At 43.7% G+C, this 60,948-nt stretch overlaps 3 protein-coding genes across 3 annotated transcripts; 2 read left to right on the top strand and 1 right to left on the bottom strand.

The window, feature by feature from the left end:
- Positions 1-893: 893 nt before the first annotated feature.
- urb1 (URB1 ribosome biogenesis homolog) lies at positions 894-35,244 on the bottom strand. Its single transcript, XM_062987407.1, has 41 exons — positions 35,115-35,244; positions 33,827-33,966; positions 32,628-32,779; positions 31,739-31,868; positions 31,554-31,650; positions 31,392-31,477; positions 31,192-31,317; positions 30,051-30,178; positions 29,203-29,398; positions 27,320-27,457; positions 26,393-26,563; positions 26,183-26,312; positions 25,969-26,091; positions 24,675-24,787; positions 24,347-24,466; positions 23,522-23,638; positions 23,292-23,430; positions 22,329-22,499; positions 21,986-22,185; positions 20,675-20,887; positions 19,458-19,634; positions 18,998-19,260; positions 17,307-17,604; positions 16,952-17,207; positions 15,907-16,111; positions 14,740-14,932; positions 14,513-14,571; positions 13,368-13,558; positions 13,172-13,282; positions 11,876-11,939; positions 11,100-11,268; positions 10,510-10,615; positions 9,407-9,567; positions 9,219-9,330; positions 8,990-9,096; positions 8,498-8,641; positions 7,006-7,109; positions 5,136-5,330; positions 3,114-3,355; positions 1,211-1,711; positions 894-1,126 (listed from the first exon to the last, which is right to left on the bottom strand). The coding sequence occupies exons 1-41, from the start codon at positions 35,242-35,244 to the stop codon at positions 939-941; spliced, it is 6,666 nt and encodes a 2,221-aa protein (XP_062843477.1). The 3' UTR covers positions 894-938.
- A 1,504-nt stretch (positions 35,245-36,748) lies between these two features.
- On the top strand, positions 36,749-45,970 carry med17 (mediator complex subunit 17). The gene is made up of 13 exons (XM_062987699.1): positions 36,749-36,821; positions 38,688-38,949; positions 39,036-39,199; positions 39,501-39,720; positions 40,901-41,037; positions 41,126-41,207; positions 41,772-41,924; positions 43,480-43,610; positions 43,704-43,888; positions 43,976-44,113; positions 44,202-44,319; positions 45,279-45,438; positions 45,586-45,970. The coding sequence occupies exons 2-13, from the start codon at positions 38,715-38,717 to the stop codon at positions 45,792-45,794; spliced, it is 1,932 nt and encodes a 643-aa protein (XP_062843769.1). The 5' UTR covers positions 36,749-36,821; positions 38,688-38,714; the 3' UTR covers positions 45,795-45,970.
- A 1,825-nt stretch (positions 45,971-47,795) lies between these two features.
- Positions 47,796-55,492, top strand: vcpip1 (valosin containing protein (p97)/p47 complex interacting protein 1). The gene is made up of 3 exons (XM_062987522.1): positions 47,796-50,456; positions 51,670-51,759; positions 54,376-55,492. Exons 1-3 carry the CDS (start codon positions 47,870-47,872, stop codon positions 55,029-55,031), a joined length of 3,333 nt encoding a protein of 1,110 aa, XP_062843592.1. The 5' UTR covers positions 47,796-47,869; the 3' UTR covers positions 55,032-55,492.
- The last annotated feature ends 5,456 nt before the right edge of the window (positions 55,493-60,948 follow it).

Raw genomic sequence — 60,948 nt, 5'->3', positions numbered from 1 at the left:
ACCCATGTGGTTATATGAGCTATTGTTGAGTGGCGGTTCTTGATGCAGCGCCGTCTGAGGGATGGAAAATCACTGGCGTTCAGGTTAAGCTTGCACTGAAATTCCTCCCGATTCCTTGAATCATTTAATGATATTATGCACTGTAGAGGGAGAAATATGCAAATCCCTTCCAATCTTTCTTTGAGGTACATTCAATCATTTTCTCACACATTTGTGGACAAACTGGAGATCATCGCTCATCAAAGACTCAGTCAAATCATGATTACAATCACCTGTTTGGAATCACATCATCATTTAGGCCTAAATTGCCCCCGTCCCAACTTTTTTTGGAATGTGTTGCAGGCCTGAAATGCAGGAATGGATGTTTATTAATAAATGAAATGAAGTTGAGCAGATAAAACATAAAATATCTCAGATTCATCCTGTCTGCAATCAAATAAAAGTCAAAGTAAATGTAAGGAAAACTGTTTTTATTTTATTTGCATTTTCCATACTGTCCTTTTTTCTTTTTTCCCCAGAAGGTCCTGGGTTTGATTCCCGGGTCCTTTCTGTGTGGAGTTTGCATGTTCTTCCAGTATCAGTGTGGATTTCCTCCCACAGTCCAAAGACATGTAGTGAGGTTAATTGGAGATACAAAATTGCCGTGACTGTGTTTGACATTGAACTCGAGCTGATAAATCACGTGTAACCTGTAACTATCTGTCCTGTCATGAATGGAACCTGTCATAAGTGTAAAACATGACGTTAAAATCCAAATATTCGCAAAAATTATACGAATTGTTATACAAATACTGTTTATTTGCTAAATGTGGCATGCGTAACACTTATAAATAAGATTTAAGTCAATAATTAGCAGTCCAACCGATAATCGACAAAAGTCATCGTTCGATTAATAACGTGGGTTAAAAGATTTAATTCATTTAAATTCATTTGCATTTTCAGAATAACACAGAGGAGTCAAAAGCAGGGAGAATATCTTCACAGATGTGCACGACAGGGGATCTGCAATTCTTGTGATTCTTTCTGTATTTGCTCAGCAGCTGGGCGTGGCTCAGGAGTAGGCGAGGCACCTGGGCTCCATTCCAGACATCGTAGATGTACCAGGATAATAATTTCAGCCCTGCTTCTACAATAAAGTAAAGAAATACATTAATTAAAACATTTATTTAGATAAAATTTGATATAAATAAAATATAATAGAGATACGTACCTCTGTGGTCATCGTCTGTAGTTGTCTGCGAGCATGTATTTATTACACTCGTGTGAAGATCAGTTCCTTGAGCCTCCAACAAGTGCACCATGATCGAGGTAAAAAGCTGAACTATATCCAGGTTAACGGTGCTTTGCCCCTCACACGCCTGGTCGTACAGTCTTAACAGGTCAGCTCTTACTGCTTCACCGGTCAGCAAAGATCTCGCAATGCTTTCATGCACCACCGTAGTTTTTAACCATTTTAAGGTCGCAAGGGTGTCGTTCTCGTCGTAAGGCATCTCGGATAAAGTTCTAAGGGTCCAGTTGATGAGCGTGTAGGCAGTGGCATTGATGAGACCGGTGGAATCTGTTGGGTTATCAGCGTTCTGGTTGGGTATGCATGGCGCTGGCCATGGTTCCCAGTGTGTGAAAACATTCACCAGGAGGGTTTTACATGCCAGCATTACATCCTTTTCCACACCGCATTTCACATTTCCATGCAGGTTCTCATTTCCAGATCCTGAGAATACATTAAATATTGAAATCAGGATGTTATGCAATCAATAAAACATCTGTATATATGGATATTTAATCTGAGGGTTTAGTAAATAAGAATAAAATCCTATTTAAGGAGTACCAACAAAGCATTTTAATACAACAAAGAAACATCAAAATAAATATTATTATTCTGTTTATTTATGCATTTTCTCCTGATACAGCATAGCCAATTAATATTATTTCTAGTCTAATTAGATCCTAGGGCTCCCAATTGAGTTTGAGGAGAGTATATTTGCCAGCTCCACGACCCTTCTGATGAGTGCGGTCCTCAACCCCTTTTTTCACGTGCTTTGGTGGATTCGCACGTAAGGCTCCTCCACTTTCGCACAGGCGCCTCTATCCACTAACCCAGGGTCCTTGCACAGCAGTTAAAACCCCACCCACTTAGTCCGGTCTTTTTCCCATCCTGCAGGGACGGCGCCCAGCCAACCGGTAGCAGAGCCGAGATTCGGGTGTTCTGTGATGGAGAGGGGGTGAATACTTTTGCTCGTATAGGTGATTTAATGTGTGGGCGGCACGGTGGCTTCTCGCCTTACAGCAAGAAGGTCCTGGGTTCGATCCCCAGGCGGGGCGGTCCGGGTCCTTTCTGTGCGGAGTTTGCATGTTCTCCCCTGCATGTGTTTGCATGTGTCTGTGGGGGTTTCCTCCGGGTGCTCCGGTTTCCTCCCACAGTCCCAGTTGTGTCAGGAAGGGCATCCGGCGTAAAAACTGTGCCAAATCAATAATGCTGATCACGATCCGCCGGCGACCCCTAACGGGAGCAGCCGAGGAAACAGGTGATTTTTTGTGTGTAAAATGGTTGCTAAGGTAATACTCAGATGCTAATAAGTTCCTAGGTGAGTGTCTAGGTGTACTTGTTGCTTGTTAAGGTTTTCTTGTGTGGTTGCTAAGGTAACGTTGTGTAAAGAGTTGCTAGGCATTTACTAAGATGATGCCAAGTGGTAGTCACGGTGTCGCTAGGCGATTGCTATGGAAGCGGGTAAATTGCTAATGTGTGATGTTTGGTGGTTGCTCAGGTGTTGCTGGGTGGTTACTAAGGTTTTGCAGGACAATTGCCGAGGTGTTATGAGGTTAGTTGCTAGGCAGTTGCCAAGGCATTTCAGGTGGTTGATAAACTGTTAATAGGTGGTTGCTAAGGTGTTGCTAGGAAAGACGAACAGTGTTGAAATCCGAAAAATAATAATAATAATAATCTGGGACAGTGCTAGCCTAGCGGTTAAGGTACTGGACTAATAATCAAAGCGTTTGTCAGATCAAGCCCCACCACCTCCAAGCGGCCACTGTTGGGCCCCTGAGCAAGGCCCTTAACCCTCTATTGCTCAAACTGCATGAGATGAGAGAATGTGCTAAATGCGGTCACCTACCCAGTAGCGCTTTAACATTGTGTTTACTGGCCAGTTCTTGAAGACCATCGAGTAACGTGTCGTCACAGGCCAGCCTTCCCCACACATGCAGCAAACCGAGCGCTGCTGAGCAGGTCAGCGTCTGAGGGTTCGGCGTCAACCGGTCAGCGTCCGTCTGACCACCTGGTGCCACGGCATGATGCTTCAATACAGATTCCAGAGTCTGCAGAAACCTTCTCACATCAGCTGCTGCCACTCCGGTCCTAATCACAAACACAGTGCACACGTTTACTACAAACCCAACAGCAATGCACACAGTACGGCAGTGACAGTACGCGTTTCATGGGTCTGTCTCTAAACCTAGTGAGCTGCCTTGCTGCCCACTGCCTGCCTGGGCAGCTGCTTAAGTAGAGCGGATTCAAACTGGCACCAAACTTTTGAAGGCAGATTATTGAGACGCTCTAGTTCTGTCCCCACACATCGCTGCAGTTTTACCTCATTAGGCTAATGGTTAGCCTCAGGCCATTCAAACCAGTTATTAACGGTTGTTATTAACTAAGCTGTTAATAGGTGGTTGCTAAGGTGTTGCTAGGACACACAAACTGTGACAATATCTTGAAAATTACTGAGGAATAATATTATTATTTTAGTCAAATACACCGACCAGTCTCACTGGACACTCACTGTCCATTTTATCAGCTCCACTTACCATACAGAAGCACTTTGTAGTTCTACAATTGCTAACTGTAGTCCATCTGTTTCTCTGCATGCTTTGTTAGCCCCTGTTCTTCAATGGTCAGGACCCCCACAGGACCACTACAGAGCAGGTATTATTTGGGTGGTGGATCATTCTCAGCACTGCAGTGACACTGACATGGATCAGACACAGCAGCGCTGATGGAGTTTTTAAACACCTCACTGTCACTGCTGGACTGAGAATAGTCCACCAATCAAAAGTATCCAGCCAACAGCGCCCTGTGAGCAGTGTCCTTTGACCACTGATGAAGGTCTAGAAGATGACCGACTCAAACAGCAGCATTAGATGAGCGATCGTCTCTGACTTTACATCTACAAGCTGGTCCAACTAGGTAGGAGTGTCTAATAGAGTGGACAGTGAGTGGACACGGTAATTAAAAACTCCAGAAGCGCTGCTGTGTCTGATCCACTCATACCAGCACAACACACACTAACACACCACCACCTAAATAATACCTGCTCTGTGGTGGTCCTGTGGGGGTCCTGACCATTGAAGAACAGGGTGAAAGCAGGCTAAAACAGTATGTAGAGAAACAGATGGACTACAGTCAGTAATTGTAGAACTACAAAGTGCTTCTATGTGGTAAGTGGAGCTGATAAAATGGACAGTGAGTGTAGAAACAAGGAGGTGGTTTTAATGTTATGGCTGATCGGTTGTATGTGGCAGCAGAGACCCTTGACTTCATATGAATGTCAGATTATAGGGTTAAAATTTCTGTATGTAACATGAGATCTGAATATTCTCCGTCAGCTTCTTCCACGTATGAATGAAATAGTTGAATGAATTGGTTGTGCACTTATTTTCACAAACAGTGTAGGTTAGAAAAAGAAAATTGCAAAAATGGCGCAAACTGGCTACTGATGAATGAAATGGCACTCTTCCTCATCTCCTGTGTAGGCGCCTCTTAATCAGCCGGCAGAGGTCGTAATCGCATTCTGACAGAGAGAGACCCACCCCCTCCGGTCTCCAATCCCGCCCCCCACCTGAACAACAGGCCAATCGTTGTTCATATAGCCGCCCAGCCTCGACCGGTGAAGGCAGAGCTGGATTCGAAACGACGCACTTTCGAAATCCAGCTCTGGTTGCAGCGCGTGTTTTTACCGCTGCGCCACCTGAGCGGCATATAAATAAGAATTCATGACAATTACTTATATTTGATATTCGAATTCACAATATTAGTACTTTTCTAAGTAGGCAACATTTTAAGGCAACACCTAAGAATTGAGACAGGCTGTAAATGTAAATGATCTGTTTATTATTCCTAATGTACAGATATCAAAAGATACCTCAGGTGCTTAATGACCGTAAGCAAAGCTCCAAGGTAGTTGTTGGTCACTGAGAACGGAAGCCATTTGTGTCTTTTAGGTTTCACGTCTGCTGTGTTGCTCCACGACGTCCTACTGCCCTTCTTGTCGAGGTTGGTGAACCACAATGTATGGAGCAGGTTAATCACCGGACTCAGCAACCTCCCGTCTAAATGCCTGTCGGCAAGATTGAACAACCGTACTTGCAGATACAGTGTATCACAAAAGTGAGTACACCCCCTCACATTTCTGCAAATATTTTATTATATCTTTTCATGGGACAACACTATAGAAATAAAACTTGGATATAACTTAGAGTAGTCAGTGTACAACTTGTATAGCAGTGTAGATTTACTGTCTTCTGAAAATAACTCAACACACAGCCATTAATGTCTAAATGGCTGGCAACATAAGTGAGTACACGCCACAGTGAACATGTCCAAATTGTGCCCAAAGTGTCAATATTTTGTGTGACCACCATTATTATCACTGCCTTAACCCTCCTGGGCATGGAATTCACCAGAGCTGCACAGGTTGCTACTGGAATCCTCTTCCACTCCTCCATGATGACATCACGGAGCTGGTGGATGTTAGACACCTTGAACTCCTCCACCTTCCACTTGAGGATGCGCCACAGGTGCTCAATTGGGTTTAGTCCATCACCTTTACCTTCAGCTTCCTCAGCAAGGCAGTTGTCATCTTGGAGGTTGTGTTTGGGGTCGTTATCCTGTTGGAAAACTGCCATGAGGCCCAGTTTTCGAAGGGAGGGGATCATGCTCTGTTTCAGAATGTCACAGTACATGTTGGAATTCATGTTTCCCTCAATGAACTGCAGCTCCCCAGTGCCAGCAACACTCATGCAGCCCAAGACCATGATGCTACCACCACCATGCTTGACTGTAGGCAAGATACAGTTGTGTTGGTACTTCTCACCAGGGCGCCGCCACACATGCTGGACACCATCTGAGCCAAACAAGTTTATCTTGGTCTCGTCAGACCACAGGGCATTCCAGTAATCCATGTTCTTGGACTGCTTGTCTTCAGCAAACTGTTTGCTGGCTTTCTTGTGCGTCAGCTTCCTTCTGAGATGACGACCATGCAGACCGAGTTGATGCAGTGTGCAGTGTATGGTCTGAGCACTGACAGGCTGACCTCCCACGTCTTCAACCTCTGCAGCAATGCTGGCAGCACTCATGTGTCTATTTTTTAAAGCCAACCTCTGGATATGACACCGAACACGTGGACTCAACTTCTTTGGTCGACCCTGGCGAAGCTTGTTCCGAGTGGAACCTGTCCTGGAAAACCGCTGTATGACCTTGGCCACCATGCTGTAGCTCAGTTTCAGGGTGTTAGCAATCTTCTTATAGCCCAGGCCATCTTTGTGGAGAGCAACAATTCTATTTCTCACATCCTCAGAGAGTTCTTTGCCATGAGGTGCCATGTTGAATATCCAGTGGCCAGTATGAGAGAATTGTACCCAAAACACCAAATTTAACAGCCCTGCTCCCCATTTACACCTGGGACCTTGACACATGACACCAGGGAGGGACAACGACACATTTGGGCACAATTTGGACATGTTCACTGTGGGGTGTACTGACTTATGTTGCCAGCTATTTAGACATTAATGGCTGTGTGTTGAGTTATTTTCAGAAGACAGTAAATCTACACTGCTATACAAGCTGTACACTGACTACTCTAAGTTATATCCAAGTTTCATGTCTATAGTGTTGTCCCATGAAAAGATATAATAAAATATTTGCAGAAATGTGAGGGGTGTACTCACTTTTGTGATACACTGTAAGTCATGTTTCATATCAGGAAAAGCACTAAAAGCTGAGTATATACACACCTCCTTTGTAATAGTTGTCCTATCCATGTTAAGATGCCATGCTCCTTGATGAAGTCAGAAGCGGCTTCGTTGATATGAGCGATTTTCCTGAGTACATTAATAATCTGTAGCTACAAAATGTGACAGGTTTAAAGGTTATTTATCACACAAAAAAAACACTAAAAAGAACAATACAGTAGAACCTCGATTTAACGGACAGAATCTGGAAAACCGAATGTCCGGCCCGATCGTTTCAAATTCTCACGAGAAGTGTACCAAGACCAGGAGTTCAGTAATCGTCCACTAGCTGGCGACATCTCTCTGTTTACATGAGCGACAGGCTTTGTTCTGTCAGGAGGCTCGCTTTGTTCTCGCCCTTTTTCCTCAGTATTTTATGCTGAATTTTTGCACGTCCTAGTGCTTAGTTATGTCCCAGCACTATACAATCATCTCCTCCACCACACAAGGTAAATTAAATTTCTCCCCAGTACACCAGTACACCAATTTTAATATTCATTTAAAAAAAATGACAGATTGGCGCCCAGGTGGCGATGCGAAATATTCTGCTAGCACACCAGCGCCGAGATTCTGAACACCCCGATTCGAGTCTCGGCTTTGCTACCGGTCGGCTGTGCGCCACCTGGCAGGCACAATTGGCAGTGCTTGCGCAGCGTTTGAAGACCCCGCCCACTTAGTCCGGTCGTTTTCCCACACGGCAGACACGGTGGCCAATTTGTGTGTGGGAAAATGACCGGACTAAGTGGGCGGGGTCTTCAAACGCTGCGCAAGGACCCTGGTTGGCAGACAGAGGCGTCTGTGCCAGTGGTGTAACTACAGGGAGTGCAGAAAATATATAGCAAACACTGATATACATGGAATAAAACAGATACATGAGCTCCTAGTTACGCCACTGGTCTTTGAAGTACCACAGGTGTAAAGAAGGGGTCAGCTAGGACTGCGCACGCGTAAATATACCCTCCTCGAACGCAATCAGGGATCCCCGGCAGCGGGAGACAAATTGACTACGCTAAATCAGGAGAGAAAAGAAAAGGCATAAATAAATAGGACAGTGGTCCCCAACCACCGGGTCCGTGGGTCATTTATTACAGGGCCGCACAGGAAGAATAAATAATTAGAAATCGCTACAAGAGCAATTAAATTTCCAATACTCTTCGGGTGTTATTGCCCCCAATCACCACTAGGTGGGAGCAGCGTCTTCATTGCAGTGGAAAAAAGATCAGGATTCACACTGATTTTCCATTCTATATTAATTATATTTTAAATCCTCTCACCCCCGCCGGTCCATGAAATTATATCTTATATGAAACCGGATCTTATATGGACCCTAGTGCTGTGTTTTCGTATATTTTCGCACCCCCTGGAATAAAAAAAAACCTTGCTGTTACGGACCAGTGCTCCTCCCTTTCAGTCCAGTAAATCGAGGTTTAATAATGAAACCCTTAATAAATAGGGCTTGCCAAACCCAGTGCATTGCTGGGGTTTCATAGCGTACCTGGGAAGACTGGTCACACAGGGGGCTGCTGCAAAAACCCAGGAGTATCTGTAGGAAAGTCTGCTGTTCACAAAGGTCGTACGAAATCCTGTCTCTCATACCGTCTTCCAGCACTTTTAGCACCCACTCCCGCTCCAGTTTGTGCTGTAGGACACATTTTATTATATAGAAGATTATTTTGTCATATATACATATACAGATGTACAGTACAATGAAATTCTTTCTTCTCATATATTATCCCAGCTTGTTTGGAAGCTGGGGTCAGAGCGCAGGGTCAGCCATTGTACGGCGCCCTGGAGCAGACAGGGTTAAGGGCCTTGCTCAAGGACCCAACAGTGGCTGCATAGCAGAGCCTGGATCTTCCGGTTGATAGCCCAAAGCTCTACTCACTAGGCGACCACTGTCCCTTATGTATAGCTAAACATAACAGTAGTATCAAGCAGTGATAAAGGACCAAAAATCAGGACCAAACGTGAGACAGTGATGCATTACCTCCAGATCAAAGCTATAGAAAAGTCTGAAGAAGTCAGGAAGCCTCTTGAGATCCATATAAGGGGTTCCTAAAAGAAACCTGTTCACCACCAGATACATGTGCTCCTCTGTAATTTAGCAAACAATGTTTGAAGTTAGAAGAATCAGTCAAATTATGTTGTACAGTATACTGTATGTGCTACAAAATCAAAATAAATATATAATAATAATAGTAGTAGTAAAAAATCACCAGGTCTTAGAATCAGTTGAGCCACTTTTGCGATGTAGGTAGCATGTAAGAACGAGACTCTGAGATTCTGCTTTTGGATCCCATTCCTGACTGTATCCAATAAGTAAAGCAACTAAGGACATGAGAACCAACAGTGAGAACCAACCTATGTTAGCAATTAAAACAAACGATTGGTCAGGTCTGAGTACCTGTTTCTTCTCTTTGAAGCGAGCACCCTCCAGATGTTGATAGAAGGAACCAAGGACGTGATACGCAGCAGCTCGCATTTTGTGATCGTAACTGCTTAGGGCCGCTACCGTCACACCCAGTGCATGACTGGACACAAACTTCCGACAGTCTATTACAGATTCTGAAAAAGACAAAGGTATCGTTTTTAATAAACCAAAGCATTTCTTGTTAGGGTGCATAAATCTGACCGCTACTATTTACAATATGTCCCTAATTCGATTTTTAAAAATTATTTGTAGCATAAGCCGCTCAGGTGGCGCAGCGGTAAAAACACACGCTGCAACCAGGGCTGGATTCTGAGTACGTCGTATCGAATCCAGCTCTGCCTTACCGGTTCGAGGCTGAGTGGCTGTATGAGCAACGATTGGCCGGTTGCTCAGTAGGGGGGCGGGACAAAGAACCGGATGTGGGTCTCTCTTTGTCAGAATGCGATTATGACCTCTGCCGGCTGATTAAAGGCGCCTGCATAGAGATGACGAAGAGTGCCCTTAGGGTGTGTCTCTCCGCATGCAACGCTAGCTGGCACAACACTCATCAATGTGTGGGTGGCAAAAATGCATCCGGCTGAGATGTAGAGATCAAAATAGCTGTCAATCAAAACGGGATTCAGCCTTTCGACTGATCCTCCAATCATCTTGCAGAAGCTCAGCGTCCAGACCCGCCCACAGCTCCATTCACCCCCAGAGATGCTCAGCGTCATTTATCCAATGACCGGCAAGTTTCGAAGCAATGAAAAAACCCGTTCCATGCAGCCCCATTGAAGTGAAGAGACGCTCAGCTTCTGCGGGCAAATGCATTGACGCTACGGGAATGTATGAGAAGTTCGTGTCAGTCGATTTGTGATAAGTAGCTGATTCTGAACGAACTCGTCTGCGAGATGAACGTGTTCTAACCCATTTGTAGTCAATGAAATGTTAACACAACTGTACATATTTGACCATTTAATTTTTGACATTTTAGGGGAAGCTGAGCTTCCCTTGCAGTCTTAGAGAAATCGCCACTGATATACACGCATATATATGTACGACCCATAAAGAATATGAACATTTTGGAACATTTTTACCTGGACGCAGGATGTAGCTGAAAAGTGAAATAAGGAAAGATGGGTCATACAGAGACAGCTCATCCTGTGAGCCATCTTTGTTCTCTATGGAAATCAAGTCTTCATCCTCCATAAAGAGAAAGACAAACATTATTACTAGTAGTAGTAGTATTAGCAGTATAGTGTATAATTAAAATATGTACAATAACTGTACACCTAGAATAGAAGGTTTGAGGATTTAAATGTATATGGTTGTTTTATGGTTGACAAAAATATGGAAATAAACAAGTGATTGGTAGTAAGTCTATAAGGGTAAGTATTTCAAGGTTGAGCTAATATTGTATTGTAATATAATATCAATAATAATGATTGACAGGCCAGGAAGACCTACCAAAGACACCACTGCAATGTTTAAAAGGCTGTAAGAAATCTGTGTTTTTGGTCAAAACATGCCAAAGTAAACATAATGTAATGCCACAGGGTAGTGACTGTATTAAATCAAAGTGAGCCGTGTTGCGTCTACATGGTATTTCAATAGGTTTCGTTTTTCATGTATTCAAATAAATGTGGTTTGAATGGAAATGTGCTTTTTAGAGTGGAAAGTGAGGCACCTTTGGAACGAGGCAGAAATGTTGTGGAAAGTGTTTGACTGTATTTATCATTATGTCTATAGACAGCTGATCCAAAAGCTGCTCAGAGCCGAGCTGCTGCCATAGTGTCGGGCCGAGGCTCTTCCGTGTCTTGTGGTATTCCACAGCAGCGCTTCCCCACAGCAAACACCTAGAAAAGCACATGATTCATGATTACAAGCTTCAAAGCAAAACATGATATTTTACCTAAAATTGTAGACAAGCACCCAAAAAACTAATACACAAATATGTACGTTCCAATGATGACTAGAATATTACCAATTGCAGACAGTTGCAGGGGACTTTTGTGACCCCCTTTAGAAATACAAGGATTTCTGCAAAATACCAAACTGTAAAACATGGTGGTGGAAGCATGACCGCTTGGGTCGGCTTTACTATCCAAGTGCTTCAATAGGTTATACAGGTATTTAGAAAACTGTACATGACAATCTTAGTGTACCTCAATAGCTGTTAGTATATTGAGGCACTGACCCCAAACAACAAGTAAATAAAATTGTATTTAATTTGGATTGGTCAAATTTAAGCCTAGAATGAGATGTGTGATGACCTAAGGAGGCCTGTTTTAGGCTAAACAAATAAATAGTATAATATTCCACCTTAATGTTGTGCAAGATTGATCAGCAGCTAAAATACTGTTCATTTAATAAGCATGTTATGTAGAGATCATTTTCATACTTATGAGTATACACTTTTGAAACTTAAAAGATAAAGATAAGAAAAAATAAAAGATAACTTACTGAAATTCCACAAGACTAATGTTCTGCTTTTCATACTCTTTCAGAAGAAGTACCAATTTCCGATCTGTAAAAATAGAAAATAAGTATCTGTTAGCAATCGCGTATCCTGTCTGTTTACTCCAGTGAAACGTTAACTGTAGCAGCACTAGGTGAAACTAAAGGTAAACGCAAATCTAAACAGCAAACGATGCCCAATTTATTCTAGAGTGTCATTAATGGCAACCTGTTTAATTTGTTTTGTTTAGAGTGGGACAATTGGGTCAGACTTTGTAATGTAGTCTGGTGGAATTTGCATTCCGAATGATATTTTATATAATAGTGTGCTTATAAATAGATTTCGACCAATGACAAACCTACTGCTTTGAGCACAGTGTACAGGATAGTGTGGATTGAAACACAGCCCTTGCTTCAAGTGCAAAAATAAAGTTAATCAAAGCCTAATCAAAGTCTTGACGTGCACCCAACATAGAAGCAGAATGGCAAAGCCTGATATTAGCAGATTAAAAAGAAAACTTAACATTGTTGCAATAAAACGTGCATTTCCACATCAATGTGAAAGATTAATATTAAATTACAGAAATACAGCCCGCCGTTTCTGATATGACTTGTGAGGTATTTTAGATATAAAAATTAAAATTGGCCTGTTATTAAGCAGATTTTAAAAAACTGCTTGAATTGTTTGAACTCTTGGTGTATATAATATCTATTTCCATTTGGATTATTTACATTTACGTTTTCGGCATTTAGCAGACGCCTTTATCCAAAGCGACTTACAGTACAATTACAGTATACAGTCTGAGCAATTGAGGGTTAAGGGCCTTGCTCAAGTGCCCAACAGCAGCAACCTGGCAGTGGTGGGGCTTGAACCAGTGACCTTCTGATTACTAGTCCAGTACCTTAACCACTAGGCTACAACTTGATTATAAACTGGTGAGTGAAACTGGCAAAATTTTAGTTTACACAACACAGTTAAAGATAGATTATTAGTCACTCACATAAAAAGGAAGTCTAGTCTATTGTTAGGAATCAAGTATGTCTGGTATATTTGTGTTTATTTTATTACAAGAGAGTCTGTGGCCCGTGTTTGCACATTTTTACTCCATCTAGCCCCCAACAAACAAAGTTTGGGCACCCCTGTGCTGAAGGTAGTGCGATTTTAGGTTACTAAGATAATATTGGCGTCAGTAAATGTGGGCATGAGGAACAGCAATGACACTGACAGGCTGGGAGGTGGTATCACCCACCACTAAACCCACATTACCAGTCTACACTGTTTCACGAACTGAATTCACTTACCAGTAGGACTCAGCGTAGCTCCATATGCACCCAGCAGAACATGGAAATGATTGCTGTTACAAACTTCAGGGCATTTTCTTACCAAGGTAAGCAGGAGCGACACAAGTGCCTCTAAACGAGCAGAGAAATAATATAATATTGATAGAATTCACAGCAAAACTGTAACAAAATGTGACTGTACTTCTACAGTTCTTACCCTTGGACTCGTGGCTACCTTTCGCCTCATCATTGGGTGTCAGCATTGTGGGCAAAAACAGAGAATGACTTGTGACCATCGTATGAATCATTTGTACCGTCAACAGTCCTTGAGCAGCTTTCACATCACTGTACATCAGTCCCAGCAAAGAGTTCAGGGTGCACAGGAACCGCACATCTTGGTAACGATACCTGCAAATACACGATTTAAAAATGAACAAAATTATTACTGATGGTTAAGTAACTACAAAGCCCATTTCCAGAAAATTTAGGTTATAATGGATATACTTTTTGGAATAATAGAATTTCTGCCCATTCTTTCTTAATTAAAGACTTAACAGTCTTTAACAGTGTGAATACTGTAGTTTGACACTGAGACGGATCCGGACTGCAGGCAGGCCGGTTAAGCACACGCACTCCGTGTCTACAAAGCCACGCTGTTATAGTGCGTGCACGATGACACCCATCATTGTAAAAAAAACAAAACAGTGGACGTCCTAAGAGGGAACTCAGCTTTACAGCAGCTTGTCTTTCTAAAATACGCCTCTTCTAAAATGCAAGTCACCCACACCATGGGCACCCCCATACTACGACAGATGTAGCTTGGAAAACAAGCTCCAAAGTGGAATCACTGACTTTCGCTCCATCTGAGATGGCCCAAAGAACTAGGTGGTGTTTTTGTATAGAACGGATGTACGGATTTCTCTCTACATAACAGAGTATAAGGTTACATTTCTTGATGCAGCGGTAGCCTGTGTTAAGTGACAACGGTTTTCCGAAGCACTCCATGCAAGTCCATGTGGCTACATTTAGGATCACGTGCATTTAACAGTGGTTTCCACCTTGCCCTACAGGGACTGAGATTTCTCTGGATTGCCCGAATCTTTTCACAATATTATATACGGTAGATGGTGAAAGACCTAAATTATTTGCATAATAAAAGAGAGAAAATTCTCTCATAATAGCTTGCAAAAACTAAGCCAAATTAGATATTTGTTCATTTTTACGAAATATAATCAATGTGATCAGGTCTTTTGTCAGTTAAATAAAGGTTTCAAAGAATTATTTAATTAATCAATATTTTATTTTTAGAAGAATATAAGTTTTAATATGTTTTGAAAGCCATAACATGACAGAAATACTCACTTTAGACCAGACTTAATAAAGGTGTTCCAGTCCTGATCTGTTACATTCTCTGAAGAGATCTACAGAAGTACAAATATCATTAACATATTGCACTTTATCAGGTCAAGTCTTCAAGATTTAAGTACAATTTTCTGCCCACCAGGGCAGTTTAGAGCAAGTAAGTAATAAGTACATTGTCATATCCACACTGTACCAAATTTTTCTTGTTTTGGGGGTTTGATACTCACTTGTAAAGTTTTTAATCTCTGCAGCATGGCCTCCTCCGTTTCAACACAAGGCTCCTTCTGCTCTTTATAAGTCGCCGACAGCCATCGCAGGGCAGCAGTGAGCAAAGATTTTCTCCATTGTAGCTCCCCTTGCGTACCACCCAGTTTCTGAGTGATGGAGTCTGCCAGATGCCACCTGAACAACAAACACTTGCTATGAATAAAAAACGCCATCGCTGGTAAAAATCAGCTGTACGAGGCTGCGACCACAATGACACTCTTGGTCTGCTTTAAGGAGCGCACTGATCTGATTGGGTGATATGTTTATAGGAGGAATAAACCACCAAATCCACCACCAATATTCTTACAACAGAGACACCAAAAAGAGTATAGACCAGCAGTTCTGAACCCTTTATTTCTCTTAGACCTCCCTGTGTCCAAAATTATTTCCCAGACCCCCTGGACAAGGGTTATGACTTTATTCAAAATGTATCGTTATGGAACAAACGTTTCAATGGGTGCAAGGCACACAGTAAACCCTGGAGGAGGCGCCAGTCCATCGCAGGGCAGACACATACACACATTGTCTCCAATTAACTTGACTGCATGTTTTTTGGACTGTGGGAGGAAACCCACACAGACACGGGGACGACATGCAAACTTCGCACAGAAAGGACCCGGACCGCCCCGCCTGGGGATCGAACCCAGGACCTTCTCGCCGTGAGAAGACTGTGCTACCCACCGAGCCACCGTGCCGCCCTGGTAGTGGATTTAATGCTCGTCATTGCAAAGCTCGCGTGACTGGTAGTAGGAGCTTTCTCACCTGGATCTACTTCAGTGGGATCTACATCAGCAAATAAATCAAAATTATTTGTAGTTTCCGTATGGTGACTTTTGCACTTTTGAGGTGGACCAATCAAATATTTGTACGTCAAGAGTCTATATCTATATCAAGAGTCTATGGATTTTCCTGCCCCATCATGTGTGATTATTTTTACTCTTCTTAATAAAAAGCAATAGACCCCCATCTGGACTCACTGAGGGAAAAAAATCTTAAAATGCAAACAGAGCCTACTAAAGTACCAATAAAATACTGACCAGCAAGTTAATTGTAACACAGCAGTAATGACCAATACATTACACCATGTCCAGTAAAGCTACAAACAAACAAAACATGGACAAGTTTACCTTTCAGGATGTTCCGTCTTCTGAAGAAGGACTGGTAGGTCACTTATAAGCTTGGTGCGATCAGGATCAACAGCTCCCAACTGGATAAGCCTCGAAATCAGATCCACACTTTGCTCCAAGGACACACCGGGTTTCACCCTCAGCACCGAGCTCGACAATTCAGCCAGCAAACGTTTGGTTAACATCTTCAGAACCGTCTTTTGAACTGATCAAATCAAGACATGCAAAGAATTAAGACAATTTTTAAGGGTTTGGATTTATACAAATGAACGAAGTCTAGAGATGTTGTTTAAGAAGGTCCGCAGGCAAAGAATAGCGTCAATTACTAACAAAGACAATTATCAATTCTACTAAGGCAATATCAATTCTTTTGACATTTATTTATCAATTTATTTATGCATTTTTTTCGCCCATGCTTTATGCACAGGCGCTTCTATCTGCTAACCAGGGTCCTTCCTTACACAGCGTTTGAAGACCCCACCCACTCCCGTCATCCCACCCAGCAGACACGGTGGTCAATTACTGTCTGTGCCCGCTAGATGGCACCCAGCCGACCAGGTTCAGAGTCGAGATCTGAACAAAGGTGCCGTATCATATGTCTTAATACCTCAGATATGCCAATTAATTAGGTACACTAATACTCAAGTCCGCTGGTATTAAAAGCATGGACCAATCAGCTGGAACAAGTGCTTCATTTCTCAGCAATACTGACAGAGCCACTTAAACAAGGGACAGTGGTAGCCTAGAGGGTAGAGCTTTGGGATCTGCCATGCTGCCACTGTCGTGACCTTGAGCAAGTCTCTTAACCCTCTTGGCTCAAGGGGCGCCGTACAATGGCTGACAATGCGCTCTGACCCCAGAGACTAAACAATTCTGGGTGCTAAAGCTTATCGTCCAGAGACACTTCTGTTTATATCTATGTCGTAGGTTTTTTTTTTAAACCAATGTTGGCTTTGTTTGGAATATTTGATTAAAAAAAATGATACAAATAATTGCATAATGTCATTTGTTGTGTCTGGTTAATTTTACTGAAATAAGTACTGACTGTCTTTAGGCCTGCAGGGGTCTTCAGCGGTCACTCGCTGGAGGTAGCTGACCAGAAGAGAACGGAAGCCACCGTTTTCAGCAGTAATGTGCGTGAGGTCAGTCTGTTCCAGGCACCAGAGCTCAAAGCTCAGACAGTGAGTGGAGCAGACCTGCACCAGTAAAGCCGTCAGCTCTGGGCTACAACGGCACTGGAGGCAGTGGAGCAGAATGTCAGTGGGGATGACCTTGGCAAAGCCAGGTTCATTCCGCAACACCTACAGAAAAAAACACACGGAAATCAATAATTTACCAAATATATAAACAATTTTATTTAGTAAAAGGTTGAGTTAGGGCCAGTCCTGCCCTACACTCACCTGCAAGAGAAAGTCCTCCAGTTGGGCACTGTGGCAGGAAGGGTAGAGGGAAGCCAGACTGCGAAAATGCACATGAGACAGAAAGGGGAGGCCATTTTTTGGAAAAGTGTGAGACACTGCTTTAGTAAGGATGGTCAGCACTGCATGGCCGTAAACACTCAGCTGGTCACCATCAGCCAGCAGTCTGTTCTGGGGCAGCATCAGCAGAGCGGATAAAACCTCATTCACACTGGACGGTTCCATGTACTGGTGCAGAGCGAGGAAGGCTTTAACAGACTGGGATTCTTCTGTAGGGCATCTGCTGGAAACAATGGTTTTACAGGGGCTTAGTGCTAGTATATTTAAAATGTTAATGTCCTTAAAAATATTGGTCATCTTACAGTAGCAGCATAAGAAACAGAAATTTAAAACTACAAAACATGCCAACCATTTAAATCCCCACCTGCTTGTTCGTTAACACACAGGATTTAAAAAGGACAGATTTTAGATTTTAAAAACACCATCAAATATCTTTTAGTTTTATTTCGTACGCCAGAATTATTTGTTTCGCACAACATTTCGGAATTTCGTTTAGTACGCCATCATCTTTTGGTTTAGTTATGTACGCCATCATCTTTTGGATTCGGTTCTTATGCAAGCATTTTTTGGTCCAGACCATTATCGTTTGTATGGCATGTTCTTTTGGTTTAGTTTTGTGCACTGCCCTCTTTTAGTTTAGTTTTGTATGGCATCATATTTTGGGTTTGTTTCAAACACCATTACATTATGGTTTTGTTTCGTGCACCACCATCTTTCAGTTTTGTTTCGTACACTATTATCTTTTGGTTTGGTTTTGTACACCATTATCTTTCGGTTTTGTTTCATACTGCATCATCTTTCGGTTTTGTTTCATACTGCATCATCTTTCGGTTTTGTTTCATACTGCATCATCTTTCGGTTTTGTTTCATACTGCATCATCTTTCGGTTTCGTTTCATACTGCATCATCTTTCGGTTTCGTTTCATACTGCATCATCTTTCGGTTTCGTTTCATACTGCATCATCTTTCGGTTTCGTTTCATACTGCATCATCTTTCGGTTTCGTTTCATACTGCATCATCTTTCGGTTTCGTTTCATACTGCATCATCTTTCGGTTTCGTTTCATACTGCATCATCTTTCGGTTTTGTTTTGTACACCATTATCTTTTGGTTTTGTTTTGTACACCATTATCTTTTGGTTTAATTTCATACTGCATCATCTTTCAGTTTTGTTTTGTACAGCATCATCTTTTGGTTTTGTTTCATACACCATTATATTTTGGTTTTGTTTTGTACAGCATCATCTTTTAGTTTTGTTTTGTACACCATTATATTTTGGTTTTGTTTTGTGCACCACCATCTTTCAGTTTTGTTTCGTACACCATTATCTTTTTGTTTCATTTAGTACACCATCATCTTTTGGTTTCGTTTCATATGCCATCATCTTTTGATTTCGTTTAGTATGCTTATCATTTTATGGTTTTGTTTTGTATACCATTATCTTTTTTTTCATAGGCATTATTATGGAGCAGACTGCATGGCTAGGTGCTTGATTTTATACACCTGTGGCAAAGGCTGAATGAAACACCCGAATGTAATGATTAAAACATGTGTCCCAATACTTTTTTCCAATATTGTGTATTTGTGTGTGTGTGTGTGTGTGTGTGTGTTACCTGCTGCTCCGCTGTAGCTCGGTAAGCAGGGCATGTTGTGCAGCAGACAGGTAAGGGCTGATAAGCTTAAGGGCATGGATGGCTTGGAGGGTCTCAGCACAGGACTGCAGCAGGGTAAGCACACCCACCGTCAGTCGATCGCACAGCTGCCTCATCCGCTCTGGTTTCAGGGATTGCGACGGCTTTCCACCAAGCTCCACGGCCAGGAACCACTGCTTCAAAACAGGGTGTGTAAACACTGACCGAAACACAGCGAGCAATACCTGCAAAAAAACAAACACAGACTTGTTTAATATGACGAGGAACGCTGATGTATCATCAAGGAAAGCTTTCTACTAAATGATGTAATTTTATTACAGAGATTTTAATTACTAATGTTGTTAGATGACTGACTTCTTGGTCAGGTGGCACACTAGGACAGTGCCACATAAAAGGAGGACTAGTTTTACTGACTCCGTACCTGCTCCCTGCTGACTTCTTGAACAGCTGTAAGGTTCATCTCCATGAGAAGCTCCTCGTTCTCCTCCAGCTCTGGTTGAGTAGACGGAATCTCTGTTGTGCTATGCAGTTTAAGAAGCAGAGCATGAAGCACCTCCAGCACACGACCCACAACCTCAAGTGCCTGGCCTTTAGGAAGCTGCAACAAAGTGAACAAGAATAATTTGCAATACATGAGAACTAATCTGCCTGTAATAACCTGATGAAAAGTGTGACTGTTGATCTATGCTTTGTAAATCTAAAGGAAAGAGTCAAATGATCTTCCTAGTACCACAAATGTAACTGACCATAAAGTTTATAGTAATTTATAGTAGTTAGTGGATACCATTATGTATATATACTATATGGCCATTGGAGTTTCTCCATATCAACCTTATCAAGCCATGTCTCACTTTGTATACAAGGACACAAGTCTTTTTTGAAGTAATTGGAATTATACACATATTAGAAATAAAAATATGACTTTCAAACCACTCATAATAATGGAATCTAAGGTTAATAAAAAGTCAACTCAGTTTTGTCTATATTTACAATGTAATTAATCAACCACTGGACATTTACAGTCCAATGTTGACATACTCCCACAGAGAACACGAATTTCAACTCTACATGCCCTCTACATGTTCAAGTTTTAAGTAGTAGGTTTTCTGAAACTATGCAAAGTACATAGAGCCAGAAGGAAACCCCACAGTCTTGTACTGACTGACAATTTGTCCACATGGTCAGATGCAGCCCAAATAGGTTCTGCCTTAAATCAAAACCTCAGAGGATGAAGTACAGGAACCAAGTGCCCAAGTCCCTTAAGCCTACTACATTCACATTATTCCCCAGGCCACCCAAAGAGGATGGGTCACTGGTGATTCTGGTTCCTTTCAAGGTTTCTTCCAGTAATTTTAAGAGTTTTTTTCTATCAACTGTCGCCACTGGCTTACTTAAAGTTGCTTTGAGACAATGTCTACTGTAAAAAGTGCTATACAAATAAATTTGATTTGACTACAACCTAAAGCTTGCTTGACACCTTTTTCCTAATAAGGTACACCTGTACTTGGTCATTCTGGGGTTCTGACCATCTCACCAAAATATAATTTTTCTTTCAGCATAAGGATCCTGTTTAGTTAACATTGGTTAGTTAACATCAAGTGACATTCTTAAATTGTAAAAATTTATTTTGCAGCTTACCGAGCTGAAAGTTTCCACAAAGGTCTTGAGATAGATCAGAGTTTGACTGACGGCACCGGTGAACCGAGACAACTGTAAGGTGGACAGAGACGTCTCGAGATCCTGCCGGAATGAGTCTCTCAGAAAGGCGGTGGGTCCTTCGGTGTAGCATGACTTCAGGAGGGCAGGAAAACCTAAAGCCAATGGAGGAACAGAGGACTGCACCAGGCTGACCTGTAGGGGATATAAAGAAATTTGTATTAAAGAATTTGTATGAGAAAATAAATAACTAAAAGAAACTTGAATCAAAATGAAACTTGATGACATTGCCACTGTTTTAAAACATTCCAGAATATGCAAGTTGTGTAAGGACCTTGGTTGCGAATTGGTAACAAGTGAGGGTGTTAAGTTACACCTTTTCAGAGACTGATCCTGTAGTGGAATCCTCTTTTGGTACCCAAAGATTGTGAGAGATTTGTCAATCCATTTAAAAGCTATTATAAGAAATGACAAGTAATTTAAGTCTTTCTTCACCATCTATACATAATATTATGGAAAGATTTAGAAAATTCGGAACTTCAAGCCCTCAGATGGCAGTGCATTAAAAAGCCCATTGGCTCAAGCGTATTTATAAACATAGTTGCCAGCAGCATCAAGAAATGCAACCTGAAACTCCACTGTGCAAAAAGAAAATCATACATGAATTCTATGCCCAGAACCCAGTTCTCTGGTCCTGGAGGCGTGTATTGGGATTTTACAGAGACCAATGAGGTCGTTTTTGAATTCCTAATGGTTTAACAATGTTGGAACCCAACTTTAGGTCATATAGACTAGCAATAGGTAGCAAGATCAGTAATATTAGAGTAATACAGATCTATCAATAATATCCTGTACATTAAAATGCTACATTATTTGCTAGTTCTCCAGAAAGGTTTAGAATTATATCTTAACTCATTTTATTTGGGACAGTTAAATATTCCTGATTGAAACTGTAAAAGGAAGGGTGTGTAACAATGGTAAACATGATACTGTCCAAACTTTTTTGAAATTTAGTGTCTCCAATTAGCCTGGCTCCATGTTTTTGTGCTGTGGGAGGAAACCGGAGCTCCTGGAGGAAACCCACGCAGACACGGGGAGAACATGCAAACTCCACACAGAAAGGACACGGACCGCCCCGCCTGGGGATCGAACCCACTACCCACTAAGCCATCGTGCCACCCACCAGAAAACATCCAATGGTATTTCCTTTTATCATTAGAAGCATTTCTATTTTTACATTTAAACAAGTTTATATTCTTTTATTCTAAAGGACCCACAGAAAAAACACCTTACCTTCAGTATTTGAGACTTTTCCGAAATCCATTTACAGTAATAGTGGTGAAAGGCGGTAAGAGAGGACGGAACGGAGGTAGAATTCTCGGCAAGGAGTATTTCTTCATCGTAATGCTGGAGGGTGAGACACATAGCGAGCGGATCCCTCTGACAGTGCAGGACATCACAGAGCACAGCACATATATACTCACACAGCACATCTGGAAAACATCACCAGTAGATTAAAGCATCGTTATCAGTTTTACCTCTAATGTTTGAAATATCATGAACGTAGCACACACACACACACACACATCAGGGAAGCATTTTATTGATTGTAACATAACATGTCTAATTATTTTACCTTTTTGATCTCTTAAATTCAACAAGTGTTTGTTTCGAGCCTCCAGAATAGCTGGTACTGCAGGACTGAATGGAAAGATCTGTGGAATGAGGTCTTCACTTTGGGACGGCTCGATATCTTTAAAGGTTGTTGCTCCACCGCCCGCCTTGATGATAAAATCACCTGGTATGTCTGTAATATGACAGAAGTTAAACACTTATTAACCCTTTACATTGTATCCACACAGCAGCTGAGAGAAACATTCACATATTTTATTTAGGATTTTCCACCTGGTGCTGGTGCCAAAATCCTGAACAGTTTGGCACTTTTTCCCTATTTTCTCCCAATTTAGCGTAGCCAGTACACTGCTGGGGACCAAGTAGGGTGTATATTCACCCTCCAATGAGTGCGCAGTCCACCAATCCCTTCATGTACGGAGAGTCACGCCCCGATCTACTGCGCTCCTCCACTTTCTGTACAGGCGCCCTAGGCAACCAAGGTCCTTACACAGCGGTCTTTCCCACCCTGCAGACTGGAGGCCAATTTTGTCTTCTGCAGGCATTAGCCAGTTATGCCCGCTAGATGGCGCCCAGCCGACCTCGGTAGCAGAGCTGGTGTGCTAGCGGCACCCAGTTTGACGCTTTTTTCTTTTTTAATGCGTTTTTCTCCCCATTTTTCCATCCGATATAGCACACTCGATTCTTGTCTTCCGCTGCTGAGAGACACCAGATCGCATCCAAGGAGAGCACGCCGCCGCCCACGCTTTATTCACACGTGTACAGCTGTCTCTTCTGCCAATCAGGGTCCTTGCACAGCGTATGAAGGACCAATCCACCCACACATAGTCCGGCCCCCACCCTGCAGATACGGTGGCCTATTAGTATCTGCTGCAGGCACTGCCAATTAAGCTCCAGCACCACCAGCACCACCAGTGATCTAAAGTTTGACCTTATTATTAAAATTCGCAAGCGTTTCCTAAATTACCATCAGCATGTGATTTGAGTCCGTCATCAGCGTTCATGTCCTGCTTTTTCCTCTCGGCTTGGAGAGACACGGCCTCCTGCTGCATGGCTGAGACTTTATCAATGTAGACGTAAGGATTACACACCACCCTCACCAAAACCTGTAGGATCATGTAGGTACACGTGTTATGTTTTTGATGAGTGACAGTACAGTATAACCATTACGATTGATTTAGGAGTGGACTGTAGTACCTGATCTAAAAATTGGATCGCAGTCTGCTGCTGAGACGACTCCAAATCGAGCAGGTGATCCAGCCAGAAGCCGAACTCTCTCCATGTGTGCTCAAACACACCGCTCTCTCTTAGTACCTGGCGACATGACGGCAACAACTATTAAAAACACTGAGACTGATGTCCAATTCTGACACCTGCAAGCCCTTTGAAAGTGCTTTAGATGGGCACTTTGACTGACCAGATGCCACAGCCTTTATATCCTGTTGTGCACAACAGCTTGTTGGTGATTTGTCCCTCCTTGGACCACTGTTGGTAGGTTCTCACCACGGCTGCCTGTGAGCACCCTTTGCTGGCCATAACAATTTGGCCATGCATTCAACATGTAACTACCATATGACCTTCATCCTTGTGGCAGCTGTAGCCTAGCGGTTAAGGTACTGGACTAGTAAGCGGACCACTGTCACTGTTGGGCCCTAAAACAAGGCCCTTAACACTGAATTGCTTAGACTGTATAATGTAAGCTTTGGACAAAAGCGTTTGCTAAATGCAGAAAATGTAAATCCCCGAATCCTTGTCAGGGTCACAGTGGGTCCGGTTCAACAGGGAAACACTGGGTGCAAGGCAGTAATACCCTAGACAGAGTGCAAATCCAACACACACTCCGTCCCAGACATGTCCAATCATGTCTGTGTAGATGCCTGGCCAGCCGATAGCACTGCGAGAATCAAACCTGAATCAGTCCAACACTGGGAGTAAAGGTACCGGACTAGTAATTAAAAGGTTGCTGGTTCAAGCCCCACAATTGCTAGGTTGCCACTGTAATGTAACCCCTGGTCCCCCTACCTTTAAGATAAGCATCCTAGTTGAGGTCCTCAGATGAGTGCTGCTACTGTTGACGAACATCTTCAGCAGCACGTACAAAACGGACCGCTCCACCCCCTCCTGTTCAAGAGCCCCGGCATCCTGGAGTAAAATATGACAAACAAAAAAAGAACCATAAAAATAAAGGTATTAATAAATATATTAAGTTTTTTGTTTAGCAGTATTAATAAATTAATATATCTTTTTTTATTTATTAGGATTTATATGTCTTTTTACACACTTTGGTTACACTCATGACAGGACAGGTAACCCCTGGTTACACATTTCTATTTAAAAAATTTTGTATTACCTGGAGGTGGAACCAGGAGAACTTGCTGGCGGGCAGCTCCAGTGCCAGCTGCAAGATCTGATACTGCAGGACAGGAGGAACATCTTCATTTGTCGCCTTCGCTGAAACGATGCCTGTAGAAGTCGAACAAGACAGACATCCACTGTATTATGGTTCAATTAAGCAAAGTCAGTCTTACTATTATATAATACCATACTATATTATATTATTATATGCCAATCTTTGCAGTGATGTGTTAGTAAAGATGTGTAAACTGGTGTATGAGGAGCATCAGTATCTGTAGCTTGGAGTATGTTTGGTAGATACCGTGTCCCAAACCACATTCTATTGTATGTCATATATAAACACCACCACCAGTGATGTTCAAATATAACAATTCTATTAAGTAAGCAGAATGTGATTTGAGACAAAGCCTTTGGTTTAAAAGGAAACTGTGGAACAGCATGTAAAACAGTAATACTTCATTACTGGAAATACACTCAGTGTTTGAATTCCCCACCCACATAGTCCGGTCATCCCGCACTAGCAGAAACGTGTCTGCTGCAGGCACTGCTAATTATGCCAATTATGTTTCGAACCGAGGAGTTCAGAATCTCGGCGCTGGTGTGCTAGCGGAATATCCCGCTGCGCCACCTGGGCGCCTAGATGTGAATTATTATTTATTTTTTTATTTTTTTTATAATTATCTATTTTTTTCCCACTTTTCCCCCCCAAATTTTCTCCCCTATTCTAGTCGTGTCCAATTACCCTGACTGCGTCCTCTATACTGGTTCGACCCTTCACCGCTGACTGAGGACGCCTCTCAAATGGCTTGCGCCCCCTCCGGTACGCAATCAGTTCAGACTGCATTTTTCACCTGCACGAGTCGAGTTCATACACTAATAGACGCTGTGCACGGAGGGCCACACCCCCATCAGCATTATTCCTCAGCCCTGTGCAGGCGCCAGCAGTCAGCCAGCAGGGGCCGCAGTCGTACCAGTTATGAGGACCTATGATCCGACTCTCTACCCTCTAACCCTGAACAACAGTCAATCGTTGTTCATGCTGCTGTCCAACCCAGTCAGAGAGGTAGAGTCGAGATTCGATGCGATGCGATGCGATGCATTCAGAACCCCGACTCTGGTTCTGAATGCACCACCTGGGCGCCTAGATGTGGATTCTTAATAGGTAACAATATATTCTTATTTTCAAAAGCGGATAAACAGTAGGGCCACCCTTAGCTTCCAGATCGCACGTAATAATAATACAGTACATATTCTGTCGCTAGATTTCCTAGTGTAAAATTCATTCTTACCTTTTAACAGTTTGCTGAAGTCGAACTTGCTCTCAGTAACAAGGTGAGGAACAACTCTCTGATACAAACAAATCACTTGGAGCAGGAGAGCCTTAAATAAGATCAGTTTTGGGTCCCGCTCACCTAAAGCACGTATTATAAACACTTTAATAAAGATAAATCTAATAAATAATAATAGATAAAACCACAGAACTAGCGATGTAAAGTGCATTACCGTGATCTTCACTCATAACCTGATACTCCCCCTTTGGTTCTACTGAAACGGATTTTGAATCCACTGTGTCGTTCTTCTTTTTGGACAGCGACTGCCACTTTGACACGATGGACATCACGTCAGGTAAAATCTGTCGCAAGAGAAATATTTATCATCAATTTATTCATAATTACGGTCTGGATTATGTAAGATTACGTAAGACGTTCTTACCTTGCTCAGGGCTTCCCTGTAAAGCTGAACGAAGTCTTCCATGGAGCTGAGACTGCCTGTGTCGCAACTGTCCGACGATCGCTTTAGACAGTGCTCAATATTCTTCTGAGCTCTCTTTAGGATGAAAGCTAGCAGAGACAGGGTAGCGTGCTGTCCCCCCACACCAGGCAGCTATTTAAATTATATTTAAATAATAGTCAGTACTGTAAAGAACTAACAGCATTCCGTCAGCATGAGAATCAATATGCATTTTCTCCCCCTTTTTCTCCCCGCATCCAATTGCCCGATTGCGTCATGCTTCCTCTCCACCAATGCCGATCCCTGCTCTGATTGAGGAGAACGAAGCTAACTCACACCCCCTCCGACCTGCGGGCAGCAGCCGTATGCATCTCGTCACCTACACTTTGACGAGTGCAGTGCGGATCAGCACTGTGTACGGAGAGACACACCCTGACAGCACTCTTTCCTCGTCTCTGTGCAGGCACCATCAATCAGCCGGCAGAGGTCGTAATTGCATCAGTTATTAGAGAGACCCCGTCCGGCTTTTGATACCCCACCCCTATCTGAACAACAGGCCAATCGTTGTTCACGTGGCTGCTCAGCCCAGCCGGCAGGCAGAGCCGGGATTTGATACGATGTATTTGAGATCCCGGCTCTGGTTCCAGCGTGTGTTTTTACCGCTGCGCCACCTGAGCGCCCCCTTGGGACACATCCCTTAATCATTTAATCCAGATGTTTCGTTCAGTCACAAGTACAGGGTCTGCAACTGTACTTCACCCCTGGAGTTGAGAAGCCAAACAGCGGGATTCAAAGCCATAACCTTCTAGCTGGCAACTAACAGCTATACCCACAAGGCTACCACATGGCAATGGTAGAGCTTTTTGAAGTCATTAGAAATATGAATGAATTAAATCAATACAGACTTACATTGAGTCCCTGAGTAAAGAAGGTCTTGTTGCACACAGGAGGGAGGGAGGTGACCTGAACCATGCTGAGTAAACGGGACGCAGGAATCATTTCTTGCGACTGCACCGCCGAAGACACCTCAGGCTGGGCCTGATAAATCTACAACACAAACATTTTTTTTTAAATGCCAAATACAGTGTATCACAAAAGTGAGTACACCCCTCACATTTCTGCAGATATTTAAGTATATCTTTTCATGGGACAACACTGACAAAATGACACTTTGACACAATGAAAAGTAGTCTGTGTGCAGCTTATATAACAGTGTAAATTTATTCTTCCCTCAAAATAACTCAATATACAGCCATTAATGTCTAAACCACCGGCAACAAAAGTGAGTACACCCCTAAGAGACTACACCCCTAAATGTCCAAATTGAGCACTGCTTGTCATTTTCCCTCCAAAATGTCATGTGATTTGTTAGTGTTACTAGGTCTCAGGTGTGCATAGGGAGCAGGTGTGTTCAAATTAGTAGTACAGCTCTCACACTCTCTCATACTGGTCACTGAAAGTTCCAACATGGCACCTCATGGCAAAGAACTCTCTGAGGATCTTAAAAGACGAATTGTTGCGCTACATGAAGATGGCCAAGGCTACAAGAAGATTGCCAACACCCTGAAACTGAGCTGCAGCACAGTGGCCAAGATCATCCAGCGTTTTAAAAGAGCAGGGTCCACTCAGAACAGACCTCGCGTTGGTCGTCCAAAGAAGCTGAGTGCACGTGCTCAGCGTCACAGCCAACTGCTGTCTTTGAAAGATAGGCGCAGGAGTGCTGTCAGCATTGCTGCAGAGATTGAAAAGGTGCGGGGTCAGCCTGTCAGTGCTCAGACCATACGCCGCACACTACATCAAATTGGTCTGCATGGCTGTCACCCCAGAAGGAAGCCTCTTCTGAAGTCTCTACACAAGAAAGCCCGCAAACAGTTTGCTGAAGACATGTCAACAAAGGACATGGATTACTGGAACCATGTCCTATGGTCTGATGAGACCAAGATTAATTTGTTTGGTTCAGATGGTCTCAAGCATGTGTGGCAGCAATCAGGTGAGGAGTACAAAGATAAGTGTGTCATGCCTACAGTCAAGCATGGTGGTGGGAATGCCATGGTCTGGGGCTGCATGAGTGCAGCAGGTGTTGGGGAGTTACATTTCATTGAGGGACACATGAACTCCAATATGTACTGTGAAATACTGAAGCAGAGCATGATCCCCTCCCTCCGGAAACTGGGTCGCAGGGCAGTGTTCCAGCATGATAATGACCCCAAACACACCTCTAAGACGACCACTGCTTTATTGAAGAGGCTGAGGGTAAAGGTGATGGACTGGCCAAGCATGTCTCCAGACCTAAACCCAATAGAACATCTTTGGGGCATCCTCAAGCGGAAGGTGGAGGAGCGCAAAGTCTCGAATATCCGCCAGCTCCGTGATGTCGTCATGGAGGAGTGGAAAAGCATTCCAGTGGCAACCTGTGAAGCTCTGGTAAACTCCATGCCCAGGAGAGTTAAGGCAGTTCTGGGAAATAATGGTGGCCACACAAAATATTGACACTTCAGAAACTTTCACTAAGGGGTGTACTCACTTTTGTTGCTGGTGGTTTAGACATTAATGGCTGTATATTGAGTTATTTTGAGGGAGGAATAAATTTACACTGTTATATAAGCTGCACACAGACTACTTTTCATTGTGTCAAAGTGTCATTTTGTCAGTGTTGTCCCATGAAAAGATATACTTAAATATCTGCAGAAATGTGAGGGGTGTACTCACTTTTGTGATACACTGTATATATATATATATATATATACTGTATATAAGCATGTATTTCGATGCACCCTCCACATTTCACTCACTTTCTTCAGCAGTGTGATGCTCTCCAGCCAGGTCGCTTTCATGCGCGGAGCGAAGGAGAACTGAGTTTCTTTAAAGTATCGTCGCAGGATATCAGGGTTGCATTTCAGGATGCTGACGAGCAGCTCGGCCACCAGCTCGTCCTCCATGGCTTGCTTGAGGCTCACGGCGAACTGCAGCAGGACGATGTTTCCGGTTCTGAAAACATGTGGCATCAGAGCTTTAAGAACGGAAACTGACGTGCAAGATCACGGGGCAAACTTCCGACATTCTTCCCGGCAAACTCCACAAAGAAAGGATCCAGACTGCTCCACCTGGGACTCGAACCCAGGACCCTCTTGCTGTGAGGCAACAGTGCTACCCACCAAGCCACCATGCTATCCCAATCAGTTTATTAAATAGAATTGGTAATCCAGCTTAGTTAAACCTGTGGTCCCACTGTGGTTTACATTATGTAACATAAAGCCTCCACAAGGGGGCGTTCACAAACAAACGTATTCGGATTATTAGTGTATATGCTTGTTCAAATTCATTTATTTAATTATTTTATTTCTCTGCAACCCATTATTTTGGCTCGTGGACCTTAAAACCCTGCACTGAACCACAGTGAGTGCCATTATGTCCAATAGAAATAATATTACTGCTGCAATTACGACCTCTGCTGGCTGAGCTATGATGCCTGCACAGAGACGGGGGATAATGGAGATCAGTGCTTAAATCTCAGTGCACGATACAGTTCTCCATATAAACCCGCCTTGTCGGAAAGGGGCGTGTGTTAGTCACGGCTCTTCTCTGACAGGACGGGAGGAATAATTTAATTATTTAAAGAGAAAAATACTACAACACTTACCGTCCAGCCGTCCCCAGACTCGGATCATGGAAGCTGATTCCGTTTTTGCGTGAGCAGCAGACTTCAAGGAGGAAGTTGTGAACCAGCTCTCGTACAGCGAGCTTTCCTCCTTCCTGTTCATTTACACCCTAACAAAAATTACAAATATATAAAAGTACGTCTTTATGGATGGACCCAGGCCTCTGCCATAATGTTTGCCATTAGTCGACAATTAAGACATTAAGCATCGTATTAAGAAATATATGCAGGTCAGTGGGAGCTCTTTGGTTAGGGCTGTAGACCAATAGTTCGCCAGTTCGAATCTCGGCTCTGCTATCGACCAGCCGAGTGCCTATACAGAGAATGTCTGCGTCCAAATTCGCATACTTCCAGTATGTGAAAGCAGTACTCGAGAGCGGGTAGTGTATCCGAAAACGTAGTATTCATTAAACAGTACGCGAAAAGTACCCGGGTGACCAACTGCACGGGCGACCACAGCACCAACAGCACACTGCGGTCCATTTACAACTGTGGCGATGTGAAGTCATGCATCACGTGATGGTGGTACGATGGCAGACGTAGTACGTACGAGGTGGCCACCGGCCGAGCAGTGCATACTGCCTCAAGTTTAGTATGTACTGTTTAAGTATGCGGGCGGCACGGTGGCTTAGTGGGTAGCTCTGTCGCCTCACAGCAAGAAGGTCCTGGGTTCGATCCGGGTCCCTTCTGTGCGGAGTTTGCATGTTCTCCCCGTGTCTGCGTGGGTTTCCTCCGGGTGCTCCGGTTTCCTCCCACAGTCCAAAAACATGCAGTCAGGTGAATTGGAGACGCTGAATTGCCCTATAGGTGAATGTGTGTGTATGTGTGTCTGCCCTGCAATGGACTGGCGTCCCGTCTAGGGTGTAACTGTGTGCCTTGCGCCCATTGAAAAGCTGGTATAGGCTCCAGCCCCCCCCCCCCCCCCGACCCTAATCGGATAAGCGGATAAGAAAAAAAATGAATGTTTAAGAATGTAAGACAGTTGACCTCTGCCGGCTGCTTGAAATCGTCTGCACAGAGACGGGGGGTAATGGAGATCAGTGTGTTACTCTCCGTGCGCTATACAGATCTCTATACAGATCGGGTGATTAAAAAATTATAGTTTTTTAATAAGAAAGCATACCTCAGTATGATCAGTGGTGGCATCCACAATCCCGTTCCACTTATACAGAGAAGCGATCTGAGTCAAAGTGGAAGCAGTGAAGAAACGCAACTTCTGTGTTTTACTGACCGCCGAGTTTTGGACAACCTAGACGAATCAAAAGCGGAGTTAACATGGAAAACTACAATATATCGTAAACAAAAATCGGATTAAAGACTTACTTTTGTCTGTAACGTGGATAAAATCAAGCTGATAACTGACAACCTGTCTTCTTTCAGCCCCGTGTTTAAGAATCCTGACAGGAAATCTAAACAACAATAAAGGAATGAAGGCGTGTCCCCAGTGCACAGTGTAAAACCAGAGTTCTATGTAGTTAATAATACCTCTGGTGTCCAGTATGTGTCCTAACGATGAACCGTCTCCGTACATAAGAAACGACAGGGCGAACTGGACGTAGGCCGTCCGAACGTCTGGCCGGCCCTTCGATTAAAAACAAAAACATCCATTATTAAGATTCCATTATTAAACGTACATCTGTATTTATAAAAATGAATGCGCCAGCGCTTACCGCTTTGTCCCTAAGCCGAGCGAGGTTGCTGAGAGTTTTGCTGAAGACGAAATTGGTCAAGACGTCGTTCGCGGCGTCCGTACCCTGGGACACCATAGCCGTCAACAAGCAGAGGCACCGCCGGACGACTCTGTACACGTACACACACACCAAACAAGGTTCGCTCATTTATTACACACTTCTGCACACAGACGGGGGATAATGGAGAGCAGTGCGTGACTCTTTGCGCGCGATACGGATCTCCATACACGTAGGTTTAAAGAAGCAGTCGGTCAGTGTTAGTCACAGCTCTCCTCGGTCAGGAGTAAAGGTCTGGAGCAGTCGAGTGATTGCGTGATTGGATATGACTAAATTACATTACAATTACAATTGATTGCATTAAAAATAGGGCAGTGGTAGGTCAGCGGTTGATGTATTGGACTAGTAATCATAAAGTTGCCAGGCGTTCAAGCCACACTGTTACCAAGTTGCAACTGTTGGGCCCCTGAGCAAGGCCCCTAACCCTCAATTGCTTGAATGTAAAAAACAGCTGGATATGAAATAATGCAGCAAACACTGCCTTTACTGGAAGGGTCTTATCGGGTGGCAGGGTAAGCAAAAAGATCTGGGTTCGATTCCCATGTGTGTCCCTCCAGGTGCTCCGGATTCCTCCCACAGTCCAAAGACATGCATTCAGGCTACCTGGAGATACTAAAGCCCCCCTAGGTATGAGTGTTAGTGTGTTTGCCCTGTGATGAACTGGCAACCCGTCCGTTGTGTTTCCTGCCTTTCGCCCAGTGATTCGGACCCGCCGTGCCCCCGAATAGGTTAAAGCCGTAGTAAAACAGACAATGAATGAAAGAATTTTGGGAAATTAAAACAGAGAAATGCAAAACAACACGGCACTTACTGATGATTCTTCGATGACAGGGTGGACTGCAGCAGCTTCATGTGCGAGGAGACGGTCTTCTTGACGATTGTGGAGCCAACCAGGCTTAAATGAGAGAGGTCACTCGCTGTCCGGAGCAAAATCAGTTCCAAGCTCTGAAATATCAGCATCAGCTGGGAACAAAAAAACATAATACCAATTTATATATATATACTGATCAGCCATGACATTAAAACCACCTCCTTGTTTATCAGCTCCACTTACCACATAGAAGCACTTTGTAGTTCTACACTTACTGACTGTAGTCCATCTGTTTCTCTACATACTTTTTTAACCTGCTTTCACTCTGTTCTTCAATGGTCAGGACCCCCCACAGAGCAGGTATTATTTAGGTGGTGGATCATTCTCAGCACTGCAGTGACACTGACCACTGGTGGTGGTGTGTTAGTGTGTATTGTGCTGGTATGAGTGGAGTATTTAAACACCGTGTCCACTCACTGTCCACTCTAATAGACTCCTACCTAGTTGGTCCACCCTGTAGATGTAAAGTCGGAGACGATCGCTCATCTATTGCTGCTGTTTGAGTCGGTCATCTTCTAGACCTTCATCAGTGGTCACAGGACGCTGCCCACGGGGCGCTGTTGGCTGGATATTTTTGGTTGGTGGACTATTCTCAGTCCAGCAGGGACAGTGAGGTGTTTAAAAACTCCAGCAGCGCTGCTGTGTCTGATCCACTCATACCAGCACAACACACACTATACACAACACACATCCACCACCCTAATAATATCTGCTCTGTGGGGGTCCTGACCATTGAAGAACAGCATGAAAGGGGGCTAGCAAAGCATGCAGAGAAACAGATGGACTACAGTCAGTAATTGTAGAACTACAAAGTGCTTCTATATGGTAAGTAGAGCTAAAAAAATGGACAGTGAGTGTAGAAACAAGGAGGTGGTTTTAATGTTATGGCTGATCAGTGTATATATCCTAATAAGAGTCGCGCTGTGGGAAAGATTCAACAGACGAAAAGCAGGAAACACTCCGCACAGGAAACCCACACAGACACAGGGAGAACATGCAAACTCCACACAGAAAGAAAATCAAACCCAGAACCTTCTTGTTGTGAGACGATACTATTAAATCTGTTTTTAAATCAATCTTTACTGCATCTACCAGTCCATCAGCACCAAAATACAAAACGTATTTACAGATACACTTACCTCAGCTTCGGAATTTGAAGCTCCATCCAGTAAGGACAGTATTTCTGCACATTCTGCTGAGATCTTTATGTAGCCCTCGACTACATCATACAGGTCGGCACCTGGAAGCTTTTTTGCAGTCTGGATGAAGTTTTCTAAGCCTGCAAAGTAAGTGTAAAATTAAATCAATGTATTAGCATGTGGTGGGTATTTTAACAGGTAATAATGTACAACTTTATTTAATGCTCATGCTCATATATATATACACGCCTATTAACCATAGCAGTAAAACCACCTCCTTGTTTCTACACTCACTGTCCATTTTATTAGCTCCACTTACCGTACAGAAGCACTTTGTAGTTCTACAATTACTGACTGTAGTCCATCTGTTTCTCTGCATGCTTTGTTAGCCCCCTTTTCATGCTGTTCTTCAATGGTCAGGATTCTCCCAGGACCCCCAAAGAGCAGGTATTATTTAGGTGGTGGATCATTCTCAGCACTGCAGTGACACTGACATGATGGTGGTGTGTTAGTGTGTGTTGGACTGTCACTGCTGGACTGAGAATAGTCCACCAACCAAAAATATCCACCCAACAGCGTCCTGTGACGTCCTAGAAGATGACCGACTCAAACAGCAGCAATAGATGAGCGATCGTCTCTGACTTTACATCTACAAGGTGGACCAACTAGGTAGGAGTGTCTAATAGAGTGGACAGTGAGTGGACACAGTATATAAAAAACTCCAGCAGCGCTGCTGTGTCTGATCCACTCATACCTGCACAACACACACTAACACACCACCACCATGTCAGTGTCACTGCAGTGCTGAGAATGACCCACCACCTGAATAATACCTGCTCGGTGGCTCGGTGGGTAGCACTGTCGCCTCACAGCAAGAAGGTCCTGAGTTCGATTCCCAGGTGGGGCGGTCTGGGTCCTTTCTGTGTGGAGTTTGCATGTTCTCCCCGTGTCTGTGTGGGTCTCCTCCGGGAGCTCCGGTTTCCTCCCACAGTCCAGGTTAATTGGAGATACAAAATTGCCCTAAGTGAGTGTGACTGTGTGTCTGCCCTGTGATGGACTGGCGACCTGTCCAGGGTGAACTGGACCCACCGCGACTCTGAATCGTATAAAGCGGTGGTAAAGCTGACATCGAATGAAATAATGAATTAATTTTATTTCGAATTTAATCGTGCTTGTGATTTGTCATCATGCAGTCTCAATGGAATAAAGTAGTTTAACAATAATAAAGTTTATTAATAACTAATAAGGTTTGTGACGTCACTTCAGATTCTTCCCATTCCCCACTTACCTTTAAATGTTTTGCTGGGATCCTTAAGCATGGATTTAAAAATAGTCCCATTAAATTCGCTTTTATCAGATTTATATTTCTTCTGCTGCACTGGAACATTTAAATCTTTGTTTTGACGTTTATTTGCCATTTTTGCTAAATAAACTGCTCACGTGGTCCGAGTGTAAAAATGTGCCAGTGCTGTTTTTTTCTTCTGGGATTGTTTTGATGGTGAACAAACCGGTTATTTAGCGCCCTGTCGCCCCCACCTGGACTTCTAGTGGAAATTGCAGAAAGTGTGAGAACTAGTATTTTATTTTATTTTATTATAGTCAGTTATTCATTGTCTGTTTTATCACCTTGACCTGATTCAGGGTCGCGGTGGGTACAATTCACTTGGCGAAAAGTAGGAAACACCCTAGACAGGTCGCCAGTTCATCACACGGCACACACATACAGGAAGATTTTAGTATCTTTAGTTAATCTGACTGCATGTGTTTGGACTGTGGGAGGAAATAAGACACAGGGAGAACATGCAAACTTCAGACAGGAAGGATCCAGACTGCTCCACCTGGGAATCGAACCCAGGACCGTCTTGCCGTCTTAATTCAGAAGTCAGTTTAGTTTTATTTCTGGAGCAACTCCAATATAATACAGTGGTACCCTGTATCTCAACGTCCCCTAAACTCAAAGTCTTTAAAATTTGTACCCTTAAACTCAACGTTTACCTTAAACTCAACATGTTCAGTTTTTTTTTTAATGTATTTATTTAATTTCAAAATAACAATGACCAGTCGCCTTGTTCAGAGCTCGGCTTCAGTGGTGCGGTGATACATCATCAAAGTGCGAATATGAGACAAATCTGCATTTGTATGGAATAACCATCAAATTCACTCTGACAGCTTCTGCATGTATCTGTGTTTATCTGTATTTTCCTCCTGTTTTACTTTAATTTTTTTTAATTATCTATTTTTCCCACTTTTTTCCCCCCAATTTTCTCCCCTAATCAAGTCGTGTTCAACTACCCCCTCAGGTACGTACAGTCAGTACAGACTGCATTTTTCACCTGCACGAGTCGAGTTCATACACCGACGGGCACTGTGTACGGAGGGCCACACCCCCATCAGGATTATTCCTCAGCTCTGTGCAGGTGCCACCAGTCGCACCAGTCATGAGGACCTACGATCCGACTTTCTTACCCTCTAACCCTGAACAACAGCCGATCGTTGTTCATGCTGCCGCCCAGCCCGGTCGGAAAGGCAGAGCTGAGATCAGTCTGTTTTACTTTTAAACTTGTGTTACAGCTCGGTGTTCTGAAAAATGATAAGAATCGACTTTTTATTTCAGTGATTTTATATTACAGTATATTTGTGTTGTTTTCAGTGTATAAGTGTCAAAAACAACCACTTTATTTTACATAAGCCTAAAATATATGCAGCTCCACGGGACCATGGAGCGCATTAACAAGTTTCCAATACATCCTTATGGAAAAAAAAACCTTGAAACTCAACGCCTTTTAAACTCGACGCCACTCCCAGAACCAAAACCAATAGACGTTGAGTTTTAAGGTACTACAGTACTGTGTATTTACACATTTGTAATGCTTCCTCCAGTCCAGCTGGTGGCAGTAAAGATCTTTATTCAGCTGCTCACTGGCGACGAGGCAGAGTTATTCGGGGTTTCAGTAGCTGGATGGAAGCGTAATAAAGAAGCTAATTATTTAAATATGTAAGTAATATATTGTTTATATATATTTGGTCCATTCTGTCTTGTAGTGAATATGGAATGTTATATGAGAGCTTATATGTGCGTAGTTATTAAGTTTAGTACTTACTTACCTATATTAACAATAAATTGTCTAACAGTTAGCTTCTATTAGCTGTTGATTAGCTGTTATATTGTATATAACATATAGTTAGTTAAGTCTCAGTATTAAATAAAATCAGCACTGCAGGCTAAATATTCTCATGTTTATTATTTTTGCTTGCTTAATGTAAAACAAGTAAACACTAAAACAGTAAATAAACACATAGGCAGGAGAGGAGTATTCAAATTTAACATGATTTATTCATTCATTGTCTTATCCGCTTATCCAATTAGGGTCGCGGGGGGTGCTGGAGCCTATCCCAGCTTTTCAATGGGCGCAAGGCACACAGTAACACCCTGGACGGGACGCCAGTACATCGCAGGGCACACACACACACACACACACACACACACACACACACACCCCCACCCATTCACTTATAGGGCAATTTTGTGTCCCCAATTCACCTCACTTGCACGTCTTTGGACTGTGGGAGGAAACCCACGCAGACACGGGGAGAACATGCGAACTCCCCACAGAAAGGACCCGGACCGCCCCAGCTGGGGATCGAACCCAGGACCTTCTTGCTGTGAGGCGACAGCGCTACCCACTGATCCGCCGTGCCGCCCAATTTAATATTAATACATCTATAGGGTTAAGTTTCAAGTTGCGACCTTATGACCTTATCAAGCACAGTGCATTGCCCCCATTCCCAGCATTTCGTATCCAGACTTCAGTCTATAATTTTATATTATTATCACTGGTAGTAGCAGTAGTATTACTTAGGCAGTAAATAAATAAATACATATACAAGCTGTGATATGCCTCTAAAACAAGATAACTGCTAATTAACCTTAATTAGTTCGTAAGACCGGGCGGCACGGTGGCTTAGTGGGTAGCACTGTCGCCTCACAGCAAGAAGGTCCTGGGTTCGATCCCCAGGTGGGGCGGTCCGGGTCCTTACTGTCCGGAGTTTGCAGGTTTCCACTTGGGGCTCCGGTTTCCTCCCACAGCACAAAAACATGCGGTCAGGTTAATTGGAGATACTGAATTGCCTTATAGGTGAGTGGGTGTGTGTGTATGTGTATCTGCCCTGTGATGGGTGTTACTGTGTGCCTTGCGTCTATTGAAAAGCTGGGATAGGCTCCAGCTCCCCCACTTTGGGGTTAGGCAGTTAGGAAAGTGAGTGAGTGAATTAGTTCATACAGTAGTAACAGTCTACAGGCATTGTTGTTTATTTTTTATTCTTCAGCGAGCTTACTAACGTCACACTAATGTGTGGCTTAGGGCAGTTGTAAGTTAAGGTATTGGACAAGTAATCTGAAGGTTGGTGGTTCAGGCCCTCCCACTACCAGGTTGCCACTGTTGGGCCCTTGAGCAGGGTCGTTAACCCTCAATTGCTTAGATTATATATGTATACTGTCACAAATGTAAGTCACTTTGGATAAATGCTGAAAATGTAAATGTGCCCTTTACCAAGGGCCCAACAGTGGCTGCATAGCAGAGTCTGGATTTGAACCGACAATCTTCTGATTGATAGCCCAAGGCTCTGCCCACTAGGCTACGACTGTCCGATTGAGAGTGCAGCTACAGTCTGTACGGACTGAAAACAGTCTGTTTTCTATACCCGACCTCAGTGTGCAGTCTCACTACATGTGAAATAATGCACATTTTTTATTTAGCGTATTGTGCATTATGTTCTGTGTAATACTTTAGTGTTTAGGATTGCATGTAAAACGTTTTGATGGAATGAAATGATCCCCTAGCTTTTGCTTCGTGTTTTACAGTTCAGAAGCCGAATAAATAAAATCAGGATGTCGGGAGGACCCGCAGTATCTGTGAGCATCGAGTCGTCATGTGAGCGGCAGGTACAGGAGGTTTCCCTGGATGGAGTGGAGACGTACGTGCCCCCGCTTTCCATGTCCCAAAACCTTGCGAAGCTCGCACAGCGCATTGACTTCGGTCAGGACTCTGACTCAGAAGAGGTAGACCCGAACGGGGAAATCAGAGAGTCTGAGTGGAACAAGCTGAACCCACAGGAGGAGGAAGGTGGGTGTACTGAAAGACATTTTTCTCAACCCTGTCCGAACTCATTTTATTCTGCCGTGTTTAAACTATAATTTGACTTCCGCCAGGCTCGGTGAAGTTCCAGCCGAGTTTGTGGCCGTGGGACTCGGTGAGAAACCAACTACGCGGCGCTCTGACTGAGATGTGTGTGCTTCATGACATGCTTAGTGTCATCAAGGAAAAGAAGTACATGGCTCTCGACCCAGTATCCCAGGACCCTGCCGCTACCAAGGTAACCTTGCACTATGAGGCGGTCCTAGTGTAACCGAGCATCTTTGGAGTTTGCTGAGTATATAAAGTAAGAAATAAACTGTCGGGAGCAAAATACTTTACTTGCTTGTACTTTAAGGAGCAGCACAGACTACAGAGAGATGATCACGTGTGTAGAGAAGCACACTTTTCCATTGATAAAAAATGCACTCGATACGTAAACACATGCATCAGATTTGAATTTAGTAAGGCCCTAGTTATAGTGTATACAAGCCAAGTAATCGTGCCTTATTGTTGAACACTGTATTACTCTGTGTGTTCAGACCCCTCAAGTCTTTCAGCTGATCAGTAAGAAGAAGTCTTTGGCTACTGCAGCCCAGTTGCTGCTGAAGGGGGCTGAAAAGCTGTCCAAGTCTGTGGCAGAGACCCAGGAGCAGCGGCGTCAGCGGGACTTCAACGCGGAACTGCTTCACCTTCGCTCGCAGTGGAAGCTGCGCAAAGTCGGAGACAAAATACTGGGAGACCTGAGCTACCGCAGCGCAGGTGAGTTCTGCTATAAGTCCGTCATGCTGGGATGTGTGCTAACCATTTGTTTAAATTGTGGTTTTATAATTGATAAATGGTAATAAATGGTACAATAAATAAATGGTTATAATTTATAAATGGCTTCTATTATTATTAATGTACCCGATGCACAATTTGCACATACTTTTTTAGCGTACCATATATTGTATATATGCAAGTTGTACATTTGCCACACCAGTTAAACTACTGGAGGCCAATAATTTCCCTCTGGATAAATAAGGTATCCATCCATTCACCCATCCATCCATTCACCCATCCATCCATCCTTCCATCCACCCATCCATCTATCCACCCATCCATCCATTCACCCATCCATCCATTCACCCATCCATCCATCCATCCACCCATCCATCTATCCACCCATCCATCTATCCATCCACCCATCCATCCATCCACCCATCCATCTATCCATCCATCCATCTATCCATCCATCCATCTATCCATCCATCCATCCATCCATCCATCCATCCATCCATCCATCCACCCATCCATCCACCCATCCATCCATCCATCCACCCATCCATCTATCCATCCATCCATTCACCCATCCATCCATCCATTCACCCATCCATCCATCCATCCATCCATTCACCCATCCATCCATTCACCCATCCATCCATTCACCCATCCATCCATCCACCCATCCATCCATCCATCCACCCATCCACCCATCCATCCATCCATTCACCCATCCATCCACCCATCCATCCATCCATTCACCCATCCATCCATCCACCCATCCATCCATCCATTCACCCATCCATCCATCCATCCATCCATCCACCCATCCATCCATCCATCCATCCACCCATCCATCCACCCATCCATCCATCCATTCACTCATCCATTCACCCATCCATCCATCCACCCATCCATCCATCCATTCACCCATCCATCCACCCATCCATCCATTCACCCATCCATCCACCCATCCATCCATCCACCCATCCATCCATCCACCCATCCATCCATCCACCCATCCATCCATCCATCCATCCACCCATCCATCCATTCACCCATCCATCCATCCATCCATCCATTCACCCATCCATTCACCCATCCATCCATCCATCCATCCATCCATCCATCCATGGCTGTTAATTTGCTGAACTGTTCCGTGTCCTCTCCTTCCTTCCAGGATCTTTGTTCGCCCATCACGGTACCTTCGAGGTCATTAAAAACACAGACATTGATTTGGATAAGAAAATCCCAGATGATTACTGTCCTCTCAGAGTCCAGATTCCCAGTGACCTAGAGGGCTCAGCTTATATTAAGGTAAAGTGTTAGACCTTCGAGTTTACATGTAAAATGTGAAGCCTGCGGTGTACAGAAAATGGAGCGCTTGTGGTCTGTCATTGTCCAGGTTTCCATTCAAAAACAATCCCCTGATATCGGAGACCTGGGAACAGTCAACCTCTTCAGAAGACAACCCAAAGCTAAGCCAGGTAAACTTGGTCATAACAGAATCAATAACACACAATATGTTTATTTATTTTGTTATTTTTATTGACACCTTAAATTTTTGGACAGCTTGAACGTAATGAAAAGGAATGCACAATAATTACGAGGGTTCTTCAAAAAGTTTGTGCACTTTTATATTTTGGTTAGAAATGGGGTGGGTGGGTGGGTGGGAGGAGTAGTAATTGGTCGTGTCTGAGAGACTGAGAGATGCTTATAGTTAGAATTTAGCTCCATCTGATTTCCACATTTTTGTACCACTCAAAGAAGCTTTAAGGGGAAGAAGATTTTCATGTGATGATGATGTGAGAGCAGCGGTGCATCAACCCAAAACCCAAAACATTTTTTGCTGATGGCATTAAAAAGTTGGGACGACGCTGTGAACAATGTATCGGAAGGTGACAATGTAGAAAAGTGATGGAATTTGTTATTGAAATTCTTAATAAATAGTTTAAAAAAGTGCAGAAACTTTTTGAAGAACCCTCGTCTATCACAGGATTCCCGAATAGCTTCACAGCCTGACACGTCTCAATGTTTCCTTCCTCCATTAGGTTCCCATTCATGGCATCTAAAGCTGGAAGCCGCTCAGAATGTGCTGCTGTGTAAGGAGATCTTCGCTCAGCTCTCTCGGGAGGCGGTGCAGATAAAATCACATATTCCACACATTGTCGTCAAGAACCAGATCATCTCCCAGCCCTTTCCAGGTAAACACACCTGGCACTCCCAAATACACGATACGGACAAAAGTATTGGGACACGGCTCGGTGGGTAGCACTGTCGCCTAACGGCAAGAAGATCCTGGGTTCGATTCCTAGGTGGAGTGGTGCAGGTCATTGGTGCAGGTCATTTCATTTGCGTGGGTCTCCTCCCGCAGTACAAAGACGTGCAAGTGAGGTGAATTGGAGATACCAAAATTGTCCATGACTGTGTGTTTCACATTAAAGACTCCAGTAACTACCTGTCCTGTCATGAATGTAACCAAAGTGTGTAAAACATGACGTTAAAATCCTAATAAACTAAACCAAACTATTGGGACACACCTCTAAAAGGCTTAGTATTTATGAGCAAGAATGGGTTGGGATTCTAGTCAGTGTCTCAACAACAAGATTACAAGACGTTGTGATTTTACCATCTACAATCCATAACATAATTACAAGTTTTAGCACCATTGATACTGAGGGGTGCATATGCATATCATAGCTCCCTAGCTTCCTTCTGTACTTGCTACAACAGCCTGGTTTTGTAGTAAGAGAGTACAAATGCTAGACAGGCCTGCCTGCAGTCCAGACCTTTTTCCCCATCGAAAATGTTGTACATTATGAAGTGTACTATACTGTGCAACATCTGAGACCCCAAACTGTTAAAACCGAACAAGAATGGGTGAAAATTCCACTTCCCAGCCACAACAACTGGTGTACTTGGCTCACACGTGACTACAGAACATAGTTGAAGAAAAGATGATGCAGCACAGTGGTAAACATACACTCCAGTTTATTTACCACACCAAATTCCAACGTTTTTGGAATTTTTCGCCAATTAAATTTTAAATAAGCCTACAAACACAGCAGTATTTGCTGAATTTAGTGTAAAAAGGATTTGCAAATTATTTCTGTTTGTAATTATTGCATTTAATTAAGTATTTCTACTGTCTCAGCTTTTTTTGGAATGGGGTTTCAATATTAAATGCAGTATTAATATAGGGTAAATAATAGTGTTATATGGGATTAAGATTTTCTTTTGCAAGGTTATCTTATCTTTATGACCTTATTAAGCACAGTGCATAGCCCCCCTTAGCATGACCTTAATATATAATGTTTTTTATTACAATGTATAACCATTATTATTATTATTGCTATTACTATGAGACCTATACAAGCTGTTATATGCCACTAGCCAAGATTTGCAGCAGTTACAGGGATATTAAGCTTTAAGTGGTAACAAGGGTGGCAAGAAGGTCCTGGGTTTGATTCTCAGCTGGTGCCTTTTGGGTCTTTTCTGTGTGGAGTTTGCATGTTCTTCCTGTGTCTGTGTGGGTTTCCTCCAGGAGCTCCGGTTTCCTCCAACAGTCCAAAGACATGCAACTAACATTGATGAATCTGATGAATCTGTTCTGTCCAATGTAACTAAAGTGTGTAAAACATGACGTTAAAATCCTAATAAATAAAATGAGTAGTAACATTTTCAGGTTTCTGTAAATAGTGCATAGTTTTATACACTGGTGTGTGCCTGCAGTAGCTAACTGGATGTTAATCATTGTAGGACTTCAGCTCTCAATCTCACTCTGCCACTCAACTACTGAGAAGAAGAACCAGAGAGCTTCACCTGACAAAACCAAGTCTGATGACCATCTTTATGTGCTGGAGCACAACCTTCACCAGCTTATTAGAGAGGTACACGGACACTTCACCCAGCGCACACACAGTTCTTTGATTTTCCCATGTGTACATGTTGTGCCTCCTGCCTGACCGTACTTCTGTGTCCAGTTCCATAAGCAGAACCTGAGCTCCTCTGTGATCCCCCATCCCGCCAGCGCTCCATTCGCGTCAAAACGGTCGCGTCTGGCCGGACCGATGGCCTACAACAAAGCCGAGATCGGCTCTCTGCAGCAGTACGAGGGTTTGCTGGAGAAGATCATCAAACAAGCTAAACACATCTTCCTTAGAAGCAGGTAATCACTTCATCAATATTAATTCGTCTTCAGGTTAACATTCCTCCACCTTTAGAAGGAGGTCCACACGCTGTCTCTGTTTCTCAGGACGGCACGGACCGTCGACAATCTGGCAAGTCGTATCGAAGATCCTCAGATTCAGGCTCACTGGTCCAATATTAACGACGTTTATGAGTCGAGCGTCAAGGTTCTTATCACCTCACAAGGCTATGAGCAGATCTGCAAGTAAGAGCTTATCTAAATCATGGATTTTTGATGACAACAGTTATTGTTAATAACACTGATAATTATTGCTTTACACGCCCTGTTTCAGATCTATTCAGTTACAGTTAAATATTGGAGTGGAGCAGATCAAAGTTGTGCACAGAGATGGTCGTGTTATCACACTTTCTCATCAGGAACAAGAGCTGCAAGACTTTTTACTCTCACAGGTAATTGAATATAATACAGTATAACCATGCTTTAAAAAAGCCAAATCGTATTGTATGCTGTGGGTGTCACGGTGGATCGATGGGTAGCACTGCTGCATTTTAATCAACATCTATTTGGCATCATAAATCAACAGCTATTTGGCAGTTTTAGATATTCCAGTTGTTTGGTAAACTGAGTATTTGGTATCCGCACCAATCACCATTGTCTATTAACCATTAGGACCAGACCGGACCAGTTTGCCTTAGGAATGAAGAATAGCATTTATACTTAAGAACGTTACACCAGGGCCGCTCAGGTGGCGCAGCGATAAAAACACGCTAGAACTCCAGAGCTGGGATCTCGAATACATCATATCGAGTCTCAGCTCTGCCTGCCAGCTAGGCTGAGCAGCCACATGAACAACGATTGGCCTGTTGTTCTGATAGGGGTGGGATATTAAAGCCGGATAGGGACTCTCTCATAACTAATGCAATTAGTGGCGCCTGCACAGAGACGGGAAAAGAGGGTGTGTCTCTCCGTACACAGTGCTGATCCGCATTGCACTCGTCAAAGTGTAGGTGACAAGATGCATACGGCTGCTGCACATGTGTCGGAGGGGGCGTGGGTTAGCTTCGTTCTCCTCAATCAGAGCGGGGATCGGCATTGGTGGACAGGAAGCATGACGCTATCAGGTAATTAGACGCGCTAAAATGGAGAAGCGTTACACCAGCGGGAAGGTTTCAGACCACAACCTTCCCTGAAATGATAACACTGTCTCTTTTTATACCCCCAAACGCATGTTTCTTTGTGAAATTCGTGCAGTTCGAGGGGAACACGACCTGTCCCATGGTGTAGTCTCATTGGCTAACCCCCAAATGTCCATGCGTTGACGTTTGACAAAGCTAAACAAGCTTGAACCTCGATAACATTATCAAAACATAATAAAGAATATTAAGTAATATGTAGCCATTTGTTACAGATGTCTCAGCATCAGGTGCATGCGGTACAGCAGTTGGCGAAGGTGATGGGCTGGCACGTGCTGAGCTTCAGTAACCACGTGGGACTCGGAGCCATCGAGAGCATTGGCAACGCTTCTTCCATTACCGTAGCTTCACACAATGGAGCCTATGCCATCTCAGGTGAACACACTCTTACCTACATGCACACATTCACAGGTACACTCCCATACAGTGCTGTGAAAAAGTATTTGCCCCCTGCCTGATTTCTTTTCTGACCTCCTGTAAGGTTTTGAGTGTGTAACCAGTTGTGTGTGTTTGTCTGCACAGTACGAAACGGGCCTGAAAGCGGGTGTAAGGTCCTGGTTCAGTTTCCACGCTGCCAGGCTAAAGATCTGCCAAAGACTGACGTGCTGCAGGATGGAAAATGGAGCCATTTGCGAGGACCATATAAAGAAGTGCACTGGAGCAGGATGGAAGGAAGGAACTTCGTCTACAAAATAGAGCTTCTTATGGCAGCTTTGACTCCCTGTCCATAAAACCTGGATCTCTATGTTTATAATAAGCATCTGTCTTTATATTTACAGTTCCATTAGGGTAATATTTTTGTCGATGTAATTTTATACTGTATAGTGATATATTGCTTACTTGTGCTTGTACTTGTGCTGATTTTCAGTTTGTTTCCAAAGCTAAAAAATAAACACGGTAAACTCTGGGACATTTGGTCATTTTTGAGTTTTTTTAATTCACAAAATCATTATTATTTATAACAGTACTGTAATAATGAGGGTGTTAATTTTATTCAATGTGTTTGTAATTTGGTATTTATCCTACATTAACAATAAATAAGCTTAATTATTAACACTGCCTGGCTAAAAAAAGTCGTTTGGATTTAATTAAGCAAGTACACTATAGCCAAAAGTATTTAGACACCAGACCATTAGCTTGTTTGGGATGGGACGTCCCATTCCGTGTTTCACTGATAACACAGGCTTACCTCACACAAATGTAAAATTTCAATAAACAACTCTCGTTTGAGCCATGTTTTTCTTTGTCAGCCAAATTTAACAGCACATTAAAGTCTGTAGGCACTTTTTTGTAGACTGATTTGCATTTTAAGACTTGTATCGCCAGTATTTGTTTTAGAAATGCAAACTACAAAGCGATTCAGTATTTTTTTTACCTCAGCATTGAGTGATTCATAGCTGAAGAAGACCATCAATTTGTTTATGTTTCAGAAAGCCAGAATGTTCAACTATTAAACATAAATGCTTCGAGTTATACCAGTTATTCCGTAAGCTTTTTGCAATTGAGTTAAATAAAGTTGGGTGAACATTGTCTAAGTGCTGATTTCCTCATTTTTGCCAGGGGTCTGAAGTATTTATACATGTGATCTTTAAGTGCAATAATGTTTTGATGATGATTGATGTTAATTCAGTTTGCGTAAATGATGTTATACAGCAAGACAAGTCATCAGTGACTTTTCTTTAAAGTAACATTTAACTGTAAAACATGGCTTATTTAACAAATTAGCCTTGATTAATCATCATGTTTTTGTTTTTTCTTATTTCCTCGTCACACATCCTTGGATAGAGGATCTTGAAATTAAAGTTAAGGAAACATTGGGGGAACGAGTCAAATCTTTAAGATAACTGGTGGTGGCCAGTGATAGCTCAGTGGTTAAGGTACTGGACTAGTAAACAGAAGATTGCCGGTTCAAGCCCCGCCACCACCTGTTGGGTCCCTGAGCAAGGCCCTTAACCCTCAATTGCTCATTGTGTAAGTCGCTTTGGATAAAAGCGTCTGGTAAATGCTGAAAATGTAAATGTAAACTGGTGGCTTATTAAAAAGTAAATGCTGATTTTAGTTTATTAAAATACGTAAAGAATAATATAGATGAATAAATTAATAAAAGCATGTACCAGTCATTGAGATCAATGCAAATACTGGAATAATGAAGTGAAATTTATGATCTTGTATCAAGTATAATCAGCATTATAGTGTTTTTATTAGTATACTTTAAACATTGTATAACAACAAAACACATTGCATTCAAATGTTAATTTGTTAATAGGGCGATAAAGTAAGATATAAAAATACCTATTTATATTAATAGTTAACTATTGAAAATTGCTGACTCTTACTGCTAAGCTAGGCCAAACTTACTGACGAAAATGAAGATCGATAGGTCATGTGCGCCAGTAAAACTGAAACTTCCGGTTTGGCACAGCGCTTAAAGATTAGCAATCAGTTGTACGTAAAAGCGGTTGCCTTGCATTCTGGTCTTTGTAGTCCACAAAAATAAGTCGCTTATTTACAGTCAATATTATTTTAATTATAACTGATTTAACTCATCTCGGTCGAAATACGAGTCTTTTTAATAACATTTTTTTTTTTGAATACTTTCAATGTGAAGCGTGTTAATACACATTTTGAATATTGTTTATCATTTTGAACTACAAGCTCCAAGTTCGCTCATACGTGCTAAAACTGGGTGGAGAAAACAGCCGCTTCCGTGTTGATCTGAACGGGTAAATAAGACTCGGGAGGTAAACTGGAAGAGGAGACGAAGATGTTTTGTTATCGCTAGGACTGAAAATAATCCAGGATCAAGATGTCAGGACAAAGCGCGATCAAAAGTGACAAGCGGATTTCGTCGGGTTTCTGTCCGAATTCTAAATGTCAGGCGAGGCTGTTCTTTCCTGCTTACAGCTCGGTTAGCATCGAGTGCACTGAATGTGGACAACGTCATGAGAAGAAAGATCTGTTAAACGTGGAAGAGGTGACAGATCCAGATGTTGTCCTTCATAATTTGTTAAGGAATGCATTACTTGATGTTACAGGGACTCCCAAAAAGGGGCCGGAACCGGTCAAAGTGATGGGTCTGTCCAACTACCACTGCAAGCTGCTGTCACCCATACTCACCCGTTATGGAATGGATAAACAGACTGGGAAAGCCAAACTACTGAAGGAGATGAACCAGGGCGAGATCTTTGACTGCTCACTTCTGGGCAGCAGGGCCTTCCTTATAGAACAGGAACATGTGTCTACAGTTGGTTATGGAAAGGACAGATCTGGCAGCCTCATATACCTCCATGATACTCTGGAGGAGGTCAAGAAAGCCAACAACAACAAAGAATGCCTCATTCCTGTCCATGTGGACGGAGACGGTCATTGCCTGGTCCACGCCATATCCAGGGCGTTAGTGGGTCGTGAGCTGTTCTGGCACGCGCTACGAGAGAACCTTAAACTGAGCTTTAAGCAGAATCTCGACTGCTACAAGGCTCTCTTCCGAGACTTCATCGACACCGCGGAATGGGAGGACATCATCAACGAGTGCGACCCGTCGTTCGTCCCTCCGGAGGGTGTCCCGCTCGGCCTGAGGAATATACACATCTTTGGCCTGGCCAACGTATTACACCGTCCCATAATCCTCCTGGATTCTCTGAGCGGAATGCGCAGCTCAGGCGACTACTCTGCGACGTTTTTACCAGGCCTGGTCCCCGAGGAGCAGTGCCGGGGAAAGGACGGCTCCCTGAACAAGCCCATATGCATTGCTTGGAGCAGCTCTGGAAGAAACCACTACCTTCCTCTGGTGGGTATTAAGGGCATGCCTTTGCCCAGGTTGCCTCCAGCACTGCTTCCCAAAGCGTGGGGAGTTCCACAGGAGCTCATCCGCAGGTACGTCAGTGTGGAACCATGTGGAGGCTGTGTGATCGGAGGAGACCGCAGCCTGCAGGATAAATACCTGCTTCGTTTGGTCGGTGCGATGGAAGACGTCTTCACGGAGAGGCACGGCATCCATCCTGCTCTGGTGACCGACGTCAATCAGTACGTTTATCGACGCACGGGGGTCATCGGCACCCAGCCCGAAGAGGTTACCGAAGCGGCAAAAAAACTGGTCCAGGAAAATCGTCTTCACCGCTGTCTGATCTGTAATGCGCTGTCAGAACTTCATGTTCCTCCAGAGTGGCTAGTGCCTGGAGGAAAGCTCTACAATCTTGCCAAGTCCACTCATGGGATTCTGAGAGCGGATAAGAACTACACGTTTCCACTGAACAACCTGGTGTGTTCCTACAGCCCTGAGAGAGACGCGCTGGTGCCCGATTACAAACTAAGTTCGCTGTCCACCTGCACCTGGTGCCACAGAAACTCTGCGCGGCGTGTGCGCGGTGACGGGTCTGTGGTGTACCTGAACGGGGACCGTACCAACACCCCCTCACAGGGGGGAAAGTGTGGTTGTGGCTTCAAACATTACTGGGATGGAAAGGAGTATGAGAACTTACCCGAGGCGTTCCCGATAACCTTGGAGTGGGGCGGCCGCGTAGTCGGAGAGACTGTCTACTGGTTCCAGTATGAGCCAGATCCAGCGCTGAATAGCAACGTCTACGAAGTGGCGATGCGCCTCGTCACCAAGCACTTCCCGGGAGAGTTTGGCAGTGAGATTCTTGTGCAGAAGGTCGTGAACACCATCCTGCACCACACGGCAAAGAAAAATCGGGAGGATTACAACCCGGTGGCCGTAGACGGTCACATGCAGGGCCCCAGCCAAGGGGGTGGACAAGTGGTCGAGTGGGATGCGAACTCTCCAACGAAGATCATACTGACGGGGCAGAAGGGTCGCACCCTACATAAGGAAGAGCTGGTGATGAGCCAGGCAGAGAGGAATGTTCAACACAACATCAGTGAGCAGGCCGCTCTATCTCAAAGCAGGCACACACAACGTCAGCGGATACTAGAGCAGACTTCAGAGCCTCGCCCGGCGTCTCCTGCATCCTCCTCCTCGACTCCACCGACTCCCGTTAAGACCCAGATTCCTAACGGGCAGAAGAAGATTCGCGTAACGACCAGTGACGGACATCAAGCGACACTTCTTCTCCCAGCCCGTGTAACCTATTCCGAGCTGCAGACTGCAATCACCCAAGCCCTCGACCTGCAGCCCCAACAGCTATGCATTAGGCATGGTTTCCCACCCCGTGAGTTGCCCCCACCACCGCCTGAGGATCGGGACCTCCCCGTAGCCCTGCAGCATGGAGACCGGCTCACTGTGGAAGTGCTGAAGGAGAGTGTACCGGATACAAAACCGGACACGCATACCCCGATGGACCCTTGGCTGGGAGATAGGACCCCTAGCAGCCGTGAGCTGCAGGACAGCATTGACCTGGAGATATCATCACTCTGTCTCCTAGCAACTCTCATGGGTAGGACAAAGTCTTGTAAACGTTTAAAGGTTTTAGTTATGGAGTAACAACTAGTGTAGTGGCAAACATAATATAAACCTTAATTCCAAACCCATGAGATGTATCTAAGATATCTAAGATGCCAAAAAGATGTGGGTTTAGTCATCGAGTTCTTAATTTCTAGGCATTTGGGTTGGGTTATATTGGGTTCAAGCCTAACAAAAAAATACTTAGCATCCTACTAGCAGCCATGATAGAACCCTAACGTAAAGCCAAGTAAGGCGACGCATTAGCTAAGCAACATTACATTTTTTACATTAGATTATACACCGATCAGCCATAACATTAAAACCACCTCCTTGTTTCTACACTCACTGTCCATTTTATCAGCTCCACTTACCATATAGGAGCACTTTGTAGTTCTACAATTACTGACTGTAGTCCATCTCTTTCTCTACATACTGTTTTAGCCTGCTGTCGCTCTGTTCTTCAATGGTCAGGACCCCCACAGGACCACCACAGAGCAGGTATTATTCAGGTGGTGGATCATTCTTAGCACTGCAATGACACTGACATGGTGGTGTGTTAGTGTGTCCAGCGCTGCTGGAGTTTTTAAATACCGTGTCCACTCGCTGTCCGCTCTATTAGACACTCCTACCTAGTTGGTCCATCTTGTAGATGTAAAGAGATGTAGATCGGGAGACGATCGCTCATCTATTGCTGCTGTTTGAGTCGGTCATCTTCTAGACCTTCATCAGTGGTCACAGGACGCTGCCCACGGGGTGCTGTGGGCTGGATATTTTTGGTTGGTGGACTGTTCTCAGTCCAGTAGTGACAGTGAGTCTTTGCTGTCTTATCCACTCATACCAGCACAACACACACTAACACACCACCACCATGTCAGTGTCAGTGCAGTGCTGAGAATGATCCACCACCTAAATAATACCTGCTCTGTAGTGGTCCTGTGGGGGTCCTGACCATTGAAGAACAGGGTGAAAGAGGGCAAACAAAGCATGCAGAGAAACAGATGGATTACAGGCAGTAATTGTAGAGCTAGAAAGTGCTGCTATATGGTCAGTGGAGCTGATACACTTGCTAGATATAAACAATATGCATATTAATATTCTATTAGGAATATCTCCTAAATAAATCACGAACTGTTTTACTTTGTATTTAAGGACTCTCCGTAGCTTTCAATAACGTGCACGTGCTTTTCTCTTCCTCTGGCTTTTAGGTGAGGAGGACGTGTGGTCGTATGCCAAGAAATTACCTCACCTGTTCCAGCAAGGAGGAGTCTTCTACAACATTGTCAAAAAAGATATGGGTACATTACTTTTTTCTATTTCTCAGTACCATAAGGCTACCATAAGAACACCCAACTGAATAGTGTAGTTTAGTATAGTCGTGTAAAAGCTCCACTAGTGTGATTTTAATTATACCAAAATATAGACGTTTTAGAACAATGTGAACAGTGAGGTAAGTGTTATTAAGGAATCATTCGAATATAAGGTGCTCGGGTGGTAAAATGCTAACCCGCCAGTGCTCTTGAGAGATCTTGAGCTCTTGAGTTCGAATCTCAGCTCTGCTATAAGCTGAGTGTGTCTGTGATGGGCTGGACGATGACCAAACAGGGTTTCCTCATAACTGCAGCAATTATGACCTTTCACATTGTCTGGGTAGCAGGGCCGGCGCTAGGGGGGGGCTGAGGGGGGCATTGCCCCCCCAAATTGTGTCTTTGCCCCCCCAAGCACGGGCGTAGCACCAAATTCTGGGCCTTATGCACAAGAAGTGACCGTGGGCCCCCTTCGAACCGCGGCCGCTCTTGGTGAACCAGCGCTCGGTTTGCCACGCACGTCTTCCGCCACCCCCCTCCCCTTGGTGAACCTGCGCTCGGTTGCATGTACCAGGCGCGTCTGCCGGACTGCCGATCCACATCGGGTGCTCTATTTCTACGTTTCTTTTCTCATTGTGCCCTCTGGGGCCCTCCTCCGATTTGGGGCCCTGGTGACTCTATCCCACTTTGCCCCCCACTACGACGCACCTGGGTTTTACTGCCCCCCCCCCCCAAGCAAAGCGGTCCAGAACCAGGGCTGCTGGGTAGGGTTAAATTGCTCTTAAATTAAGCATGGCTACTTCAGTAAATAAACTAAATCTTTAAAATGCTTTTTTTTGGATGTAGATTTAATATTTAATTCATTACTTTTTGCGTCCTATCTCGTGGCTAACAGTGTGACGTCCAACTTCAATGAATTAGTGTTCATATGTGCATAATTTACGCTGCTTATTTCTTTATTATTGTCTGCATTTATTTACTCGATTTGGTCCCAGCTATGATCAGCGAAAACACACAGCAGCATCACATAGGGCCCTACTAAATTCACGGGACGCGCTTAATTTTCACGGACCTCGTTTTTTAAAAATCACAATTTAAAACGATAGATTAAATAGAAGCTACAAATACGCGGCACAGCCTTCCTTAGCGATCGAATGTAAATCTAGAACGTTCAGCGACAGTGCCAGGCTACGTCTCAAATACGAAAATACTTGTCCGTGTTTTGATTGGTCTCAGATTTTCTAAACTCACTTATGCCAAGTTCACACTACACGATTCTTGGCCAGATTTCGCTCGGTGGCTGGTCGGCGCTAGATTTGCCGACTCTGGAGCAACTCGGCGTTCACTCGGCGATCAAAACTCGGCTCTCAGTCGCTATGTGTGAACTATCCAACAACTCGATCCGACCGGCTCGCCGAGCGCTCGGCGACCGGATTGAGATATCTAGCACGTCAGATATCTGATCTCAGTGACATGTCGAACAGCCAATGAGAACGCAGGATACGGTGTGAGGGGAAACGCAGGGGCGGAGTGTAAACAGGTGGGACGTAAAGGGGCGTAATAGTTTATATCAGAATACACCGGCACACACACGTTTTACAGTATTTCTGATTTGATCGTTCTCTACAAAACATAACACCAACACTGCATTGCAAAATTATTAATTAACCTCCAACTTACTATAGAACAATCTATACTGTTCGTGTTGCCAAATCCACTCAGATTCATTTAATTTTCCTCCTTGATTTCACGCTGCACATCAGCGCACAAACACTTTGATCGCTCGCTACTTGTTGACGTGCATTTTTGGACGTGGTATCATTAAACCCCTCGTCACTTCTCGCGTTTGTTTTCGTGACAGAACGTAGTTTGGGAGACCAGAGAAGCTCGCCTGCGATTCCAGTTGGTGATAGACGGTGTAGTGTGTGACCCCCTATCGCCGATCAGTCGTGTAGTGTGAAACACACACCGACTGAAAGACTCCCGAGTGCAAAAGATTCAGTCGTGTAGTGTGAACTGTACAGCGACCCGACAAATCAGAAAGTCGTGTAGTGTGAACTTGGCATTACCCGAGTCGTGTTTTTAGCTGCTTTAGACTTTGACATCTTGGCCTTTTCGACTAACCGATTGCTAACTGAATTGCCGTAGGATTGCTAGTGTAACAGACTTTTCTGTGGTGTCGTGTGCTGACAATGTTTGATGTATGTGTTTATGGATTAAGTGCATTCCATAATCAATGCAGAAGTGTGCTTCTCTACACACGTGATCATCTCTGTGTAGTCTGTGCTGCACCTCAACAAAACAAGCCAGTAAAGTATTTTGCTCCTGATATTTTGTTTGCTATGTACAGTTTATCTCTTACTTTATAAACCCAGCAAACTCTAAAGATGCTCGGTTACACTAGGACGCCTCGTAGTGCAAATTAACCAGTAAACGTGAGGCACTTAAATGCTAGTTTGACTTATAAAGTATAAATTCTTCAAACATACCTTTTGGCTAACATTTGTAACAAGTTACTCCAGACTTTAATCTCGTTAGGAAAAGTCTTGTTGGTGCTCTTAGATGCAAATCATTTAGACGTGTGTTCTCCTCTGCGCTTGACTTTAGGTCTGTTGGATGGGAAGCACTGCACTTTGCCACACCTGACAGGTAAGACGTTCGTGTTCAACGCGGCAGAGGAGCGCTTGGAGCTGTGCGTGGACGCCGCCGGCCATTTCCCGGTGGGCCCCAACGTGGAGGAGCTCATCCAAGAGGCCCTGTCCGAAATCCGCTCCGAGTCTTCATCCCGAAGCCGCGAGGGGAGCCCTTCCCACGGCCTGAAGTTAGGCGGCGGGGGTGTGGTGCGCAAGAAAGAACGGACTGTCAGCGTCTTTCAGGGCAAAGGTCACTCGCTGGGCTCTACCTCTCATGAGCACCAGCCTGTAAGGAGACAGCACAGCAGCGGGGTGGACCTGACCGGCAGCGTGCAGGGGCCGGGGCTAGCATTGTCACGGGAAGAGCTTGTGCGCGTGGCTCCGGGGATGGTCACGCTACGTGAGGGTGGTCAGGGAGTGGAATTGGAGCCGGCGGCCATCGAGGCTCAGCGCCGCCGCCTGCAGGAGATGGTGTCAAACTTGCAGGCGACCATGGACAAACACCGTCAACAGACGGGCGCGTCCGCTCCAGACGATAAAGGCGAAGAAAAGCTGGACGAACAAGAAGAAATGGAGAGCCAGGGAGAGGGGTCTTCAAGCACCTCTGAGCCGATGGACCAGTCTTTATGATTCATGTTAATTCCTCGCAGAATGATATACTCGGTAAACATATTAATCCATAGCAACGTTTGTCAAATACATTAGTGAAGAATTGAAGTCTTATGGAGGTTGAAATAGAGCAGATATGTTGGAAATGTGCTTATAACACAATTATTATAGACGATGGTACTTAAGCTCCAGCTGATGACAGTAAAAGTGTAGCCCACACTTTTCTACAACGGCGCAGGAACCTGTCATTTTTGTTTGTTTTGTTGCAGCTTAAATAACCTAATTCATCTTAAAAATTGATTTCAGAGTCATCGAGCAGAGAAATCATTGAACTGTGCTGGACTTGGAACCTTGTTTTGCTCTTCGGCTGGGGTGCTATTATTATTGTTATTATTATTATTTTTATTATTGCATGTATGCAGTTGCTTGTGGTAACTGGTATGGCTCAGTTCGAATAAAAAATGTACTTAGAGTACTTCAAATGGGCTGCAGTTGATTGCACCTGGTTACCACAGATGTCCCCACAGATGTAGCACTGGTTGGCTAAAGTAAGCACTCGGTATACATCGATCAGCCATAACATTAAAACCACCTCCTTGTTTCTACACTCACTGTCCATTTTATCAGCTCCACTTACCATATAGAAGCACTTTGTAGTTCTACAATTACTGACTGTAGTCCATCTGTTTCTCATGGACTGCGTGCTTTGTTACCCCCCTTTCATGCTGTATTATTTAGGTGGTGTATCATTCTCAGCACACAGTAGTGTGTGTTGTGCTGGTATGAGTGGATAAGACACAGCTACGCTGCTGGAGTTTTTAAACACCTCACTGTCACTGCTGGACTGAGAATAGTCCACCAACCAAAAATATATCCAGCCAACAGCGTCCCGTGGGCAGCGTCCTGTGACCACCGATGAAGATCTAGAAGATGACCGACTCGACAGCAGCAATAGATGAGCGATCGTCTCTGACTTTACATCTACAAGGTGGAACAACTAGGTAGGAGTGTCTAATAGTGGACAGTGAGTGGACACGGTATTTAAAAACTCCAGCAGCGCTGCTGTGTCTGATCCACTCATACCAGCACAACACACACTAACACACCACCACCATGTCAGTGTCACTGCAGTGCTGGGAATGATCCAGCACCTGAATAATACCTGTTCTGTGGGGGTCCTGACCATTGAAGAACAGGGTGAAAGCAGGCTAAAAAGGTATGTAGAGAAAGAGATGGACTACAGTCAGTAATTGTAGAACTACAAATAAGCTTCTAAATGGTAAGTGGAGCTGAGTGTAGAAACAAGGAGGTGGTTTTAATGTTCTGGCTGATCGGTGTAGATTTAGTTGGTATTAATTGTAGTCTAGCGGTTAAAGTTCTGTACTAGTCATTGAAAGGTCACTGGTTCAAGCCCCAGCACTGCCAGGTTGCCACTGTTGTTGGACCCTTGAGCAAAGATCTTAATACTCAATTGCTCAGACTGTTTACTATCACAATATCCAAGTCGCTTTAGATAAAAACATCTACTTAATGCAGAAAATTGTAAATGAATGTGGAAATTAAGTAGTATTTCTCAACTAGTGGTTCATAAACAGGGACATGTGTTACAGGCTTGTGAGGAAAACAAATATGAGTGTAGTAAAATAAATGATTACGAAGAATGTCATTGAATTAAAAGTAAATACCAGTAAACAGGCCTACAAACAAGCGAATTATTAAATTAAAACCTGATTATTTAGCACAATTTAAGTGGAATTAAGTGAGAATCACTGGTATTGAGTAAAGTTATGGTGAAAGCACCATGACCTTGTACAATAGCTACAATGTTGTATATAGTGTAAGGAAAGACAAGTATACAATCTGACGATCCATAAATAGGACAGGTGTGCAAAACGATTTCAAACTGGGGTCTCGCACTACTGGTTCGGAAGATTAACAAGAAGCCAACAGCCTCTTAAAATAGCAGACGGATGACAGACGACAGCATTTTATATATATATATATATTGTATATGCATTTATTCCCATTTTTCTCCCTTTTAGCGCGTCCAATTGCCCGATTGCGTCATGCTTCCTCTCCACCAATGCCGATCCCTGCTCTGATTGAGGAGAACGAAGCTAACCCACGCCCCCTCTGACACGTGGGCAGCAGCCGTATGCATTTATTAATTTTTTTTTTTATTTCTCCCCTTTAGCGCATCCAGTTGTTCAGTTTGCATCGTGCTTCTTCTCTTTCTATGCCGAACCCTGCCCTGACCGAGGAGATCGAAGCTAACCCACATCCCCTCCGAAACATGAGCAGCAGCCGGATGCATCTTTGCCACCCGCACATCGATGAGTGTGGCGCCACCTAGCGTTGCATGCGGAGAGACACACCCTAAGGGCGCTCTTCCTCATCCCTGTGCAGGCGCCTCTAATAAGCCGGCAGAGGTCGTAATCGCATTTTGACAGAGAGAGACCCACATCCGGTTCTTTGTCCCACCCCCCAACTGAGCAACCGGCCAATCGTTGCTCATACAGCCACTCCGCCTCGAACCGGGGAGGCAGAGCTGGATTCGATACGAGGTACTCAGAATCCAGCCCTGGTTGCAGCGTGTGTTTTTACCGCTGCGCCACCTGAGCGGCAGCCGTATGCATCTCGTCACCTACACTTTGACGAGTGCAGCGCAGTCAAACACACCCTGACAGCACTCTTTTCCCATCATCAATCAGCCAGCAGAGGTCATAATTGCATTAGCTATGAGAGAGACCCTGTCCGGCTTAATCCCACCCCTATCTGAACAACAGGCCAGTCGTTGTTCATGTGGCTGCTCAGCCCAGCCGGCAGGCAGAGCTGAGACTCGATACGATGTATTCGAGATCCCAGCTCTGGTTCCAGCGTGTGATTTTTACCGCTGCACAACATGAGCATCCACCAGCACCCAGCAGCATTGACGGTAACACATCACAATATGCAATAAAATGCTTTTCAATCATCTAAGCTCCTTAACATCACTCAAAACTCAAAGCTGAATAAGACGGATACAGTGCAAGCAATTGAGGACTAAGGAACCTAGACCCAACAATGGCCTAATTTGGCAGTTGAGGAGCTTAAACCATTGACTTTTTGATCAATAGTCCAAGATTTTAACCACTGATTAATGAAGAATTGAATATTAATGTTGACGGAGATGGACGTTTCATCAAGACTAACATCCTGACCTAAATCCCATTCCAAAATTACAGATTACGTATTTCAGAGTGACTCTTGTAAATCAAGATTTTGCAAACAAGTCCTACTGTAGACATTTTGAAGCCGTAATTGGCAATAAATGCTTTCCTACAGTGTACAAATATTTATCCTTGGCGTCTACATGTTTTTATTTTATCATACTAAGCATATTTGTTTAGTACAAATCAAACGGCTTTGTGTGTGTGAATCTGACCTAGATTGAAGTGGATATATGCGCTGGATGATATATGCACTGGACTTATGTTGAATATCAATACAGACTAAAAATAGGCTGAACGTTTGTTTTACCACAGTGTACATACACATCCGCACAGCTTTAGGCGACCAAGTTTACTCTGTTCACACTTCGCATTTACATTTGTGACATTTAGCAGACGCTTTTATCCAAACCGACTTACAATTATGACTGTAAACAATTCAGGCAAACGAGGGTTAAGGGGGCCCAGTGCTGAGCTACCACTGCCCTCTTTACCTTATTGTTTAAACATTTGAGTTTATATTTGAACAAAGTTGCAGAATCTCAGTGTGAACAGCTGGCTGACCTCTTGTTGGAGCAGGTTAATGATTTGCTGGTTGACTTTTCACTAGGTAAACATTACTGTGTGCAGTCTTTTCTGACTGTGGGTCAGGTTTGGGATTACCTTGATGGAAAATGAAGCATGGCCCCCAAAAAATGATTAGAGTTTTAACCCTAAGCAACTTACAATTGACATTAAATTGACATTAACAATTCCAGCAACTCAGGGGCTGTGGTGGAGCTTGAACCCTTAACCTTTTGTTCAATAGTCCACTACTTTAATAACCAAGTATCAGAGGTATGCTAGTTTTCTTATAGGGCAGCGATTAGTGTGAGCCTGAATACCAACATTTACTTTAAGTAAAGCAGTTGGAGTGAAAGGTTTGAATACTTGGAAACATGTTTGGCACTGAATAATAAAAAAAAACAATACATTAGATATTTAAAATGAATAGTACTTTGACTGTTGGATTGGTGACCTGTAAGTTATGTATCATATAGTGTATATTGTACTTTATCTGTACAAAGTTTTTTTTTTTTTTTTTTTTAATTAATTTCTGTTTGCCAATATAGTGGTCTGAGAACAGTCCACACATCTGAAGGAAGAACTTATGGTTTGCATGTAAATGATATTTTAATTCCAGCGACAAAATAAAGTAACCGCCTTACTGCAACATTCTGCTTATCGGACTCTTACTGTTAATAATGATGCACACATTTAACTGCAATATAGTTTGTTCTATTTATATGTGTATACAAACTATCCTCCACATTGTACGATTTGTAATAAATAAAGACATCCATCTACAGTGTATCACAAAAGTGAGTACACCCCTCACATTTCTGCAGATATTTAAGTATATCTTTTCATGGGACAACACTGACAAAATGACACTTTAACACAATGAAAAGTAGTCTGTGTGCAGCTTATATAACAGTGTAAATTTATTCTTCCCTCAAAATAACTCAATATACAGCCATTAATGTCTAAACCACCGGCAACAAAAGTGAGTACACCCCTTAGTGAAAGTTCCTGAAGTGTCAATATTTTGTGTGGCCATCATTATTTCCCAGAACTGCCTTAACTCTCCTGGGCATGGAGTTTACCAGAGCTTCACAGGTTGCCACTGGAATGCTTTTCCACTCCTCCATGACGACATCACGGAGCTGGCGGATATTCGAGACTTTGCGCTCCTCCACCTTCCGCTTGAGGATGCCCCAAAGATGTTCTATTGGGTTTAGGTTTGGAGATATGCTTGGCCAGTCCATCACCTTTACCCTCAGCCTCTTCAATAAAGCAGTGGTCGTCTTAGAGGTGTGTTTGGGGTCATTATCATGCTGGAACACTGCCCTGCGACCCAGTTTCCGGAGGGAGGGGATCATGCTCTGCTTCAGTATTTCACAGTACATATTGGAGTTCATGTGTCCCTCAATAAAATGTAACTCCCCAACACCTGCTGCACTCATGCAGCCCCAGACCATGGCATTCCCACCACCATGCTTGACTGTAGGCATGACACACTTATCTTTGTACTCCTCACCTGATTGCCGCCACACATGCTTGAGACCATCTGAACCAAACAAATTAATCTTGGTCTCATCAGACCATAGGACATGGTTCCAGTAATCCATGTCCTTTGTTGACATGTCTTCAGCAAACTGTTTGCGGGCTTTCTTGTGTAGAGACTTCAGAAGAGGCTTCCTTCTGGGGTGACAGCCATGCAAACCAATTTGATGTAGTGTGCGGCGTATGGTCTGAGCACTGACAGGCTGACCCCCCACCTTTTCAATCTCTGCAGCAATGCTGACAGCACTCCTGCGCCTATCTTTCAAAGACAGCAGTTGGATGTGACGCTGAGCACGTGCACTCAGCTTCTTTGGACGACCAACTCGAGGTCTGTTCTGAGTGGACCCTGCTCTTTTAAAACGCTGGATGATCTTAACCACTGTGCTGCAGCCCAGTTTCAGGGTGTTGGCAATCTTCTTGTAGCCTTGGCCATCTTCATGTAGCGCGACAATTCGTCTTTTAGGATCCTCAGAGAGTTCTTTGCCATGAGGTGCCATGTTGGAACTTTCAATGACCAGTATGAGAGAGTGTGAGAGCTGTACTACTAAATTGAACACACCTGCTCCCTATGCACACCTGAGACCTAGTAACACTAACAAATCACATGACATTTTGGAGGGAAA

This window comes from Trichomycterus rosablanca, chromosome 25 (assembly GCF_030014385.1).
Source record: "Trichomycterus rosablanca isolate fTriRos1 chromosome 25, fTriRos1.hap1, whole genome shotgun sequence".
Taxonomy (NCBI): domain Eukaryota; kingdom Metazoa; phylum Chordata; class Actinopteri; order Siluriformes; family Trichomycteridae; genus Trichomycterus; species Trichomycterus rosablanca.
Note: the sequence above shows the minus strand (reverse complement) of the source record. Positions and strands in the feature narration are given on the sequence as shown.

What these genes read in the sequence shown, in the direction of transcription:
- urb1 (XM_062987407.1), bottom strand. Translation starts at nt 35,244, where the DNA reads ATGGCAAATAAACGTCAAAACAAAGATTTAAATGTTCCAGTGCAGCAG. An exon ending in CTTCAGCAAACTGTTAAAAG is followed by an intron (nt 24,788 to 25,968) that starts GTAAGAATGAAT and finishes CGACTTCTACAG; the next exon opens with GCATCGTTTCAGCGAAGGCG. An exon ending in GGACAACTATTACAAAGGAG is followed by an intron (nt 5,331 to 7,005) that starts GTGTGTATATAC and finishes TCTTGCCGACAG; the next exon opens with GCATTTAGACGGGAGGTTGC.
- med17 (XM_062987699.1), top strand. Translation starts at nt 38,715, where the DNA reads ATGTCGGGAGGACCCGCAGTATCTGTGAGCATCGAGTCGTCATGTGAG. An exon ending in GAACCCACAGGAGGAGGAAG is followed by an intron (nt 38,950 to 39,035) that starts GTGGGTGTACTG and finishes GACTTCCGCCAG; the next exon opens with GCTCGGTGAAGTTCCAGCCG. An exon ending in CACATCTTCCTTAGAAGCAG is followed by an intron (nt 43,889 to 43,975) that starts GTAATCACTTCA and finishes TCTGTTTCTCAG; the next exon opens with GACGGCACGGACCGTCGACA.
- vcpip1 (XM_062987522.1), top strand. Translation starts at nt 47,870, where the DNA reads ATGTCAGGACAAAGCGCGATCAAAAGTGACAAGCGGATTTCGTCGGGT. An exon ending in TCTCCTAGCAACTCTCATGG is followed by an intron (nt 50,457 to 51,669) that starts GTAGGACAAAGT and finishes TCTGGCTTTTAG; the next exon opens with GTGAGGAGGACGTGTGGTCG. An exon ending in CATTGTCAAAAAAGATATGG is followed by an intron (nt 51,760 to 54,375) that starts GTACATTACTTT and finishes GCTTGACTTTAG; the next exon opens with GTCTGTTGGATGGGAAGCAC.